The 65,124-nt window shown below is 39.1% G+C and overlaps 1 protein-coding gene across 1 annotated transcript; it reads right to left on the bottom strand.

The window, feature by feature from the left end:
• Nucleotides 1-19,562: 19,562 nt before the first annotated feature.
• Nucleotides 19,563-49,209, bottom strand: LOC139442960 (uncharacterized). The gene is made up of 3 exons (XM_071223884.1): nt 48,793-49,209; nt 26,469-26,694; nt 19,563-21,222 (listed from the first exon to the last, which is right to left on the bottom strand). The coding sequence occupies exons 1-3, from the start codon at nt 49,038-49,040 to the stop codon at nt 21,091-21,093; spliced, it is 606 nt and encodes a 201-aa protein (XP_071079985.1). The 5' UTR covers nt 49,041-49,209; the 3' UTR covers nt 19,563-21,090.
• Nucleotides 49,210-65,124: the final 15,915 nt, after the last annotated feature.

The raw sequence follows: 65,124 nt of genomic DNA, 5'->3' as shown, positions 1-65,124 counted from the left end.
TTACAGACCTCCTTCATATAGCTGGAATATTGCTGAGTGCGGCGTTAAACAACAAAGCAACAAACCACTATTATGCAAGTACTCCTATCTGAGGCTTAGAGCTTATCAATCAAACCCGTATACATTACACCTTTTTTTATACTTTTAGTCGTTGGTACTCGGCGTCATCGCTTCACATTGGTGATATACTGACTTCAAATTTGTCGTTAAAGGACTCACAAAACACGACAGTTCTAGTTGCTCAGTGAGCACAACACAATACCATTAAACATTTCTCAGATTGCAATATGGCTTCCAAATCAGACATGGGAATATGACGCATAAGACACCATGTGTTATCAGGTGAACAATTGACTTGCCTTTGCCTGTGTTTGTGACGGATCCCACCGTTCACTGACCTTTTTTCGAACACCCTGTATCATCACCGTTTGATAGTTGTTTATAAATGAATGCACATGGCATAGTCGGAATCTTAAAATGGTCTTGCTTTTGACACATACTTCTTATGATTGAATATAGAAAATATTTTAAACCAGTTATAGAAGTAATCAGTACATGGACATGACCTGTAATATAAAAATGAAGTACATAAATATGCACTTCGTACAAGAAGCTATTGAAATTCATATACACAAAAAACCTAGAACCTTTAATATTTAGACCAACATCTTCATCTTCTCAGATTCCAAAATACTTCTATGTTTAATGACCCCGCTTTGTGACAGAATGAACGTTAGTTTGCAGATAAAGCTCGTATAACCGAACACCGAACGTAATGTGTGCTTTACGCACACTTGTGAAGCAAAGCTTTAATGAGTTTTACACTTGGTTGAAAAATTTAATCCATTCCGGAGATAGATGCTGCCCAAAATCAATACGAATTGTATTTTATCACTGGTCAAATATGTGACCGTATAACTTGAATTATCCCGTGTGCTGTAATGAATAGATACATGTAGAATACATTGATGGACCACACTGTATTTACAACTACACGCCCGACACAATGAATACTGTAAACTCACGTTTTATCATTTTGGGGGGAAATTTCGCACTAAATCCCATTACCATTTTCTCGGCACAATCATTTGGTATGTACACTATCTAAGCATCTCATCCGTACCAGGCTTTCCTGGTTTTCAAGTGAGTGAGTATGGTTTTACGCCGCTTTTTGCAATATTCCAGCAATATCGCGGCGGGCGACACCATTAATGGACTTCACATATTGAACCCATGTCGAGAATCGAACCCGCATCTTCGGCGTGACGAGCAATCTCTTAAACCACTAGGTTACCCGACTGCCCCTCCTGACTTTCGAAATGTGCTAAATTGGAAATCTCGTGCGTATCCCCAAGTCTTCGTGGAAAACGAAATATCACTAACGACATAAAAGCGTCAAGAATCTGGGGTTTTTTAATTGAAAACATGTTGATTTTACACTTATGAAATATGAGAACTTTTTCGTATTTCTATTTTTTGGGGTATTTTTCTTTGTTAACATGTCGCTTTTCGAAGCACTTTACACAGGCGTAAATGCACTCAGAATTAGATGTGAGCATTTACAACCCCCATTCTTCATTCGTAGGAGACAGGTTTCAGGTAATCTTTTTGTCTGTCAGTTTTGAAATGGCCATTGAGATTGCGAAACGGTGGACACTGCAGGATGACACATCTTCAGTCATCGTTACACCGCCACTACCGCGAGCATGAAAATCCCCCTCTGAATGACATCACGCAACGCTTGTCTGTCACATGAGAGGCGCTGAAGATTGTCTAAGGTGGCGAGCTTCATGGGAATGTAAAAACTTAAGTACTTAAAGTTGGGAGAAAAAACCCAAGTGTACTACTCTTTTTGTTGTAAAACAAGGGAACCATCCTCTTTATGCTCCTTGAAATTACATTACAGAAAGCTGATGGAACTGAAACTGATAAGTTTCTCGAAGCATGGTCTAAAACTGTGATGGGTGATTTGGGGCGAGGTCTTAAAAATATGATTTGCGACCTGAGATGAGATAACAAAAGACCTTTTATGGCTAATATCCTCCCAAAGGTATATATTGTCAACCTTATTGATTTGTAATGAAGCCCGCGGTTCATCAAATTATTCTTAGAGTTATCAGGGAAACATCGGTTAAATAAATGTCGCCAACATGTGGCACATTTAAGATTTCAATAGTGATAAATGCAGTGCATACCATGATCTCAAAATGCGGGATTTAAGGTGCAAGACTAGAGTTGCATTGGTGTAGGAGAGCATATTCTAGTATACTGACTTGTAATACTCCATTACTTTCAGAAGGGGTCGTTACACGACAAACATTGAATTATTAGGAACATATAAGGAACATGCATGTGCCAACCAACAGCAATTTGTCTAAAATGCTACTTTATTCGCATTTTTTGTGTTAGGAAATAACATGATGACAATGTCGGAAACAAAATGAACACCTTGGTATCAGTTCAATTGCGATACTTAGATACTACATAGAATAATTAAAAATAACTAGATACGAGACAGTGACATTAACTTGCAAAAACATACAACCGAGAAGTATTCTATACTTCAGATTTAATAAGAGTGAAGTCCTGATTTTGCTACTGTCACGAACAGGTGTATTTTTCTGAATAAACAATCAGAAATTAAATAGTTCTCTGTTAACCATTTAAGCGCCTCCTTATCACATATTACCTGTACAGTGTGTACATGTATAGATTATGTGCTTGTTGTTTGACGCCGAACTATATGACGGCGATCTGTAAATATTCGATCCTGGACTAGACAATCCATCATGAACATCGGTCTACGGCAATTGGGATATGATGACATGCATCTAACAAGTCAGCGAGCCTGACCACCCCTTTTGTCACATTTTACTGAACCAAACTTTATTTCACTTAAGGCTACAAGACATGGCATGTTGAGGGTTCACGGAGATCAACATATACATATACATACCGTTAAACAACAAACAAACAAATTATGTACAATGATCACAACAAATATGTATAATGGATTTACAGAAAATTGATAACTTGTTCGTGGCAAATGTATCTTTGCATTACAAGTAACAACACCAGGTTAAATATTGAAGAATTTCTTGTATAATAAGTATGGATATATTTTGCGCGATAGTTATCCAACTGTTCACGTGCACAAATTAAGCTATAGTGATACTCGCCAGCAAAGTCATTGCATGTACATAACGGACATGTCTGGTTCATAGGGATTAACATTACCTCGGCTTCCTGCATGATACCCAGCAGGATTTACGTCATCACTTTAGCCACTGGTAGTTGTGCACAATTCTAGCCAATATTAAAAAAATACTCATCAAATGAGTTGACTTAAAAACACTGGTTGATGATAATTACATCGATTAGGATTACGTGTCACACAGGGGGACAATAATTCTACGTTACTTTAACCTCCTGGACAGCGTCGTCAATAAAGTCAGTTGATAAAAGCATCATACCAAATTTAAAAACAAGCATTTCATTATTCACATACATATTTAAAATTTATTATACGGACCAATTTCTTTCAAGTCACTTAAGATGACATGTCCGCTTACACGGGAAAAATATCTTTCTTATTTACGCTTTGATAATGTGAATCCCTTGCGATTGCAAAGTCCACACGGTCAAGCTATATATGCTTGAAAGTGAACCTTTCATCACAAGGGATATTCTTAGGAGGGTCGTCCTAATCGTCTTAAGCAGATATTCGTGGGTAAACCGACTGTGGCCAATACGGCATCGTCGTAAAACGACCTCATCATGTCTTGACTGACAACCCAAGTAGGTTTGACCGATTGTGGGTTTTAATTCGTGGAGTTTATTGATTCCTACCTGGGTGTCCCACCTCTTTTTCATGCGATCCCTTTCAATAGTTGGGTTGAAATCAATGTACGGGATAAGTATTTGAGATAACGTTTTGAGCTGCTTTAGCTGCAGCATCGGCTTTTTAGTTACTTAATATGCCTACATGATTTTGCAACCAGCAAAAGACGATGTCACATTGGCCAGTAGAAAGATCAAGTTCTAAAATGTCTTGGATTATAGGATGATTTGAGGAGGCACCTTTAACTGCCTGAAGGCATGGCATTGAGTCGGAGAAGATGATGAAATCTTTGGATTGGTTTTGCTTTTGAATATAGGTCAAAGCTGTTAAGATGGCTTTGGCCTCAGCAGTAAAGATAGAACTAGAATCAGGGATTTCTGAGGAGACAGTTCTATATCCAACGATGGTGGATGTTGTGAAAAGAATATTTTCAGTTGTTGAGATCCATTTATCAGAATAATTATTATTGCATTTATCAAGAATTAATTTATACATAACATAGTAAAAATTTTACGTTTTTCCAGTGATTATTTTTGTCCAGAATGCAATCATTGTATTCATTACTGTGATGTAAAGTGGTTTACGTCCAATTTCTGCATACAACATATAAGTGTAGGACTCTTTTTGACAGGTAACAATTTTCATTTAAAATTATGGTCATTTCCATTGTATTACAATTTTCAAACCCCAAAATTTCGTAACCATAAGATTGGATGGGGATATATCAGTTATATCAGCTGAGTTATCAGCAATTTTAATTGGCAGGTCATTGATAGGTTATGTCATATAGCTTTGGTCAATATGAAATACATTCAATTTGCCTTTGATGCTTTTTCACACAATTATTTCTGGGTGAAATAGAAAGTACAAGAGTTTTTTTCTAGCTGCATATATCCATTCACATTTTCTAAAACAACATTATTAATAGTAAACCCAGTGGAGTAAATCTCACTTTCTTCCACCAAATATGAGAAGTTTACCTTTGTCAGTATTTATCCCGAGCTTCCATTTGTCATAAAACTCATCAAATGTACAAATGAGTCTTTGGAAGACATCCTTATTTGTAACCCGTGAAGATCCGGATAGAGAATACATGTTGGTTTTCATGAACCAATGCTTGTTGTAAGAGGCGACTAACGGGATCGGGTGGTCAGGATCGCTGACTTGTTTGATGCATGTCATCGATCCCAATTGCGTGGATCGATGCTCATGATGTTAATCACTGGAATATTCTGGTCCACACTGGATTATTTTCAGACCGCCGTCATGTCGATGTAATATTGCTGATAGCGACCACATCCTCATTTGTAGATAAACGAGCAGAATCATCAGCATATAGAAATGCAAATAACTCAGTCTACACGTTCAGAGATTGAAACGTCAATAACAATTCCATCACACAGTTAGACATTTCTCAAGGTCAATAAGGAATAACGAAAATAACCAAATACATGATTTGATATTGCTGTACATATTTTTTAAGACATTTTCCATTAATATCATATCATAATTTTTTGGCCATAGTTCCGGTCTCCAAACAGTATCGAATGTTCATATAAGCACAGAATAACATTTTTTTGATTTTTCAAAATATGATTAAGACTGTGCAGATTGAAGGCAATTAACTTCTGTTTAGATAATACATGTGGAGTGAGGTTTACAGGTAACATGTACATATTATGTATGTGCATCTATATGTTGGACAAATTACACTTTTCCTAGGTTTAACGAGTACTTTCATATTTTCAGACTACATACTGATAGCACCGAAAACCTTGGTTTCTTGGTTTCATTTTCTGATTGGTCAAAACTTGAATTTCGCAAATATTGACTTGAAACTGAAGGCATTTTCTAATTAAAATAAAAACGAACCAAAACTCAACACGATTGATGCCTTGCACAATCACTTTTTATCGGTCACGGGTGGTAATTAAAAATGCAAAGTCATCACTGAGTGTGTCAGCGATACTAAACAAACGGACGACTTCTAGCCCCATAAATATTTCAAAATATAACGAAACCCTATCTCGTAATTTGGAATGTGGGCGGAATCGCACAATGAATGCTGCTATTACCAGAGATTATTATGGAAATGGTTTTGTCGCTATTATTGGAAACCTGTCCTGCATCATGCACCTGCGAAACGATGCTTTGTGACGTTAGTCCAACAACAATTTGCCGCGGTCACTGAGTCCGTGTTAGCTCGATACAAGCTCATTGATTGAATTGTAAGAGTGATGTTTAGAATTTCCAATAAATAATTACTAAAATTGCCTTCGGCGGTGCCCTTTTTCCCCAAGCACTAGTTCAATACATCCGTTTGCCAGTTTATTGTATGTGGTTGTTTGTGGCAATTGGATATTAATTTTCATACTCTGATCAATTTGAAATATTATTCTCACATTTTGCAAATAAGTAACACTGGGTGGAGCGCGAAAGGTATCTTTTGCGATCAAGGGATTCCACGAGGATTTTCAAGCAAGTATCATACACGTAAAATTGTGATTAAATAGAATTTAATATAATATAAAATATGCATAAATATAATATAAATTGATATAACATTTTATAAAATTAATGGATTCGGCGTCTTGTTTAACTCCAAACGTGGATCTCGGTGTCGTTAAGAGTACCCTTAATTAGATCTTTTAGGCATGTCTAGACAGGCACTTTTACTTATTCTCTCCTCGATGAAGCTTTCGTTAAAAAATCAAACAATTACCCTGACTGTGTTATGTTTGATACACTGTTACGATTCCACCTTTATCTTCTATGTCTTCTACTTATGTTCTTTTTTCACTTGGCACTTGGACCCCCTTATTTTTATAAAGTTTTTTTTTTTCTAATGATGAATTATATTGATGATATCAGTGAAACATTGGCTCAATGAAAACAGACAAAACGTCTTGATTTGTGATAAATCCCTTCAATGAATAATTATATTTGGATGGCAACAGAGGTTAGTGATACAGCGTTTTCTACAACAACAAAGACCATTTACTGGTTTATGGTATCTGGCCATGTCCATTGAAAAACATATTTTCTTCCCATGATAATATTCCTGAAAATTAGCTTGAAGCGTTACCGCCTATTGCCAAATATTCTGCACAATCAATTGATAAATGACCCACATTCATATTACTGGAAGGACGTCGATCTTTCTCAGAGATAGCATCGTTCATTGACAGCGCCCTATTTCAAAGATATTGACTGCTGTACAAACTCGATTTTATGCCCTAGCGAATTCTGTGAACGTTTGAGAAATTGCAATATTAAAGATGCCGTTATTTGATTATTGGAAACAAAATGGATGTTCAATCACAATTTATGTCCTAAATATGTATTTCTAGTCCCAAAGGGAAGGTTCTCATTGTAAACATGACAATAAAGTCACGAAATATATGACTACGATAACGTAACCATCCCAGCGGGACTGCTGTTTCAGTGTTAATGTGTGGCTCTATGGTTATCTGTTTTTCAGTGCGTTTTTTGCTGCTGTAATGTACTTTTAGTTCATAATTATGCCAGGTGTTTTGCAACGTTCGAGATAAGGCGTACATTTCCTAATTGCTTTCATTGTCACTTGCTATGTGTCATGCCTTAACACGTGTTAAATTCAAGAGATCAATACATATAAAATATTATATCTTAGAGGATTTGCCTGTCTTCACAGGCTCACAGCTGTATATGAGACTAGTATGACATCACTGCACTCTTGCTCAGTTTGCGTGAGTTGGTGTTTAACACTGTGGTATTTTAGTCACACCACGACGTGTCAGCTCAGCGTGGGAGGAACACTCGAAGTGAGCGACAGTGGGGAATTTGTATCCTGTTATGTAAGACAGTGATAAACTACCATTATAATAATCAGAGTCTAATTGAGGTACAGACGTGTGAAAACCATTGTCGCTCTATGTTCGTAAACCTGTGGATTCGAATCCCAATTCATCGTGATCTTGGTCAGCATAATACCCATACCAATACCATTTTGTTTTATTAATGATAATATGCGCTGATTTAGCTTGTAAGAAGTACTTTTTTAGTTTTTAGTAATAACAATATCGCTACCAGTTTCAAACATAACTTTGCACAGTTATAAAGACCTTGTCAACCGCTTTCCAATTAATTTAATGACTTTGTTCTCGAAGGGCAAAAGTGGTAATAACACATACACATCATTTGCAAAATATTAAAATAATTACATTTATGTTTATACCAGACGTGAAACTGCGTCGACAGGGCAGCATGTCCAGACAGGGATATATACAAACAAACGTCATCTACCTTTTGAAAGAAATTGCATTAAAAATGTTGAAAGTTGTTTTTCTATCGCGACAATTTGAAAACAGTTTCAACAAGCATTCGGAAGTATTTCACGCTGGGGAGATTCATAAGTGGATGGAAATGACCTGGTCCAGCTGTATATAACACGTTGACGTTTAAAGGTCACATGTTCTGTCTAGGAATTGGCCCAAATGTACAATGGAATTAAATACGAACGTGCACGATGACCACAAGGAGTAAGGTCATACCACAGTGACGAAACCAAATATAGACAATTACTCAGTCTCTGTGTGTGATGGGATTAATTGGTATGCAAAGACATACCAATGCGCTGTGAGTGCAGCATTTTGATGAGGATCGTATATTGACATTTAATCATTCATTATTTCACGAGAGTACACATTGAATTGTTGCCCCTCATTTCACCCTTGTGGGTAATTGATGATAGACGAATATTTGTCGACGTAAAACCATTAAGAATTGTCTGTCCAGCAACGTCCCGGAGCGTGAATTTCAGAGAACCTATGTGGCACATGATTTGGCGTGGCCATGGAAGTCGACGTTTCACGAATCTCTGAAATCAGTTTCTTGAAACAGGGAGGACAATAACGATATGGTCTATTGGTATGGTCTCAGGAACAATGTTAGCTGAGTAGATGCCTTGTCATGACAGTGTACTTGTGATAATGCCGTTTACAGTCCTTGCAGTCCTCTGCAACATGCAGATACAAATTATCCCTAATCCGACTGACCCTATTAGTTCATACCGCCGATAGTGTGTATAGTGTACATGTATCATTATGTCATATATAACACGATATGTCGAGTTCATGGAGATTTCGCTTAATGACGTTCTGACATGTGGCCATGAACGTACGTGGGTCTGTATATTATGTGGGTTCATTTGGCGTACCTGAATCCCATGATCGTTGTTTGCTCAAGCTGTTCTAGATGTGTTAGTACCCTTGTTCGTGGGTAGAAAGGCGAGAAAACCTAATGACTGCATCACTTCGGCCTTTCCTTCCAAATCGACTCCCAACCACCCCGTGATGTTACTGAAATTCTGTACAAATCGGATCTAAACCACATTTATTTGATCACTTTATGTAGCACAATAGCGTTACTGTAAATACGGTTTATTGAATAACACAGATTCAGTTTGCGTCTATTTGTGAAGGTTCTGACTGACGCAATGTGCAGAGAGTTGGCAAAATACTGTTCCATATCATATACAGCCACGTGATCATGAAGGCATTCAGCAACCAATGCTGGTCGATAGCGGCAACAAACGGAATCGGGTGGTCAGGTTCGCTGACTTGGTTGATGCATGTCATCGCAGCCCAGTTGCGTAGATCGATGCTCATGATGTCAGTCTCTGGATTGTCTTGTCCGGACACGATTTTATTTACAGACCGCGGTCATACAGCTGGAATGCAGCTGAGTGCGACGTTAAACAACAATTAACAAACATGTAAACAGACTTCACAGCGCCTCTGTATGGTTGGTAAATATATCTGTGTAAAGGTATACCCAAGGGGAACATGTCTGCAACTACAACTGGATAATAAGATTACACTTTGTCAGTCATTAAGTCATTAAGAACACGTCTATGTACATAGTTCCGTCTAATAATAACATCTCAAGACGTCTTGACGCTTGTGGCATCTTATATACATGCACCTCAGAAATGAGGACATTTAATTTGATCAAATGTTACTCCGCTGCCGTTGAGAGTTACTAATGTATAAAAAAGATCCACGATTATCCATACATAAATAATGCAGCCCAATGCAATGGGTAGAAATTTACCACTGCAGCTTTATTGAAAAGAAATTTAGATATTTTGGAATGGATAATTGTGAGAAATTTGTTTCCTAATGTAATTATTCCTCCCACTGGTGAGTGTTAATGGAGTCGTCTATTCGATTATGCTTCTGGATGCATGAACATGAGATTAGATATAAGCCCGGGGACAATAACAGGGTCAATCTAATTTACCTTTAAATTACCACATAACGAAAACGTGAGGACATCTACATATTAGCTCCGTTTTTGTACTTTATTTTTAGTTTGTAGCTTACGCTTGCATTACATTGAGAAAAGTGATTATTTACAACTATTAATAGACGCTGACCCATAGTGAACCTAAATGTACAGTGTTTACATTGTCAATATTCCTCATTCAGGGGTCTGTTTATACCAAACCATATGCCTGGAGATGGAGCTGTATGGGTCAAGATGTACACATGCATTCACTATTTTGAAGAGGTACAGCTTATAATAGCAATAGTCTGTAAGTACATTTGTTTCCACTACGCGTTGAATAATATGTTTATGATACGGTCTTACAACTTAATGTAGGAGTGAGCGAGTGAGTGAATTAGGTTTAACGCCGTTTTGAATTATTCTAGTTATATCACGTTTCAACGTAATGCGAGTGGAAAGCCCAAAGTGATGCAGGTCTAAGACGTTTACGATTGTGAGCACGGTATGGTGCTGACAAACCTAGAAACATAATCGGGGCGAACCGGGATTCGAGCCCGCGATCATAGGTTTCTGGTATGCCCAAGGGACGTAATTCTGCACAGCGAATTGCAGCGTCTTAGATGTCTGGTCCACGTGTCCGCCCCGTTTCTTGAAGACGTTGGCTGAGGACCTTAGTGCAAGGCCAACGTGATAAAGGCGTACACGTGAATGAGTTGAGTGAGTGAGTGAGTTGGGTTTAACGCCGCTTTTAACATTATTCCAGTTATATCACGGCGTGTCAGCTTAATGTGGGAGAAAAGCCCGAAGTGATGCAGGTCTCAGTCGTTTACCACTTCGGTGAAACCCACGAGCACGGGTATGGTGCTGACAAACCTAGAAACATAATCGGGGCGAACCGGGATTCGAACCCACAATCATAGGTTTCTGGCGTGCCCAAGGGACGCAAATCTGCACAGCGAATCGCGGCGCCTTAGACGACTGGGCCACCCGTGCCCCCGGGTTCACTCGAACAAGCGACATTAGCACTGTGAATATCGAATGATGTGGACTCAATAAAATGGGCGAACCGCTACAATCGTTGTATACACTTCTGCACAGCTACCGAGAAGCATAACAATCATAGGTTTCTGGCGTGCCCAAGGGACGCAACTCTGCACAGCGAATCGCTACGCCTTAGACGAGTGGGCCCCACGTGCCCCCCGTGTATGAGTTGATCCCACCAGCATGGCATGGTACCGACAGACCAAGAACCATTATCAGGGGTCGGAACTAACGATCACGTGAACAAACGTATTCAAATAACCTAAAGTGTTACCTTGTATTCGTCCTCTTTCAAATAAACATTATAAAACCTGAAATCTAAACATTGCTGTCGCATTGCAAAGTGTTTCTCACTTTTTTATTTTTAAGTCAACAGGAGCTCAAAGGATCAAAATCGCTCTCGTAGACGAAACGGAGACGGAGTCGATTGTACTGCAGCTTTCAGTCGTCGGAGCTGCGATAGAATATATCCAGGCATTATCGCATTGTAAGGCTGCTAATGCTACTCCTATTGTAAACCGTTTCCTCATTTCTTTTTTTTCCCTTCCTGAGTTAAGCAAAGTGGATGGGTGCTTTGACCTTTTTAAATTACCGGGAACAGAAAGTATACAGTTTAAAATTGGATTTGACCTAACAATTACAAACGTCATCGAAAGGTTACTAGGCTGAAAACAGATTTATGGTCCAAAAGACGTCAATGATACCCGTATCAAACATTACATCACCTTTCATTAACCAATATTTGTTTGTTTCATTTTAGCCACCATTAATCATACTTTCTTTTGCCAGGCAGTAGAGTTTGCTACATCTTTAGGTTCCCTAAATTAAAATACTTTCCGAGTTGCTATGTCAATAAAAGGTGTTTTGAGTTACAGCTCGCCGGCGGAAAGGAAACAAATATACACCATGATGTTGACAGATACTCGAAAGGAAACATAAACCATTACCTAGGCGTGCATGCTCCTGACAGTTTCAAGATGAGATCACAAACCAGGGTCCACTCGCTTTGAACAGGATTCTAGTTATATCACGGCGGGTCTGCTTAATGTGGAAGGAAAACCCGAATGATGCAGGTCTCAGACGTTTATCGCTTCAGTGAAACCCAGGAGCACGGGTATGGTGCTGACAAACCTGGAAATATAATCGGGGCGAACCGGCATTCGAGCCCACAATCATAGGTTTCTGGCGTGCCCAAGGGACGCACCTCTGCACAGCGAATCGCGGCGCATTGGACAACTGGGCCACCCGCGCCCCCACTTCAGTAATCGATTAATGTATTTGATTGGGTGATTTATTTATTTTATTTATTTATGGACAAAGTGTTCCCTTTTAATTTAAACTGAATTTAAAGCTTAATTGAAGATTAATTTAGTAATATCACGTTTTATTTCATCGTGGATGAAAATCCAAAATGAAAGAGGTCGTTCGATATTACCATTTTGGTAAAACCAACGAGCACTGGAATTGCGGCGCCATAACCCTTTGGTCCCCCATTCACCATTCAACCAAACGAAGTCGCTGGGAATAGTACCGTACCCAGTTTATCACTTCGGTGAAACCCACAAGCGAGGGTATGGTGCTGACAAACCTAGAAACATAATCGGGGCGAACCGGGATTCGAACCCACAATCATAGGTTTCTGGCGTGCCCAAGGGACGCAACTCTGCACAGCGAATCGCGGTGCCTTAGACGACTGGGCCACCCGTGCCCCCGGGTTCACTCGAACAAGCGACATTAGCACTGTGAATATCGAATGATGTGGACTCAATAAAATGGGCGAACCGCTACAATCGTTGTATTCACTTCTGCACAGCTACCGAGAAGCATAATATATATTTTGTGCACGTTGGTACTGTCGTCAAAATCGAAATTTATGGAGGCCAGTCTTAAAAGAACTTGGAACTTTTTCTGAGGTTAGTTATATTTGATCCATCTCATTTTAAATTGTTGCTTGTTTATTGTTTAATTCTGAACTGGGCAATATTCCAGCTACATGACGGCAGCCTGAACAAGTCAAACCAGTGATTGAGATTCTTCGCAATGTTCCACTCCGTCGGGGATCGATGACACCCAATTACCCACGGCACCTAACCTCCCGGTGTGTATGGTCGACTTTGGGGGCATATATCGATGGCTGGGGGACTGTTCGAACCTGGAATACCAACATGCATCTGCGATTCATGTTCGGGCGAGTGGGGGAATTGGGTTTAACGCCAATTGGAACAGTATAATTGTTTGTCAGAAGACAATTCAAAGTGACGCGGGTCATAGAGCTTCATTGTGAGAGACATTCATGACAACCACGAGCATACAAAATTGTGATTGATACCCACGACCAGTGATTCTTAATGTACTGTTTAGGAAGATTTGAAGCCAATTCATACACTCGCTCTAAGTTAATAATATCAATAAGCTTTATTAAACACTAACAAGACCTGAATACATTGTCCAAAGCAACCAACGTCTTGAACGAAAGCGTCATTGGACTCGTTGAAGTTTTGAGATTAACGGCCACTCCACACGTAGAAATGTGTAATGTAAACCTTTTCTTCCGAGTTTAACCCACTTGTGACATTATGATCACACCAACTTATCTGGCCGCGCCACAGGGGGATTTGCCATAACACAGAAATTAGCTGTGAATCCCATCACAACCTCTAAAAACAATATGGGCCAAGATCTATCATCAGTTGCAGTGTTCCCTCGCTCCCGAACATCTCCCAAACCTTTCACAAAATGATTATAGGTGCCACAATAAGATTATCGTCATTACCTGGAAGGCCAGTTCAGCTGAGGCCTCATTTAGAGACACCCACTCGTGTGAGCCTCAATGAGCCTGGTCGTATCTGATGACACGTGTCTCATGGAATTTACGACTGAGTTGTACTTGTAAATCGTTCACTTAGGAGATAAATGTTTGCCGGTTTCATATTTCCGGGCATCAAATACGCAATAACACCTTCAGATTTCCCGTAGCAGTCTCCTTGTCCCCCTACGTGAAAACTCACAGTTGTAAGACATGACGTCAAACTTGAATACTACGTCACTCTGCAATGATATAAAGTCATCATACAATGTTTGACGTTATATGCTTATGTGATAACTGAACCCGCCTTGCCTGAATAATGTGGAAATAAACAACTTAATCGAAGTTATTCTGATCAATATTGATATTATTTTTTTTAATATTTGATTTATGCGGCATCCATTTCGCCAAGCCGAATGGCACATGTTTTTTTTTCAAATTTGAAATGTGTTATCAAGAAAGATATTCCTGCGCAATTAAAAAGATTTCCCGAATGCAGTCCACTGTTATTTTTAACAACATTTTCAACCAAGCAGATTGCAGTCAGTTCAGACCGAGTCCGTTCAAAGTAAATCGTTGAAGTGTTTTAAATTTAAAGTGAAAAGTAACTTTGTTGACGGCCAAACCTCGTAAGTATTATGCCAAGCCTATGTAAATAGCGGTTGCATGCAACTGGAATGCTAGAAATAGGAATTGCACAAAACGTTGTTGCTTGTTGTCTTGGTGTTCATCGTAACACCATACATACAGTATTGGGTTGGTATTAATACCAGGGACCGACCGCGCGTTCTGGACGTCGACGAGTAACATCACGTTTATCACATCTGTCGGGGTCACCTTCGAAATCGGTTTCAGGCTACAACTTTGATAGCCACTCTATCATTGGCTAACATCCGATGAGTACAAGGACTGTGATGAATTGATTAAGAGAGCATAACGTCCCACAACGACGTCAAGATGTCCGTTCAGTCTTGCTACCACGTCATCGAACTGCGCGCCTGGGATGGTCAAGACCACATATGAGGTTTGTGTTACAGGTCTGGGGGTTAATCTCATTCAAAGATGAATTCAAGGTTTCATCTTAGCAGTGATGGCCGTCCGCGTGTGTTCTTCATCGCTCTGCCTTCGGTGGTGGGAGCATTATGGGTAAGGGCGTGAGTGCGTGAGTTAAAATTTAACGTCGCATCGGCATTATTGCAGCGAGCGGAAGCATTATGGTGTTGGTGTTATTATGTTCTTGCACATGGCAGGACCACTCTAGTGGCTATCGGTGGCAGTTAGACAGGTATACGGTACCGTGATGAAGTCCTCCTGTTCCTTCAGACCTGTGGCCACATCACGTTACGGCCTCTCGCATCTTCCCGGGGCAAGGGGGGGAACCCAACTGTTATAGTCAGTTAACGCCCTTGCCTCGGGGAGATGGCTCTGTCGTTGCACTTGTGGTCACATACTTCTTTGAACAACAGAACATCCGTGTTCTCCTATGGCCTGCTGTTTCGCCAGATCTAACATGTGTGGGATGCAATGAAGGTGGATTCCAAATAAACCGATGATGTCGGTTCACCTGCGACAGGCCTTGGTCCAGATATTGAATGACACATTTGATAGCCACAAGCCTTCCTTAACCATCGTCAATGATGCGCCGTTGACAAGCTTGTGTCACTGCAAATGGTGGTGATACCAATACTTATGAGCTGATAATTGCCCCACGCCACTTTCAGCCTGAGATGACGTTTACAGAAAACATGTGTTGACACTGCTTCATGAATACGTTTCATGGACATGAATATGGACAAAATATTATTCTGTTACTAAATCTTTCTTTTGTTACTTCTATTTATCATTTCTGATGCAAGTCAGTGATGCATAGGAACTTTCTGCCGCTAGTGTGTGTGTGTATATATATACGTGTGGCCCAGTCATCTGAGGAGCCGGGATTCGCTATGCAGAGCCGCGTCCCTTGGGCACGCCAGAACCCTATGATTTTGTTTCTAGGTTTGTCAGCACCATACCCATGCTCGTGGGTTTCACCGAAGTGGTAAACGTCTGAACCTGCATCAAATTACGTGATATAGATCCGGGTCTTCAGCAACCCGTGCTTGCCGTAAACGACGACTATGCTTATCGAAAGAGGCGACTAACGGGATCGGGCGGTCAGGCTCGCTGCCGTGGTTGATGCATGTCATAGTTTCTCAATTGCGTGGATCGATGCTCATGATGTCAATCACTGGATTGTCTGGTTCAGACTCGATTATTTACAGACCTCCGTCACATAGCTGGAATATTGCTGAGTGCGGCGTTAAACAACAAACCAACACATTTTATTACCCTATGTCCATAGACTTACACACCTTAAGCAAAACTAAATATATTTCAATCAACTTTATATTTCATATGATCGGAGTTGGTGATAATCACTTTTACAGTATATTGTATGTTCGACAACGTAAACTGCCGTAAATTGTCCGTGAAAATCCCTATTTTAGACTTAGATTTTAGTAATCAATTATAAATTTAGATATGAAGTTAACGATCTTGTTCCATTCACATCGATGACTTCATATCAAGCGAAACACATTCAACGCACTATTTGCTGTATCCGCCTTTGCTCGCAATACAATCCATCTACAGGCACTGAGCTGGCTCTTTTTAGACCATGCCACGTGGTGACAGCTGATGATTAATGACCAAGAGATGACTCTGGCAGACAATGCATTCCTAATTCGAAAAATAGAGACATAAACAGATTAACACAAATAGATCTACAGGTACTCATCTTTTGATGATAAATATGTAGGAGTTTAAAACTTTACATCCAGAGTTCAAATTGCCGCTAAGCCAATTAATTATCTGAAATATTGTTGTATTTGAACATTGAAATATGTTTCGGACTTTAATATTGGTTTCTATCTTCTGACATATTTGCAATTCATTGATAAGAAATGGTACCATTTAGTTTCATGTCTATTTAAATGTATGGTTCCACGGTCCACAGTACGGTGATTTGGTCTATTTTTAATCACACACTCACGGATTGGACTACGTGACGAATACCATATATCGCATGTGGGCGAAGAGTGGTCAGTTAAAGGGGAAGTATACACGCACAAATCACTTTCTTTCTTTTTCTAAACAAAACGCATTTTTAGAATTAGTTAGTATCTGTGTTTGAAAATATACACTCATTTTTTTCACAGTGAAAGTAGGAAGCTCACAATAGTGTGAAAGTGATATGCCGTTATGAGGCCTTCGTTTTACCTGAGTTATCCCCCTTCAGCGACCTGAGTTATCCCCCTTAGATTATGACGTAATTGGTGCCAATTCAACTGGGTCCCTGTCTATTCTCAACGCAAAAGATATCAAGGACCAGTTTGCGGTAAAACAACATGGTCTACGACACACTCCGGCGCAGTGGTGACTCAGCATAACACAATTCTGGCTGGCATCTGAGATGCTAGAATCACAAAACTGTACCTACACCACGTGAAGCGGCTCTAACAAAGCATGATGACGTCATAATGTTTATCAATTGGCACCAATGACGTCATATTGCAAGGGGCATAAGCCATGGTGTTATTGTTATGGAAATAGAACACTTGGTAAATGTGAAAAATATAAATCGTTTTAGTGCAAAAAATATGTTAATTAAATATGATGTTTTCATATTTTTGTCTATGACATTTCTATGTTAACACTTTTAATGTGGAAAAAGTACAAGAAAAAATGGTTCATTTCCGTGTGAACTTGCCCTTTAATGAAGATCACACTATTGACCAAAACACTGTGTAACAATGTGTATGTTAGATGCCGCTTTAAGCATTAGTTCAGATACATTACGTGTTTCATTTTGGAGATGAATCCGTAGTGTCCCAAGATATGGACTTAAATACCTCTTCATAGCAAAACTGCTGCCTCTTTGACCTCTAGGCAATCCGTTCCCCATATACTTTAAAACCGTGGGATTCCAAATCGATGTCTCAAAGATTAACCATAATCCTTAATACAAAATCAAGCAATTAATTTCATTAGATTCACAGAAAGCATGTAGACAAACGTGGAATTAACACTATCTTATTCTGAAAATGTCAAAAGATTTGCTTGAATCTCAGAAAAGAGCCAGGCTCAATCATGTCAAAACATTTAACTTTTCAACTGTGTATACCACTATATCTCACGACAACCAAAGGGAGAACTTCTTTCCTTGCTCCACGGGGTTTCTGTTACTAAACGTTGTGAAGTAAGATATAGTTACATCTCCATATGCAGAGATTCAGGGTGATTTGTCAAGTGAAAGCAAATGTCATCCGAAGTTGACTAAGAAAACAATAGGTGAAATGCTGGACTCCCACATTTACAGCATATTAATTTATGTGCAATTTGGCAATTCTTCGGCAAGAGGAAGGGATCTCTTAATGGACACCGATTGTGCTCCACGTCTGTACCTTGATGTAAATGAATAAAATTTCTGCTTGGATTGGAAAAATTCAAAGATTTTAAAGAAGGAAATGTGTCCAAAAGTTACATTTAAGCTTCAGGTATATCGATAATCTGATATCGTTAAATACCGGTAAAACAGCAATTATTCCTTTCCACTAATGTACCCAACTCAACTAAAAATAAAAGAGACCAGCGCAAAACCGTCTCATCTGTTAGATATTTATATTTTTATGCATAAAGATTCAGAGAGACAAAACCCTATCGGCAAGACTGTATGACAAAGGCGATGACGTCGAGAAATATTCCAGCAAGTCCAGTCGTTGGTGTCTACATTTGACAACTTGTGAGGTAAAATTCATCAAACAATGTTCAATAACGAATATTTCCAAGAACGTCATACGACTCTTGCTCAAAAGTTGTTTGGTCGGGGTTACCACATTCAAGGCCCCAGTGAAGCTGTCAAAAACTGAATGGTAGACGTGACAAAATTTATGTCCAATGCAATTCCCTATTTTTGTTTGCACAGAACGTGTGCATGTATGTTGCCTTGTTTTGTTCAGGTGACCCACTGACTTGTCTTTGCGTGTGTTTGTGACAGATACCACCGTTGGGGCAGGATACGTTCACCATTACGTGTACACTTGTTGCCATCAAAATGCAATCGTGATTCATAAATACCTGCTCATAATATAGTCAGAATCGAGATTTCCTACGATTATGGAAAGGGTTTTGTTGCTTTAATTTATGAAGTTTCAAACATTTCACCTAGTTTTATTGTCTTGTGCATGTCAAGCACACATCATAGCTTAGACTTCTTATGGGCGCCCTGACCAGTATTATTTATTCATGGTTAAATTGTCCATGAAGTTACGGCCTTGTACAATATATCCAAGTAACTTTTCACAAGCCTCTAAAACTTGACAAAGTAGACAAAATAAAACATGTAAACAATAATCAAATCGGCCATATGAACACTTCATGCATGGCGCCCCTTGTAACTTGAACCAGAATATCCTCTTGACTACGAATTGCAGCCAAAGCTCTGAGAACAACGAGCTGGATCTAATCATTGTACATTCTGGTTTCAACATGTACGTCAAATGTTCACGTAAATATCGAATAAAAAATACGTTGTTTTCTGACATTGAGTTTTTATTTTCGTGTAAACTGTACAAAGTGATTTATGGAATTAGGTCTGAAGTAAGGAAAGTGACTTAATATACTATGTGTTATAACTGAGGAAAATGAGGATAACACAGGTTTACAGCACAAAAAGTGTATGAAGAGATTGCCTTGATTTTATTGCTATACTAACAATGTCACACTGACAATCACAATAGGATTACGTGTCGGATACAAACATACAAACACACAATAAAACAAATAACCGCATGTAATTTACAAACAAATTAATACATATCTTTGACTATGTCATATGCAACAGCAAGATTTTGTATTATTAACAATATAACTTGACCGATTCCCTGATATGTGGACGCTGGATGCAAGAAACATATATTAAACTGTTTTCCGTTTATGTGGGTTTGATCAAGTAAACAACTCTAAAACAACTGAAAAATCAACATTTTCAAATCAACAGTTAAACCGTTGTGTTTCTGAATGAGGCAATTACCCTGTCTACAGTATAAACAGTTTTGCAAAATGAGCCAAGAAGAGACAAACTATTCAGTGATAAAAGTGTGAAGCTAAATGGTTTCCTGGAAGATGAAAGAAATTATAGATTTACTGTTAAGTTGCCATGCCAAGGCAGTGATAGCCCATCCATTGTCTTGTGATGCCACGACAACGCTGGTGATTTGGGTGTAGTGCATGTATTCATAGATTGTGTGCTGTAATGGCGAGAAGCCACTCCTGGTCTGTAATGCAGCTACGCTGTCACATGAAACCAAAAGTAGTCCTAGAAACTACCAACAAAGTAAAAGACAAAAACTTATATGCTAAACATAGGCTAACTCCATCTCCTTACTGCAGAGCGACCCCAGACCAGTCTGTCCTATTCCGATCACCAGTGACAAATAGAGAACCTTTATTGGAGAATCATCGCTTCACTAATAATGTCGTCTTGTCTTTCCCGTTATAATCCTCGGGCCGTGTATGGACAGTTAAGTAGAGACGGAGCGTTCTTTACGGGAACAATTCCCCTATCAAAGGACAGAGAGATCTTCTCATCCTAATACATAATCGTTGGCGTTAAGAGGCTTCATTCAAAAGACCGTGCCTTTGAAGTCTCCCCATAAACCAACAGGCACCAATGGCATTCTGTCATTGCCAAATGTCCAACGGCAAGTTCTGCCTGGTCTCTGCATTCCTGTTCACCAGATTATCATCTCGGTTGATTGCCGGAGACACCGTCTCTGAAAGCTAATCCCACAAGCAATCTTTATATCGTATGTAGCCATCTGTAAATATTGCATGTGGGAGGACTGATTGGGTTCGGTCGGCAATGCCCAAATAGGCCGACATACCTTTATGTCTTACATACCGGTATATGTACAGTTTAACCACAAAGATATGTTCTAGTCAGCACTGTTTATGTTTAATTCAATATGAATATCTTTGATGATGTAGTTTTTGGTCAAACTGTCACCAATTTCACTGTGATCATATGTGCCTGCATCAATTGTTCGAGGGTCCTGTGTCTTTACCCTGCTGTGTCTCCCATCTCGTTATGTGTCTAGAATGTCATTGCTTCCTTCATGATATGGCTGATGAACTTGAAGACATCCGACCATGCCTGTTCTAGTTCCGGGGTCCACTTGTCTCCAACCACTGGCTGAATGGCCCAAATAAACTGAGGGCCGATCAACTGGAACATAAAATGCATTTAATAAAACAATGAAAAAGATGATTGTGAAAGAGCCACCTGTCGGTATTAAACTAGAATTTGTCTTCCTATAAACGCATCGCTAATGTGAATGGATGCATATTGTCATAATTAAGTGCCGTCATCACATTATTCCGGGCACATCACGTCAGCCTGTATTTAATCGAAGGCTGACCAGGCAAACCAGTGAGCGAAAACATGAGCAACAATCCACGCTATCGGGACACGATAACACGCAAACAAAGAAGTCAACGAACCTCTTTCCCTAAATCCCAACGAAAGCAAGGGGGAACACGTGGAAATATTTATGCTTCATGCCTCACTGGCTGTGCATGTTGTCTCTTGGTACATGTATATATTAAAACCCTTAGGTGTCATCCTTTCCCATCTGCGCCATATTATCTTCCATCGGTAATTAATGATAAATGTATATTACAGTGTGTGTGTCCTTATGTATAATGATATGTTTTACACCCTATTCATATGTTTTGAATACCGCTATGCTGGTACGAATTGTGCGAATGAGCAATGGGTGAGTGAGTATGTTTTACGCCGCTTTCAGCCATATTCCAGCATTATCACGGTGGGGGACACCAGAAAGAGGCTTCACATATTGTACCCATGTCGGGAATCAAACCCGGGTCTTCGGCGTGACGAGCAAACGTTTCAACCATTAGGCTACAGGACCGACCCCATGAGCAATGGAATTGGTTAAGTAATACTATTTCTCATAACAGGTAGTCTCAACTTTCAGTTGTCTTTCCAACATGCAGCTGAGACGACGAAGTTGAAATAATAATTGACGACAACAATAAACAGAAATAAAAATTATTCTATAAGCAATGGAATATGCACAGTATATACAGACGTAAAAAACAACGTTTAGATAATCTTCTGAAAGTGTTGGCTTTCACCTTTTGGCTTCATGGCAGAAAATAGATTGGATATCATTAATCAAAGCAATGAAAGGAAACGATTTAAGCAACTCAAGGAGGATTTAGGACATCTTTTGCCATTACAAGTCAGGAGAAATATCTGTTAAAGGGAAAGGTCTGAAACTAATGAATATATGTCGAGTTTTGACGCAAGGTTCTTGAGGAAAGGTCACGAGGCACCATGGGTACCGACCTGATAATAGTCCCGTGATCAAAAAGACTATCTCTAATTAGGCTCAAACTTGCATCATCTCATCTTTTTTTCTCCCAATTATAATCTGATAGCAGCACGTCATTAAATCATGAATCATGAATCACAATATCAAAAATACCTTTATTGTGGCAGTTACCGCCCAAGAAAAATCAATATTTTCTTACTGAAGAAAAGTGTTTTTTTTATCTTCCATCAACACGACAAATATTAATCTGACATCATGTTTTTTAAGAAAGAAATCCGACACATGACGACTTCACAACTTTCATCATATTCATGTTCAATGACGCACTTGTATGAAGCTAAGGCATAAATATTAACTTTGAAACATCATGTAAAACTCTTCAATCACGATGTTAAATAGCCTGTCACTCCATTATTAGGAAATCTATACAGTTCCTTTCATGGAATCTGAAATTACTGTTCCAGGAATACCACTCAGAATTCTCGTGGTTGAATTTATTGGATGATCACTACACTGAAAAGATGTTCTTATCAAGACTCTCTAAACATGCCATGAACCCAATGCCCCGAAGACCATTTATGTTACCGGATAATTTCAGATGAATTGCATATGGTGAATACACCAGCAAATAGAGTAAGGAGTAAGATCTTGGTAAGTGAAAAATCGATAGAAAATAGAAGACTTCTACAATAAGAGCCCCAAAGCTAAGTAAAGTGAGACAGCGGCCTGAATAGCCTAACTTGCATAAGAACCTCCTTGAGAATCACCTTTTGTGTAGGAAGATGTTCCTGGTTGGAGGTGTTGCCAGGTTATTCAGCGTTGATGTAGGAAGCGGACGTGAGGAGGCTGGCTTCCTCAAGGCATTAAATTATATCCTCGGTAGCAGTACTCCTATGTTAAAGTGTGTTTTGCACTTATTTGAGATCGCCTTTTAAAAATGTCTTGATGATAAAGTTAACGAAGAGTTTTTTTCTGCTATGGTTGTAACATGATGGTATCCTGCTTCAAAGGGAAGCTCAAATGGAAGGTTCTTTCAAAACGTCTTCACCATTTTATTTATGTTTGGTTCTACTTTGTACGTATCCGTTGTGTTTGATGTATTTGTTATTAGCTTTTATCCTATTCGAATGGATTTGAGGGACGTGGAAGTAGTAGCGTGACGGTCAAAGAAGTAATGACTGATAGTCGACACTAATTGGTTTTCATTGCACAAGAAGCGCATATATAAGATTTCAGCACACCTACAGGTTTTATCAAAGGGAACACTATTAACTGAAAGTGGACGCCACAGAAATATGTGAAAAACTTCAATCTTTGATACGTTTCGTTTAAAAGACTCGATGCATGTTTTTTCGTGAGAGTGTCGTTTCCTTTCATACACTTTCGCAATACACAAGATATCGTTTCTACTTATTTGAATAACACCAGTATTCGAGGACCCTTATGCTTTGTTTGATGATTGGTTAAGTAACTAAAGAACATCACTAGGCGAAAAATGTGCATTTTGTTAAGCGACAAATACTTGTAACTGTGTCATCCTTTCTATCTGAGCATGTGTGCAAACTTTCCACTTGTGCCAACCTTTCTATCTGAGTATCTAGGTGTGACTACCTTTATCTCGCCTTACATTAAATACCAGCTTCTTACTGGCTAAGAAGCTTGCATTTTTTACCATGTACCCCGCATTTTACCTCACTGAGAAATCAATCGAAACACGTCTCAGGTAACTAACTTATCTTGCATAAGTATCGTTGAATGAAATGAACCGATGTTTATCCGAAAACATTGGGTAAAGGGAAGTAACCCTCGTTTGCGATATCCCCTAGCTGTCAAAATGGCTGAATCAAAGCGTTTATTCGGTGAACCTTCGGGTATGTATGAATGAATGTCGGTAAGATATATTCTTTGTCAACCGATCCCTCGGGGCATATTGTGTGATGTACCCAGTGTGAGCCTATGTAACCATCGCCTTACGGCTCGGCGTGCATAGACTCACACACAGGGTACACCACACTATATGCCCCTCGAGATCGGTTGACAACTTATAGTGTCTGCCTGTTTATCTAGGAATTTATATATATCTGTCCCTGCCTTTCTATTTAGGAATATGTATGTATCTGTGTCAGCCTTTCTATCTGAGAATCTGTATGTATCTGTGTCAGCCTTTCTCTCTTGGAATCTGTATGTATCTGTGCCTGCCTTTCTATCTAGGAATCTGTATGTATCTGTGCCTGTCTTTCTATCTAGGAATCTGTATGTATCTGTGTCTGCCTTTCTATCAAGGAATATGTATGTATATGTGCCTGCCTGTCTATCTAGGAATCTGTATGTATCTATGTCTGCCTTTCTATGTAGGAAACTGTATGTATATGTGTCTGCTTTTCTATCTAGGGATATGTATGTAATTGTGCCTGCCTTTCTATCTAGGAATCTGTATGTACCCGTGTCTGCCTTTCTATGTAGGAATCTGTATGTATATATGTCTGCCTTTCAGATTCCATGTAGCGCAAAGGGCAAAATAGCAATGAAAATGATTGAAGAAACCTGTGAAAGTAAGTGATACTAGGTGTTCGACATGGGTAAGCATGTCCTGCCCCACCGGTGGCACCAACCATTCACACAATTTGCATAAAAGAAGTATTTACTGCCTGACGACACGCAGCAGTACTACGTCAGTAGTACGGCGTCATATTAGGTTAGCAGAAAACATATTGGGCTCGGCTGACGCCTTGCCCAATATTGTTTTGCGTTCCTAATATGACACCGTATACGGCAACTAAAGACACCATAAATGAAAATACATTGATTTTAGTGCTGCAAGTCGTATGTTCGTTGTAGATATATTTGACACAATCATGGATGCCTTGCTAAATTATATGGAATGCTTCTTTTTGTATGACTCGGGTGACAAGATGAAAAATGTAGATATTGCTTAGTATCTGTAGGTTTATAGTATATCTGTTTCTAGATCACGTCCACATTGTTTTACCAAAGTGTCCAAAAATGAGTAACTGAGGCCATGGTAATATCCAGATGTTAGTTCAAATTATTTAAGATGTTTTAGACAGATTTAATTCTTTGTCGTCAAAGGGCCACAGCATAAAAAAAACGTCAAGGCGACTTCAGTTCCTTAATGTTTTTTTCAGTTTGGTTTCTAGAGTTCTTTTCAAATATCCCCCAAACTAACGTAGCAGAAGTGGGTGGCATGTTAGTTCCCATTGCTGTATCTTTTATTTGTCTATAATGTTCCCTGTCAAAATAAAACGCATTGTTATTCAAAATGACCTTGGGGGCACGGGTGGCCCAGTCGTCTAAGGGGCCGTGATTCGCTGTGCAGAGTTGTGTCCCTTGGGCACGCCAGAAACCTATGATTGTGAGTTCGAATCCCGCTTCGCCACGATTATGTATCGAGGTATGTCAGCACCATACCCGTGCTCGTGGGTTTCACCGAAGTGGTAAACGTCCGAGAGCTGCATCACTTCGGGCTTACCTCCCACATTAAGCTGACACGCAATGATATAACTGGAATAATGTTAAAAGCGGCATTAAACCAAACTCACTCACTCAAAATGAACATAACACTATCTATGAAGAATTCCTTGGATCGAGAATCTTGTCGGACGTAATTCTGGATATTCGTTTATCCAGAATGATACAGCATCAATCCCTAAATTCACAGCGCACTAATAGTTTCATCTTGGCTATGTGTACTAAATTGGACCTGTCAGTTCCGTAATTCCTTTATAATATTTAAGGTGTCATCTGTCGTTTATTTCTAGTAATCCAAAACCGAGACCGACATCATCCTGTCATTTTCACGGGTTTTGCTACCTTGGGCAAGATGCTAAATTAATTAATAAAAAGGATATCTGTTTAAAAAGAAAAATTCGCTGTTGTTTCATGGCACCGCCATCTTGATTTAATAGAAACACTGCCTCTTTACAAATGCAGTGGGAAAGGAGGTTTAATAACGAGTTTGAAAAAGAAAAGATGTAGTTGTTACATAGGGTTTAAAACAGACCCTAACGATGTGCCTGTGAATGCAAGTAAAAGGAGTCAGTTTGAAATATTTAATCAAGCGGAATGTTTTAAAATCTCTTTAACAAATACTCACGTCAATATAATCCACTCTGGCATTGTACATCACGTGTCGGGCACCGAGATCGTGGAGGAGCTCCACCAGCTTCTTTGGGTCGTTGATCCTGGCGAGGCATTTCTCTACAGTCCCCATGACGCGAAGAGCGTGGGACTTGAGCTGAGAGCTGTACTTGAGGTCATCTGAGCTCTGTCCCTTGAACGGATAGAACACGTCCTGTACATCCGGATGCGTCTCGAATAGTCTGGCAAACAGAAAATCAATGTTAAAGGAGAACTACACATTTTTTTCACATTATCGTAAGAATACTTAAATTTACTTTTGATCGACGTATCTACTGACGGTGACATAATAGATGGTAACTGGAGTGATATAACAATAGGTTTTAAGTTTGTTTTTCAGAGAAAAAGGGTAAAGTTAATTTCCACAGGGAACTCACATTATCAAGAGGGTAAGCACAATAATATAGCCCCAAGGTTAACTGTTAAAAAAGGATACATATTTCCTGTGGGGGAATGATAACGACGAAGCTTTCGAACACTTTTAATTTTTTTAAATTGTTGTCACAACGGAAAAGGTAAAAACAAACAAACATGTTGAAATTTATTGAAACCATTACCATGGGGATGGTAGTAAGTTTATGAATCAATAACGTCGATGCCCCGAGGTTAATTTATATTGGAATCTCTGTCATAATTAACGGAAGGGGCAATTTCAAGAACCGAGTACACTCACCAATCACTGTAAGATACAGTGATACCACCAGAATGACCACATGCTACCGGTGATACCTGAAGGTCAACGTCACGTTATGTATATGTCCCTAAAGAAACTTTTACCACAATAGTCCCCCCCCCCCCCCCCCCCTCTCAAATCCTAATTGACCGTACAAATCTCCGAACGTCTTTCCCACCCCATAACAAACGCCACCTACAAATTATTTTTATCTGCCTATACCAAGCGAGAGATGGAGTAAGGTATAAATAGCATTGCCTGTACCTTGTATATGATCTGGACCAAATTAAATATACATCTCAGAGGGATCAGGACTAAATAGATTGCAATGTTTTACTTGTACTTTTTTGTGACACAATTACACAGTTGGATATTGCAGAAGAACATTCGTATCGTTATTTCACCAACACGTTCGTGCATTTCCACAATTAACCATCCAATGATACGAAACGAAATCCATTTCCCCGGCAACCGCTCATCACAGGGTCCTTGCATTGTCTATGATTGTGCGGTCTGTAGAGATGAGTATCCAGACATCCGGGCGTCACACCAGGACAGACGCAAGGGTAGAAGGACCATGATCATCCTGACAATTATTCATCGAGGATGCTATATGTGGTAATGATTAAGCGTCACAGAGTATTCACATGCTGGGCTCTGTGTTTAGAAAAAGGTCATTCTCCGGAACTGATAAATATCGATGTTATCGTGTCTAGATCGGCAACAGACCTAGGTCAGATTTAATCATTATTTACATGTTGTCGGTTTGGTGGATGAGTGAGGTTTCACGTCGCTTCTAGCAATATACCATTGATACAACTGCTAGAACACAAAGACCTTCACAACACATATAAATGTGAGGAACCGAACTCAGATCTTAAGCATAACGAGGATGTTTTTTAATCATGTATTATCCCACTACCTACATGTTCTTCTCGTATACCATTCTGATTATGAACTTATAGCGTTAAATACATGACTACCAGATGTAGAAACCCAATGAACTGAAGTACCCTGTGTTTTAACCCAAGCTTTCAAATCCCTCTTATGCATAATTAATATTAAATTGCAGATGGCATACTCAGTACGTTGTGTGGTAGGTTCGTGATTAAAACTTTCACGCATGTGAGTCAAAAGATGTGTCGTATATTTCCCAGTGAATAAAATCATTTCACAAAAATGACAATGTATTTTCTTTAAAAATATGAGATTTACAAATTTTGTTACGCTGCTAAGGTTTACTTTAACATGTAAAAATCAACAACAGGAAACTATAAGAATTAAGTCATACCTTAATGTGTACAGCTTACGAAATGTAGACACGTTTACCCATGTGTCGTTATATTATTATGTGAGTGAATTAGATGACCTACTCAACTCTACATACAGTGAAACCTTTCAAAACACCTGCTCAAATCTTTGCTTCGTTTTAGACAATATAACTCAAGGGTATTTAAAGAATCCTCACTGCGTGGTCTAACATAGGCAGGGAGCATTGGTAAATTCGATATGTTTTCGATCGCTCTTCAGGACTTTTGAGTTAACTAACGAGGTTGCTCCACGTCAAAACAGTTTGGTGCACAAATTAACAATGTAGCACATTCATAAAAGTTGATAAAAGTAAGTTAATTTCGTGAAATGAACGAGAACTGCCTAAAATGGAATAACAAGATAATAAATAAACATAGATGAAACGATCAATTCAACATTAACGTCATTCGGCGGCAGATATCTGACAACAAACGTTCATTCATTACCATTTGCATTGATCATCAAGATGGAGAGGTGAGAACAAAGCTTGTGATTTTTATATTAATTTTTAGTAGAAGATGTCAACGATGAACTGTTTGAGGCTATAATGCTTCAGACTTTAGCTTGACCATTGTGACCATTGTGGTGCTACATCAATGCCAAGAATGCATTGTGATGGTCCCACATCGCGTTAGTGGCCAGTCCATTCCATTAGGAGGATGAATGGGTTATTTGGAATGGCATGTACTCCCCATATATCATTAGTATCAAAGTTTATCCTTCTTTTGTGTCCCCATGAACTGATGCAGAGCACGCAATTAACGACGAACATATGAAATACTGATCGATAAAATTGATCATAATTAATAAACATCCAAATGAAACCTCAGAAGAAAAGACGATATTATAATACAAGAAGACAAGAAAGCTAACGTCATTCCCTCAGTGGTATATATTATCGTATACCTGCCACAAGAAAAGATTCAAACAAAATTTAAGCGAATAATTTTAAAAACACACCCATGAATCAAACGACTACTTAGTTAACGATTTAGTTAACCACTGATTCAAGCAACGGCATTTTTGCTTTTTAACTGCTGCACTGAGTGATAAAACAGAGTTTAATGCCTCTTTTCACAGTATTTCAATTACACCACAGCGTGTCAGCCTAATGTGATAAGAAATACCGTAACAGATGCTGATTGTAGACGTGATGAACACCGTTCCAGACCAATGGACGAAAACCTGCGAACAGCTAATTTGGTTGTAGAAATGCTACAACCTTTGTGGTTTCATGTAAACGAAATGTACTGAATACACTTGTCATTTTATTACCTGATATTATAGTTTGCGAGTAGCACCTTATCGTATCGTGTCTTATCATTGTTGGGAAAGGTTAAATCATGAAACCAAAATCGTCAGATTATAATTTCAGACTCGTACCGATAAATGTCCTTTTAATCATTTCAACCTCAGCCTCGGATGGAGGTAATAAACAATTTTACTTCTTCAAATCTGGGGCATCCACAAAGGCGTCATTAAGTATAGAAGTGTGAATGTTATTGAATGTGGAAATGAATTGCCAGGGACATATTTCCCCGGCGACTGGGAGGGATAGTGTGGAGCTATCATGCGTATTACCTCGTAATACCGAAACTTTATTCACAGAGAAGATACCATAACCCCATCTTTGAAAGGCAACGCTAAATGACAATGGTTTCCTGTTGACGAAGCGTAGTCAAAGATTAAACGTAATTTCACGTCGGTCAAAAAAATTGCAAATTTGAATCAAGTCGTTCAGGAAAGATTATACTTGACTTTTATTTCACATTTTATATCAGTGTCCCTAAACGGCCTTAGAAATATTCACGAAATCGTTAAAAGAGTAAAACTGACCACGACGACTAGCATACACAAATCTCTCATAAACACAATGGGGCGAAATTATTCAAATCACATTTATGCAAGTCCACAACACTTTGGCAAGTTTAGTATCTAAAACTCGAGGAAGTTTTTGTGTTCCTTTTAATTTTATAACAAAGAGACGATATTTACTATCACTATTACTATCGACGATCAGAGACCCATTATTGAGATGCAGTTGGGACACCAGTTTCCTCGGGGGATAACGAACCCGAAATCAGTTCGCTATTTCAGAAGTTCATTATTCATATCAGTAGAACGTTATTTGCTACCTCTAAGGGATTGAATAACATGGATCGGACTATCTGCTGCAGCCTAGTTCGTTATGTTGTAACCACATAGAGACAATGTATAAAGTTCACTGATTACAACGTCTAGACAGAAGTTGGAGAGAAAGGGCACAGGTCACGGAGTGTAACGGCTCCTTACGCGGAGAACCTCTTAAATGTCAATCAAGTGGTAAATATATTAATTAAGAAATAAACGACGTTGTTTATCGTACAACAAAACACTGGATGGAAAATAAACCATGAGGCGCGCAGACCCGAGTTGTTTATTCTCCCTGCAGTGTTTTATTGTACGATATAAACGATTATTTCTGATATGAGATATAAACATTATGTACAGCTTTTTATAAATCATGATGACTCGCTGAATAGAGACCGCGACAATGTCGGACAAGTCCATTGTATGAACTGGTTTCTTCTTCAACGCATATACTCACAATTTTAACTTTGATTATCTCTACCTTTTCTCCCAATACCGATTGTCATATTTCCCAGAAATTTGGAAACGATCACGATAGACACTTCCCTCTAAACAAATAAGGTTGTCCAATTGACGCCATAATCAAATTGCAAGCACATGTTCGAATCACCGGAAATGACGTCATGACAGAACAATGTTATATCGTGAAATAAACCACCCTTCGTTCGTCATTGTTCTTTGCGATTTATCGCGTAGCTATCTTATATAGGGGAATAATTTGTACTTATCTATTATACTTTATCCCCCCTGTCACGTGTCGATTCCCAAATCGAAACAATATGTTAACCCAGAAATCTGTACTAAAAGAACTAAGTGTGTAACCTACAACAAACAAACAAGTGGTATACAATCAACAAATGTATTGCAAAATTAACTAAGTTTACAATCAATACAAATTACTGCATGGCAATAACAATGACAGTGCACAATAGAGTGGTCGTACCATATTCAGTGGCAATATATAATAGGATGGCAGTGGTCAGTATCAGTTAAAAAATACATGGATGATAGCAAAAGTCTGTGATAGTAATATATATTCACCGTGCGGCGACAGTTGCCAAGCTTCCGTGATAGGCTAGGCAGGGAATCGGGGATGATGAACGATCCTCACATGAAAGCTGGTCTTGACGTGATGAAAATACGTGTGGGTAACGTAAACACGCCATTGTCCCCATATTTACAACCTACCTAGCTACTGGAAAGTTCCACCGATCCCTCAAGAGTCCATCGGCACGAGAACGTTGAATAATTTTCAACAACATATTATCACCGTCCGCAGTATATCGACCGGAAGTTTACATACCACACTACAAACTAAATATGGTATAACTTCCTGAGGACTGATCAGTGTATAAACACAATGTAAAGAGCGTCTATCGAATCTCAACCAAAAACAATGTGACACAGATGCAATCATTGTTAAACAACACAATACACAACCATGTAACAGCCGTGACAATCCGTGTTAGAATTGGCCTGTTCAAGAGGCGACTAACGGGATAGTGTAGTCAGGCTCGCGGACTTGGTTGAGAAAATGTTCTCGTATCCAAATTGCTTAGATCAATGCTCATGATGTCAGTCACAGGATTGCCCGGTACAGATTCGACTTTAGAGTCCGCCATAATGCAGCTGGGATATTGCCGGAGAAGGGTATTAAAGCAAACAAACTACTGTGCAAAATAAATAGGGGATAGTGGGAATTGTCATGACATATCTTCTGATCTATATGGTATAAGCAAATGGAAACGGAAACGGTCATATCACCTGGGAAGTAGGCGATCAGATTTCATCAAATTCGAAATATCTCGCTAATATTGGGTTAAACACATTTCTTGGCCAGAAAAGCACGCATTCTTCGACGCATATGCTACTGATGAGTCGACCAGTGACAGCTTGTCTCAAGTTGTTCCACTCCTCAGTAGCAGCAACACCAAGTTGAGAGTGAAGGGTGGATTATGACGTTGACGTTCACGTCTGCCAATGACATCCATGACGTGTTCAAAGTAGGAAAGGTCGGGACTGAGTGCTTCCCACGGCATGACATGAATGTTTTGCTGTTGGGGGAATTGGGGCACAATCCTGACACGCTCAGCATGTGCATTATCACCTTGAAAGATTAAACTTTGTCAAACACGTTGTGCAAATGGCACCACGAGTTGTGCAATGATGTTGTCCCCATAGTATAGACCTGTGACTCTACCATGGACAATATGGTCATTTCAACATGCAGGTCCATTGCTATGGAACAATATGCCACACGAAATCCGAGAAACAAAAAATCTGACAATCTTTCAAAGGACATTCGTCTCTTTCAATAGAGCCTTTGACTTGATCAATCATGGTCTAAGCGCATTTGAGCAGTTGTTAATTAGAAAATGCGCCATTCAAATTCTTAATTTAATTTATTTTAATATGGAACGCAGTTCGGCCAGTCATGATACCATCCCATACCATTATGGTTCCATCCCCAAAAAACGTTAACGTCCATAAAACGCTCATTAGGACGTCTCCAAACTCGATTCCTTCGGTCATGGAAGTTGAGACTGAATTTGTCTGAAAACACGACACCAGCCCAACGTCAATTATCCCCGTGCTGACGTTCTTTAAACCTCTGACACCTCTGATTCAAATGACGTACAGTAAGTTGTCGGATGACACGCGGACGTCGTGCATACAATTGCCATCTGTGCAGACGATTTCGCACCGTCTCTTACACCAGTTGCCGGCGAGTGATGACCTGGTGGCAGTTTGCAACCGGTTTCGCAATGCCGTCCTTCTGAATCCTTTTTCCTGGGCTGGAGGTGTTGCCCTTGGTCGCCCAGAGCGGCGTCGATCATCCACATTATGTGTTCGTTGGTATATGGCCCACAACTGGCTGATGACAGACTGAGATGTATGCAGCGTTTGGGCAACACCATTCTGACGTGTGCCAACCTACAACATACCTTTGGCGCGTAAACGTTCAGCACTTTGCAACCGTCACATGATCAATACTGTTGCTTCATTAATGACTACATGTGTTTCAAAAAGTGTCTTTAAACAATACGTAATGTAAGAGTTACTTAGTCCCCTACAGTTATAATGTAATAGTTACTTAGTCCCCGACAATATAGAATGTAAGAATTACTTAGTCCCCTATAATACATTATGTAAGTTACGTGTAATAGTTACTGAGTCCCCTACTGTAATAATGTTATAGTTACTTAGTCCTCTACAAAACATAATGTAAGGATTACTTAGTCCTCTATAATACATAATGTAATAGTTACTTATTCCCCTAAACTAATAATTTAATAATTACTTAGCCCCCCTACAGTACATAATGTAAGAGTTACATAGTCCTCTACAATACATAATGTCAGAGTTACATAGTTCCCTATAGTTATAATGTAATAATTACTTAGCCCCCTACAGTACTTAATGTAATATTTACTTAGTCCCCTACAATACATAATGTAAGAGTTACTTAGTCCCCTACAGTACATAACGAAACCGTTACTATAGTCTAGTTATGTGTCCCGAACATTGCTGACAGTCGTGAACACCGCTATACCGGCCCTTCAGTTTATGTTGTGCGTTCGAGTTAAAAAGAATTAGATTTACATTCCTAAATTTGTCTTTGTGTTTAGCACATAAATCGGTTTCGGCTGCGTTAACACGCCATTCACGTATCTGCATCTATTGGCTAAATTGCTTGACTTCACTCACTATAACACCTTATGAAATCATTTCCAACCAGGGTTTAAACGTTTTCAGATCTCAAATATAGTTTTTGAAGTGGTGTGCGGTGGGAACATCTTTGATTTTTTTCTGCCGCACGAATTTTCCGAGTCAATGAAAGTCACGTGACATAGCACTGGTTGACCTCAGCTCAATCATACAATTGGTTTTGGAACTTGTTTTAATTCTTTTATAATGGCAGATTAAAACACGTCGTTGTAGCAGTATCTCGGGGCACATGAAGTTTCATGCGTACCTCGTAAGGTTTCAAACCCTTTGCATCCGGCTCGTGATTTAAAACCTAACGCGGGACGCATTCAACCACATGTACCCCTTGTGATACTGCTACAACTGATAGAGTACACATGGTCTAGTGGATAGAGCATTTGCTCACAGAGCAGATGATAAGTGGTTCGATTCCCCGGTCGTCCATACCAAAAGATATTAAGAGATGGTACCTAGTCTTACCCTGCCTGGCGCTGGGCACTAAGTGGATAAAACGAGGACTTCTCGAGTAAAATGTGTCCGAGTTGAGTGTCAGCGATGTTGAACCGCGGCCTGTTACATTTGTACCTCGGTGGGCTAGCACTATAAACAGGTGTAAGTCCGGACTAGTACATATAGCCAAACGTCGCAATAAAAGTGTAATAATCTTGAACGCGACGTTTAACCCCATTTTATCACACACTCTCACCATTCTGTTAGGATAATGCCCTGACCCCAATCAGTATCATAGCGTCGCCTTTAAACGATTTAATACACTGGATAATCAAGGATGGGAAAACAATTGTGATAAAGTCAGTAAGGGTTCCCTAACTCGTGGAATGAGATGAATCTATATAAATAAACAACAACATATACCTGAAATATAGAGACAAACCGTATATAATCGAAAAAATAATCGAAAAAATCCCACACAGTAATGGTACACAGTAATGCCTGTGGCCATTTTTCTACGGGGGAACCCCGTGAATCCGGAAAACTAGCACCCCGGACGATTAATATCAGTTAGAATCGGCCGTAAGAGCCGACTGAATGAAATAGATCGGGTGGTTGGGCTTCATGAAAAGGTTGACATCACATCACCTTGGTCGATTACTAAGGGACTCAGTTATTTAAGCCGACGTCATAGAGCTGGAATATTGGTGACTGCGGAGTTAAACATGTCCATTCATTCTTAAAGCGACATTATCACCTTCTCATAGCGATGGTCATAATTTCAATCACTTGATTTTCTGGTCCAGACTCCAATATTTATAGACTGCCGCCATGAAGCGGAAAAAAAATATTGCTACGATATAAACAAAACCTTCTCATGATTCATTTCCGTCTCCGGAAGTGTTCATTATCTTGTCGGGGTATGGTTCTTACAAACCTAGAAACAGAATCGGGGCGAACAGGGATTCGAACCCACAATCATAGGGTTTCTGATGTGCCCAAGGGACGCAACACTGCACAGCAAATTGCGGCGCCTCAGGCGACTGGACCAGCCATGCCTCTGTATACCAGGTGAGCTTCATTAATTGTATTAGAAGAGAAACTATTATATTGTTATGAATAAGTACTGCACACAGCTTTAGTTAAACAATCGAGATTTAACTCGAGTAAAATAACTTTCAATGCCAGATGTAAGATCGTGCACGAAAATAATTAGCACAAAGAACATGTTTATTTCCCTGTCAAATCAGCCATGTTTAAATCTTTTCGTGAGGTGACACTTTCATCAATTTTGTCATGTCTCTCGAAGAGATAAACATGTTTTTTACAAGAAAAGACTAATATCCTGTATGCCTTAACGCTATGATCGTTTTTGAAAGTAGGCCCATTTGAGTAAATAGTAGCTTCTAGATTGAACAGAGATATGACCAGAACAATAATCGAGCCTGGTAGTCCTCACGTGAGATACCGTTGAGGATTAAAGTTTAATGTCATATACCGTTAAAACCGCAGAAATTGATTTCATGGCTCTAAATCTTATTTGAGAATAAGATGACAGATTCTAATTTAGACAACAAATTTAAGAAAAAAAGGATTTAAAGATGTCTATCGATTATTTGAGCAGCCATATTTTTTGCGGCTTATGTCAGTCAAACATATTTCTCATAAAAAATCCCATTAATTTATCAAATATTTTCTTTGAAAATCGATGCAAGTAACGAAAAACAACCTGTTATATGGAAAGATCGATAGATCTCATTACATGAGTTATACCATGGAGATACTTTTGAAGATATCCAATAAAAGCATGTTATTTAAGTTTGATGAATAACAAACTTCTGGCAACTTTGGGAACGAAGAAGAATACATGTATTCACGTTTTGTGTGTTCCGAAATGAACATCCTTACGATCTGAGAAGCTCTAACACTGTTTCGAAATCAAAATATAGTCAAAAAGGAATAATCACAGTGACATATGAACGTATATATACATACTTGCGAACACATGTATTGAAACACATACATTACAAGGGTTACTCGATAGTGAAGTATTTGATACGGGTATCATTGTTGTTTTTTGGACTTTACGTTTACTAGGTAAGGATAAGAATTTATGGAGGAACAACTTCTTTATTACAATTAAGAGCGACGTTTCGGTGTAGGTTCTAATACTACACAGAGTGTGGTTGGCAAGTATATATACAAGTAGGAGGCCATTAGACCTTACTTGTATATATACTTGCCAACTACATTCTGTATATCACCTGCTTGCTAACAGTGTTAGAACCTACACCGAAACGTCGCTCTTAACTGTAATAAAGAAGTTGTTCATCCATAAATTCTTATCCTTACTTAGTACTCCAACTTCTAAATGCCTATCAAAGACGTTACTTACGTTTGCTGTGTTTCGAGGACTGTTTTGATAATGTTTGGTCAAATCCAATTTTCAAGTATATACTATCTTTTTGTCCAGTTGTAAATTAAGAAAAAGTGCATAGATTGTGTGAATGTCAATTTCGGTAAATATACCTCTTTGATATATCCGTATAATGATATTGCTGTATATGTTCTTAAAGGTTAGTAACAATTTAAACGTAATTTTATCCAATAGTCGGCTTAACTACCTTGATGTTTTCAGGGAGATAAATACCATACTCGAAAACAGCCCCTGATATATCTGATATCACATATGATTTATCTGAAAAATTATCACACTTTTGGGGCATCGCTGATTGGGCATCTACCAAATGAAGGTGGCCGATAACTGGGTCGCCGTCACTCTAACATTAAACGAAGTCAGGAGAAATCATTACACTTGTATTGTATCTGTTGTAGAAATACAACGTAGAACAATGTTGACACAAAGAGGTATCTACATTTGTGATCTGATAAAGAGTTTGTCCCTTCCATGTAAGACATTTTGAAATGATGAAACAGAATCCGCGCCAGAAAGACATCGTGCAGATGTGCTCGTCAGATATTAGAGCCCACGCGATAGCTTGCTGATATTTTGTATAGTCTCTTGTCATTGTGCAATTATAACACACCGGACGATATTATCTAACCCTTTAAAATATTCCATGTTAAAAAATGGCAATGGATAGCAATATGTTCTTTTCAACAACCGAGATCGGATTACTGTCGGTATGCATTATTGAGATTACTGATACAAGTGCTAATTGATTGTCATACATCTTCGATGTTTGCTCAAATTCTACCATACAATGTATCTGTTTCTGACATGTGTCCCTTCGGCTGTATTAAACTCTTTACTTACCTTAGTAGATGTTCTCATCTCGATTGACCTTAGATCAGTCTTTCGATCCGTGATATTAAGATTAGATTTGTTTGTTTGTTTGTTGTTTAACGCCGCACTCAGCAATATTCCATTTATGTGATGGCAACATAACATCTACATTGGACATGACAGCGGTCTGAAAATAATCGAAAGTGGATCAGGTAGTCCAGTGATTGATATCATGATCATCGATCAACGCAATTGGGACCAATGACATTCATCAACCAGGTCAGCGAGCCTGACCACCCGATCTCGTTAGTCGCCTTTTACGACAAGCATAGTCGCCTTTTACGGCAAGCAGTGGTTGCTGAAGACCTATTCTACCCCGGATCTTAACGGGTCATCTAGATTCGAAATCATAACGACGCCTTGAATGTATACAAGAAAACATATATAAACCTTACATATGAAGATGTGTAACTTTAAATGGCGTTTTGGTCGTAACATCCATTAAAAGAATTACGTTTCGAATTTGTATTGATCTGCAGATTTTCAGGACGCAACAACATCATTTGGTACATTTGCCAAATTGTGTTACTTGTCAAATCTCTGGGGCAATTATTTTTAATTAAACAATAAATATCGTAAATGGATAACTGGGATCTTGTTCGACAGCACTTTACCGTTACTTGTGCACTTTCACTATCACTAATGTCACTGAATGAGATGTTGACATTCTTGAACACACGCACCTCTCTCGTGGACACAGGATGAAAGCATCATCATGATCTGAACTAAGACTGTGGTATCCTTAGCGGGAACAAGTATGGAACATAATGAATAGGTGATAACGTCATTGCAGAAGCACACCACGACACAAGCTCAATTTTGATTGTACACAATAGTTAAAATGGTCAGAAAGTCGTGGAGGATCAGGATAAATTACATATGTGTTCAGGGCAGTTAGGGATTCAAACCTCAGTTGGAAAATAATCATTTGCTAAACAAAGATTCACTGATACGATCAGTAACAAAGAAGGGTAAACTTTGCCATCAATAGAGGAATGGCTGTGGAACGGCTGTTGAACGGCCGTGGAACGCCCTCCCGAACCCTAAGTTAGCATTACATATAGTTTATCGACCGATACTTCGGCTTCTCTGTAGTTAAAGCACAGTTTCCTCTTGACATTTCGGTTTAATAAATTGGGTTTGTTTGTTTTTCCTGTCGTTTCATTAATGTTTTACTGATCAAATACGATTACAACGACACTACGGAATTCACCGTAAAGCTAAATATTTGCAGATGGGATTGCAGAGTGGAAGATATTTTCTTTCAGGCATACGGGAGTGTGTCGGCGTGGCAGCTATTGAAATAAGAAATCGTGTGTGAAGGAATAAATGCCATTCTATAGATTCAATCTTTGTAAGTTCAATGAGCGACTAACTTGGTGAATTTATAACGACAAACTGTCGGACAATCCTGTTTATTTTTGTATTGGAAATGGAATGTTAAAAAATGAAAATATTTTCAGATCGCTTTAATTAAATATTCAAAAACATACTTTTACAAAATTAATAAAACTTAAAGTAATATCATGCTTTGATCGCGATGCAGACTTTGTTCCAAGTCCTGATTTTTGAATTAGTTTTAAGACTAACAGTTTATTAAGTTTACTCCATCCTAGGGTTTTTTTTCAAGTAAATGTTCCAAAAAAACTCAAACATTCTAATGAATATCATCATCATAATTTGGTAAACATAAAAACATGCTGTTCTTGCTTATATTAATGCCGTCATACATATACGGTGTAACGCCTTCTTTCAAGGGCTGACATTTCCAAATTTGGCGCATCAGTGACAAAAATTATGTCCGATGCAATTTAATATATTGATTTGTACCATATGTTCCCGTGTACTTTTCAGGTGAACAATTGACTTGCCTTTGCGTGTGTTTGTGACGGTCGCCACCGGTGGGGCAGGATACGCTCACCTTTTCGCGAACACCTGGTATCATTACTGTTTGATAGCAATTCATAAACACATGCTCATGATATAGTCGGAATCGTACAATCGCTTTGTGCATAGATTTCTATTAGATATGGAAAGGGTTTTCTCGCTTTATTAACAAATAATTTAGACATTTACCAATACCAATAAGTAACACAAAAGTAACACAAAAGTAACACAAGTACCAGCCGATAACCTTGACGTCAATAAAACCAACCAGCGCCTATACCTTACGAATGAAAGAAACCAGCCAGTATACTTGACGAAGATAAAACAAACCAGCCAGTATTATAACTCACGAAAGTGACACAAACTAGCCACAGTAAATGTGTACTACACGACAATTAACCTGATTCCAAAGAAATGAAACCTAACGATTGACATTGATTTAACTGAACATCTGTCCACTGGTATTCGTTCCTCTTTTGATCACTGAAGCAAATAAAATCAGTAATAAAATGTGCGGCCACCGTCTCAGCCGCGCTGAAAGTCAGTGACCGGAATATCCGTCCAGAAGGCGTTCGATAACGGACATACTAAAACACGTCGAATTTGTGTTCGCGGGGATATCTGTGAATCGTCTTCTTTAAACAATAGTCTGAACATTCGAGCAAAAAACGTCTGGTATAGGTCAATGTGAAAGGAAGCGACTACTGCCAACAGCGTGGATTTCGTACAAGGAAGGTGTTTAAAAGGGCCAGCCATCCTAGACGTGTGAACGTGTTGATCTTGGCACGATCGAGGCACCAATACACTTAGTGTGGCAGTCTCTCTGAAAGTGTACAAGAGTCAAATAATCACCTTTCAAGATCTGTGTCAGTGAGTTTCGAGGAATGGTACGGATGGTCCAGTCATGCGTGCCAAAATTATGATTGTGTGTTTGAATCCCAGATTCGCCACGCGTATGTTGCTAGGTTTTCTAACACAATATTTCACCAAAGTGGCTTGCATGTCGGTATTTCCTCACACATCAAGCTGACACGCTGTGATATAACTGAAATACTGTTCGCAGTTGCGTTAAGCCAAAGTCACTGAATCACTTATCTCAGATGTTGTATATTGATAAGGCTACAATAACACATTGAACGAAACGTTCCGATAGTTAATAACTCTTCTATTCGAATCCTAAAATTTGGGAGAAACAAATTCAAGATTTCAGAATTATTGAAAAAATTATCGTTCATCGGTATACAGTGTATCCCAAAAGAATGTAATTCACCATTCGGTTGTTATTGCATTTGCAGAGGGCTTCACATGGTATCTGCCTCTTCATCTGTGCCTGTATGACCTTGTACAAGAGTTTATCGGAAACATTGTTCTTGTACGAGTGCAGATAATGCCTCCTCTCTCTCTACGTTTTTCATTAAATTACCCTCGCTATTATTGTTTAAGGATTTTTCAACTTTTGACGTTAAAAACGAATTCACAAAGCCATGTAACCATGCTTTGACTCTCATTGTTCAAGTAGTAACCGTTTGTTTTAATTCCCGATCCCGGGGCTGACATTAAAACTACAACAAAATAGTGTTGTAAATTTCGATAAGAAACTGAGTACACACAATTTATGGATAACACGTTTTTTAATACTGTAAAGGCGACGTTTCGGTATAGATCCTTATACCGTTGTCAAGCAGTCTTAGTTGGTATCCATAAATTGTGTCATCAGTCAACCTCTATATAATGCCACATGTCGGACAGCAGCGCTGAGTTTTTGCACATATGTGTCACTCCTTTAGACAGACATAGAACCTGTCAAAAACACGATTTGAATCGACCGAGATAATAGCTTTTCTGAGTACATTTTAAATATGCGTCATACATTTTATGTCCATAGGAGTCTTTTCATCTGTCTCATGTGACGCACGTTCCACATCACACTGTACTTAAAACTTCAATATCCTAAAGTGAAACTGGTGTCTGAGTCACATGATGAAATCCAGTTGCTTGTCACATCGATAATCTGGGTTCGATTCCAAACACTGATAGAAAAACACCAGTGCTATTTCGTTGTCAAAGGTAATTATTGCAATTCCACGTTGTCATTTTTTTAAAAATGACTTCACAAAGAATATTTCATGATAAAGATCCTTAGCGAATGCGGTATTTGGTGCATGGGTGTCGAGGAGTGGGTCATGAATATATTATGTACCGTTGTACCTTTTTGTACTTTTCGTTCAAAATTTCATTCAATTAAAAGGCAACTGTGAAGCTCAGACATGAAAACGCGTAAATGCACATTGGTAAACATAACGGTCAGCTATCAGAACGTTTCGAAAAGGGTTGGGAGATGGTGAAAAAAAGAGACAAAAAATATTTATGGTCAATATTAATTACTTGTATTATTGACCGGTTTGAAACTTTGCGTACAAATTATTTATTTTTAAATGATCAAATAACCTTCCAGGGATATATATAATTAATTTCATCGCAACCTGTTGCATACGATTGCACTGACTGGCACAACCGTGTCATGTCTTTGAAATCAACATGTGGCAAATAACAGAAAACAATAGTAATATATGTTTCGAATGGCCAACTCGAACTTCGACAATGTGAACTTCTACGGTGACAGTAGTTTACAAATGAAATCAGAGGACAATCCCGATCAGTAGTTATCTTCAACATCAACCTTATGATTTACTGATGGAAATAAGCCTGCTGGCACAACCATTGTCAACGCAACTACCCTATGTATGTTGGCATACTGCAGGGTATTTTAACATAAGACGAGCCAGACCTGTGTGAGACTGCTAATGTCTGTGACACAGTGGTTAGTGCATGTTATACATATTTGTACGTGTTCTGAAATAGATCCCATCATTTTTTTAAGGTGTTGTTGACAAAGTGTTTGTGCAGTGTACAATGTAGCAGCTGGTGACAAAAACATCTGATAATTTTGTTCCAATGCCGAACGTATACAGTTCTAATCGGCACTTTTTTATATAAGCCTCGATAAATAGGCTATTGATCGATCGATGTATTCACATACAAGTGCCAGAGTTAGAAGGCTTGTTAATTAAGAGGCATCTGATGGATCTTCACTGGTCTTGACATCACGAGCATCGATCCACGCAATTGGGATACGATGACATGCATCAACCAAGTCAGCGAGCCTGACCACCCGATCCCGTTTGTCGCCTCTTATGACAAGCACAGCCGCCTTTTACGACAAGCATGGGTTGCTGAAGACCTATTCTACCCAGGATCTTCACGGGTCTTTTCCACACGTCGGATGATACCCAAAAGAGGTAGATCACTTGTTTGACAAATACAGCGTGTCAAATTTGAATATAACTTACCATGTGTTCAATGTATAGCAATGTAGATTTCGCTGAGCTAAACTGAATTTGGAATGACATATATATATATATATATATATATATATATATATATATATATATATATATATATATATCTGTGTGACAAACGGGTATGAAGTTCTGATAAAAAAGCTTCTATTTCTAATGCAGTTCTATTTCTCAAAAACCGTAGATTCGTGTGGAAGGTATATCCGAATGTGAACACAGGACTTCTTCATTTGTCATGTAGTTGAGGGGGGCACGGGTGGCCCAGTCGTCTAAGGCGTCGCGATTCGCTGTGCAGAAACCTATGATTGCGGGTTCGAATCCCGGTTCGCCCCGATTATGTTTCTAGGTTTGTCAGCACCATACCCGTGCTCGTGGGTTTCACTGAAGTGGTTAACATCTGAGACCTGCATCACTTCGGGCTTTCCTCCCATATTACCACATTGAGCTGACACGTCGTGATATAACTGGAATATTGTTAAAAGCGGCGTAAAACACAACTCACTCACTCACACATGTAGATGATGAACGCTGTCAGATGGGCAATGTTTCTTCAAAAAACGTGATAAAGCCACGCTTTAACGTTTACGTTTGCCAAAGGTCGCCTGCGACCTGCGTGATGTTCTCGTTGAGCAATCACAGACGCTAGCATTGTCACCGGAAGGTCTGTAATTGGGAATCAATGTACTCGTGCACACTCTATGTACAACACGGTACACGTGTGTTTGAGTATACGTCTAGCTAATGGACACAGGCCTGGGCTGTACCGTCGTCTTTGTTTAATAGGAACTTCAATCAACATACTCAGCTATAAACATGCATGTATGTGTAGTCATTAAAGCACTTAAACTGCATAAAGTGCCATCAAGTGTTCCTAATGTCTAAATGAAGCATAACATTTATAGTTATAATATTTGTCTTATTTGGCCTCCGATAGTCCAAAGACAAGAGTGAGAGCATTGCGCCCAGTGATCGAAGGTGTCGCAAATTACTAGGGTTTCGTAGCCTTGACAGGATCCGCTGGCCATGGATTTGAACTAAAGTGTATGGACCTTTGTTTGCCATACAATGAGGATCGCCTACAACCTGCGCTAATTTGGAAATGTCCTCCCACATTTAGCTAGTATGGTGTTTGTAATACAAATACTCTTCGAAGACCTCTAAAGCTAAACTCACGTACTCAATCAGTGTAAATGCATTCATAAATGTATGCTGAATGTCCACCCCACCAATAGTTGTAAACTTGCTGGTGCTGCGTACAACATTAACTCACTGTGTCGCGTTTTCGAAACTATCTAACTTGTTTTACGTTATCAGCATACCTGTTATACGTGTTGCCAAAATAGAGGGGACTTTGGGATACTTTCGTATTTGTTCTTGAAGGAGTTACCCAATCTTGAAAGCTTCAAGATTTGGGTAGGAGTTGAAATGTCGATAACACAAAGATCGTATACATCAAGTGTAACGTCATGTAACGTATGTCTGGCAGCTGTCTCGGTGGTCCAAAAATAACATTACTCGAGGAACCAAGAGATATACAAGCTGTCCCCAGGACTTCCTGGCACGTATTCTTATACCCAACGGCATCTCATTTGCCACCTGTTATAAGATATTTATCTATTTGTAAGAGTGTGGTCTGAGTTAATGGAATTTAATCTGTGAAAATGCTACCATGGAACGTATAAAACGCTGAATACTCTTCCAGTGAAACATTAATTGTATAATCAGAAATAAACATCGCCTGTATGTATAAAACATTGTCTAAAGTTCACGCCATGTGAGGTTTCAGGTGGGACGAGTTTCCCAGTATAACAAACGAAATGTGATCCGCTGTGCCAGGCGCTGAAACTTGTCTGATTGCGCCGTGTGAGTCTAGTGAGCGTTTGTCCGGAGAACGGGAGGTCAGTTGTTCGTTACAAGATGGTACATATACATGTTTGTACCCTGTCTGGCGCTCGGCATTAGGGAGATGGTTATTAAACAAGGACTGGTCAGCTTACTTTACTGTGTCTGAGTATGGTACCCATGTTAAACTGTGACATGGTGTCTCACTAGGCTAGCACTAGAAAACCGGTATTAGTCTAGCACAAGCAGCCACACTTACGTCGCCAGACAAATTCAAAATTATTTAAAACGCAATGTTAAACCCCAAATCGCGAAGGTGTGGATTGTTGCTCATGCTTGTAGGCATTGGATTGTGAAGGTGAGGTGAAATAGGGTCTAACGTCGCGTCCAAGATTATCGCTCTTATATAGCGACGTGCATGTACGTGTGTGTGTTTGTGTGGCTGCTTGTACTAGTCCGGACTGATGCCGATTTATAGTGCTAGCTCACTGAGATACCATGCCGCAGTTTAACATGAATACCCCACTCAGACACAGTATACTGACTCCGAGCCGACCAGTCCTTGTTTTAGCCCCTTAATACCGAGCGCCAGACAGGGTAACAACAAGTACCATCTTTTAACGTCTTTTGGTATGACTCAGTCGGGGATCGAACCCCGGACCTTCCGCTCTCCGGGCGGAAGCTCTACCACTAGACCACGGAGGCGGTCTGCATTGGATTGTGAGGTCTACCCACGCCGTCGTGATGTTGCTTGAGTATTGCTGACTGCGGCGTTGAACACTCAGTTACAGTCGACTTTAACAAATAGGTTGCCTGGAATACGAGTGACCCAGTCGTCTAAAGCGCCGTAATTTGCTGTGCAGTGTTGCCTCCTTTGGGCACGTCAGAAACCTATCATTGCAGGTTCGAATCCCGGTTCGCCCCGATACTGTTTCTAGGTTCGTTAGCACCATATCCGTCCTCGTGGGTTTCAACAAAGTGGTAAAGGTCTTAGACCTGCATCACTTCGGACGCTTCTCCCACATCAGGCTGACACGCCGTGATATAACATGAATACTGTTCAAAACGGCTTTAAACCCAACTCACTGACACACATTGTGTCTTTTCGCGGAATTCTTCTGGTATAATGACACGTGGAGGTTGATATCGGTAGAACAGTACATCCTTACTCATTTCGCGAACACCTTGGCCCACATGCACAAAGCGATCTTAGCGCTACGACTATTGTACGCCTATGTTAAAGTATGGGAGTTACGATCATCTTAGCGCTAAGATCGCTTTGTGCAAGTGGGCCCTGGTATCGTCACAGTTTTTCATTGATCCATTCATATAATCTTCACCACCAGTTGCCTTTTGCACCAATGGAACCCAATTAATCCTCACTGATTATTCTTTATATGGTTACACCTTCAACACATTTCTACCTAGGGATTTATTTCCCGTTCCACTTGGAACAAATAACTTCAAGTGCCGTCATGGAAAGGAACATCATGACCCTTTCAGATACTCTCAGTGCATGTCAAACTGCGAACGGTTGTATGAGGACACAGTGAGCCAATGTGGCCCTGACATTCACGTAAAACATAACTCTAACATAAAATAGGAATTTTCCGTGTGAATGCACAGTGTTCGAGATACTACATAAAACCCTCAGTGGAAGTAATGGCGTGTACTTGGAGCAGTGACGTGAACTGGTTGCAAATATGAAAAGTTGGTAACAGATTCACTCAACATTTCTGTTCCTATCTGAACAGTTCACTGTGTCTGATTCACGCTTCAGCGCCTTAGACGTATTGATTGAAACCTTAGAAATATTGATTAGTACCTTAGGAGTAGTTTTTGGTCAGCTTTACCTTTGTATGAATCCACGCGTATATTTGAGAAGCCGCATATCGGTGTCCGCTGCGGTGATATTACTGGGAAATAGTAAATTGGGTTTCCATTATACACGAATGTCGCATACACTTGTCTCCAATGACATTTAGACACAATGAAATAAATTGCTTGAAGGAAACTTTTCAGCTGGATCTTCAAGTTTTATCTTGATATGGAATATCACTTAATAACTAGGAAGAGCGTCATACGACTCTTGCTCCGAAGTTGTTTTATCAAGCTTACAAAATTCAAGGCCTCAGTAAAGCTTTCAAAACGTTTTATGGTAGACATATATATGGAGGACATTTCCAAATTCGACGCATCAGTGAGACAGAATTGATGTCCGATGACATTCAATATTTTGACATGTACCATATGCTCCCGTGTTTTTTCAGGTGAATGATTGACTTGCCTTTGCATGTGTGTGTGACGGGTACCAACAGTGGGGCAGGATACGCTCACCTTTTCGGGAACACCCGGTATCATTACTATCTGATAGTGATTCATAAACTCATGCTCTTGATATAGCCGGAACCGTACAATCAACTCTCCTTTATGCAGAGATTTCTATTGGATATCGAAAGGGTTTTGTCGCTTTATTGTTTGTGTGTAATACCAAGGAGTATAAAGTGAGTGTGTTAGTTAAAACTTAACATCGCCTGGGCATTATTTCAGCCATATATGACGAATGAAGAGTATATTATACTGGATTTAAGTTATGACCTTCTGTCAAATAATTCAACATGAAACATGTACAATTTCGGAATTATTACATATAAATAGTTCAGTCCACATCAGAAGGAATATAACGAGACACGGCGATAGTCTGAACAATACATACTTCATATACGAAAATATATCTTATTTAATTAAATGACGTGTAATTTACAGTCGGTATCAATAAATCACTACGCTCTGACTCAATGGAGGATATCACTGGCGGTTGCTTTCGACTTAACAATGTAACAGGACATTCACAACCTTAAATTATTTGCTTGCGGTGCATCCCGACTTTGTGCTTGAATTGTAGGGTTCCCATTCGTGATTCCACACCGCATCTGATTTGGGTTATATATCATGTCTAGGCCCTTGTTTAATCTAATCGCTTGTAAGTGGAGGTCTTCGGTAGGAATAACAATGTGTCTTCATTTATGTCAGTGGCAATTTCCTTTTGACTTTTTAAACAACCATGACAAATAGCCCAAATCGATTGAAGTGGTTTTACATTTCATGTGAAATGAACCTATCTGAAAACGCGACTATCTGAAAAAACGGGAATTCCAAGTTCGCAAAAATGCATTAGTTCTTGCATATTAGAGTATGAAGAGCATGACACATGCAGATCTCTCAACTTCAGTCCCCCAGCATCAAAATGCATATTGCAACAGCATTGTGAACATAAAGGCTGTACATCACTGTATAGCATTTACTGAATCATCCAGATGGTAAGAATTGCACATATCGAATGGAACTATTTATTTTTTCAAGCAGCATATACGAAATCAATCAACAGTATGTATAGCATGAAGCTCACGTGTATTTTGTATATATCTCATCTACATGAAACAGTTTTTATGTTATATTCTCATACGGTCAAGCAGTCAGGTTAAGCGTTCACTTGCCACACACGTACATGTACGTATACTCATAATAACACACGAAGTGATACATATTGCAAAACTTCAAGCATTCAAATACGAAATGTAACGTTATGATGTGTATGTATAGTTTTACTTACTTCATAAACATGACGACCCCAACTTTACTGATATCCTCTTGAATAATCTGCCACGATTCCAAGACCATGGCTTTCTGTGGTTCTGTAATTTTTGGAGCATGCTCCAGGGGGTCTCTGGCGGGCGCAACAATATGTCCATTACACGTGTGTCCATTTGTGGGGAGATACTTCTTCCCCTTCCCTTTTCCTTTCCCTTCAGCAGAACTCGCCCGTTTGTTCCTGCTCTTCTTCGAGTGGTGAAGTCCCATAGCTGTAAGTGATAACGAATCTACACGTGAAACATTGATATTACGGCGCCGCTTTAGGAACGAGCTGTACACATGGCCTAGCTTTCAGGAAACGCCCGCTGCAGGACCACCAATCAATGTTGGGAACGAGACGCTACTATTTCGCAAAGAGATATCCACCATTGACAACTTCTAAACACACAAACAGTAATTGCTGTCACGGGGCATGCTTTATACACACATGCTGACACGTCATATCCGGTCTACCGCTGTCAACCAGGCACACGTCCCGCCTCATTATCGGATCACCAGTGGCTCGGAATTGATAAATCCTTCACGTTCGGATTTGATCTTACAAATTTGTTCTCTCTAGATTAAGCTGAATAAGACAACACGGAAAGATTTAGTTTGGTCAATACAGAGGCAAACCCATGGGGTTCATTGATCTACTTAGCAACACCTATCAGGAATCTTCCTCGCTGCGTGGGTTCTCCAGGAGGAGTGGGGAACAGGACTAAGAGAAGACATGCACGGTCATTGCCGGACACGTGGGACAGGCTCTATATAAATGAAACCAAGAGCATCCTGTAACATATGTTGCGCTGTTATTTGGCATTGCATTACGAAACTTACACACATGCAAACGGTTCACATTAAGGGTTTCAATAAATATGAAACAACCATACTGATTAGAGAAAGGAATATTCGTGATCGTGACATACGATGTGGTCCATAAAATAATACATGTTGCAAACTTTATTTCTATATATGTTCACATATGGTTGCATTTTATATAATTTATGGCTTGCATACTGAGAACCAAGTTGTCAGACCCCACATTGTTCTCGGTGCCTTAGGTTTGGTACCTGTTGTCTGACAATGGGAGTGTAGGTGGGTTTGCTGTCAGGAATACAGCCCTATGACAATCTGGGTAATGGAGAAGTCTGGGGAGTCTTCACATTTTTGGAAAGGTTCGGGAGTTGGGGGGGAGTCAACTGGGCAGCAATACCTGGGAGAAGTCCCATTCGCAATCTGTGCTGTGTATAGAAGGGGCAAGGGCCTAACCAGCCTGACTGTGCCAGGATCACCCAAACCCTCTTTGCTGCATTTATTTATTCTAATCTGTACATAATTATAATAACAACTTACCTGACTGTACCAGAATAACCCAAACCCTCTTTGCTGCATTCATTTATTGTAATCTGTAAATTATAACATTCATAATCATATTCATTATCGACGTCGTCAAAATCATAATAATCGTGAATGCGCCCACATTTACATCTCCCTATGCACATCTATATATCCCAATACACATTCACATACATAACACCCAACGCCTCCAGTCCTTGTTGTCAGTCAATACCACCTGAGACATGTTTTTGTATAATTAAAGCTCTGTAAAAACTAATTAATTCCGAAACTTCAAAGACATCCTGTAACCTACAAACAGTTATTTTCGAAAGCCAGTTAATAGTGAATATGTAGGATGATCAATTTCCGAAGATAATCAATATTGCGGCATATACAACATATCGGATGATCGATGGGCTCTTGTCGAGGGAAGGCCACCTGTGCAAGGCGATTAACGAGGGGTTTCTGCAACGCTGTAATAACAGCTATCGCATCTCAATCGACAGCTCCGACTCAATTGGCATTAAGTTTCTTCATGTACATGTATATGGATAGTTAAAAGGTGCGGTTTCCTTTGAAAAGGAACGAACATTTTCTTATGACTGAAATATGAAGTAAGGGCCATGCATTATTCGGTTCTGAAGTCAGGCAGAATGCAGCAAAGGGATGGACACTCTCAACTTTTCAAAATTTTAGAAATATCAATATACATTATGTTAAGTTCCGGGTTTAGAATATGTAGGCATATGCGTATGTGCCGGTTAATGGATTCTGGTTTAAAAGTTGTTGGGTTGTACATACTATTATGCTATATATGTCTCAATGAAGACATTTTGAAGGTACCCGTGAAGATCCGATTAGAGAATAGGCCTTCAGCAACCCATGCTAGCCGTAAAAGGTGACTATGCTTGTGGTCACAGGCTACTAACGGGATCGGGTGGTCAGGCTCGCTGACTTGGTTATAAAGCATGTCATTGTATCCCAGTTGCATAGATCGATGCTCATGTCAGTCACTGGATTTTCTTGTCCAGACTCGATTATATACAGACCACGTCATACATCTGGAATATTGCTGAGTGCGACGTTAACAACAAACAAACAAACATATCAATATGAAATATGCATTGTCGATTTTGTTCAAGATGTTTGTGTGAATGTTTATCATGTAACAGACATAACAGGCATCTGAAACATTTATTCAATGTTATATGAGGTAGTAAGATCCGAAATCTCTAATAGTTTCTGTTAGACGTGGAAATGTTTTTTAGTGTTGGCATAGTACTAAAGAGTGTTGCATGAATAGTCCTAACGTGTACCGGCTTCACGTACGCGAGCTTTTATGAGCTTAGGATACACTCATTCTATTGGGACACAAGCATACCGTTTCGTTCCATTGGGATACCATCATTGATTATCGTTATGACATGCATATGAAATAACGATGTCTTATCTCCTACTTCTATGTAATATTGTGGAATGATAATATAATATTTCACAATAGGATTTGCTCTTCGAATTACGATGCCTTGCCTCTCATTAGGAGTTGTCTTTATCTCCTACTTCAATGTAATATTGTGGAATCATGATATAATATTTCACAATAGGATTTGCTCTTCGAATTGCGATGCCTTGACTCTCACAGGGAGTTGTCTCTGGTGTCATGGTGCCTTACTTCTCATTGGTATTTGTTAGGTCAATGCGATATTTGTCACTGGCTTTTGTCGGTATCACGCAGCGGCTTTTTCTCTCTTTTTGGCTCTTTGGATATACCATCAACACAGCCAAGCATATTAGGAAATCCGAAATAAAGTAAGACATAGACATTAAAGATATTAAAATTGATTCAAACATGCTTCAGGATCTGAAACAATGATGCGATATATTTCAATACAGTTTTGTGTTTCCATTCTATGAAATAGAGCTACTTGTTCCCAAATTTTAGACAAACTTTGGTTTAAGTCTAAATCTTGATAACGAGGCTTGATGTCAGGTATCTAAATAGAGTTCATATTATGAACGCTTGATTGCGTGTAGGTTCATTAGAATGTGAACCTCCGCAGAATGATTTCGAGGTTGCATGAAAGTCAAAGCATATCAAAATGAAAATCAATTCTTATCATTATGATATCACAATATACAATTGGATATTATATGTGTTGTCACTGCATTTGATCTCAATTTATACATCGATTGTCATATAAACACAAGCCATATCGACCGCCTACGTCGTCTGGTGGTAGAGCGTCCGCCCTGCTAGAAATGCTAGAAATTCCTCATTGATAACATCTATGTAAAATTTAGGAGTAAGACATTTAGGCAGACGTAGGCATCCCCATTGGCACCAATTGCGCTCACTTTCTTGCTGATCTGTTTCTTTATGGATATGAATCTGAATTTCTCCTCGAATTGGGAAATCAACACAAGATAATTTGGCCAAGATGTTAAGCAGGTATAGCGATGATCTGATATCGTTCAATAATCAACTAAAACCCAATTCCCTTCAGCTTTCGCTTCAAATGTTGAGCAATATTCCTTCAGCTCCGGGCCGTGGTGTCCACATTTCACAACTTTTGAGGTGCAATCGAGCATGCTCATTATACCAAAATTTCAAAGAACGTCATACAATTCTTGGCCAGAAGTTGTTTTGTATCATGGTTACAACACCCAGGCCTCAGCGTTCACACGGTTTTATGGTAGACATGCGGAGGACATTTTCAAATTTGATGAAGCGACATGTTGTGTCCGATGCAATTCTTTATTTTGACTTGACCATTTGATCCGTGTTTTTTCAAGTGAAGAATTGACTTGCCTTTGCATGTGTTTGTGTTAGGTGCCACCGGTGGGGAAGGATAAGTTCAGCTTTTCGAGGTATCATCTGGTATTATCACCACTTGATAGTGCTTCATTTCTTTTGAACAAGGGAAGGGTTTTGTCTCATTTGTTCCCTCACACTTTGTTCGAAAGAGGTCGACATGTTTAGGAAAGAGAGGATATGTAAAGTTGGTTGGTTAGTTTAGTTGGTTTGTTGTTTTACGCCGCACTCAGCAATATTCCAGCTCTATGACGGCGATCTGTAAAATAATCGAATCTGGACAAGACAATCCAGTGATTGATATCATGAGCATCGATCCACGCAATTGGGATCGATGACATGCATCAGCCAAGTCAGCGAGTCTGACCACCTGATCCCGTTAGTCGCCTCTTACGACAAGCATAGTCGTCTTTAACGGCGAGCATACAAAACGTGTAAGTTACATGTATTGAAGATAAGTATCATTTCTCTGGACACAACATTGGATATGAACACTCAGGCTTGTAAAAATCTCCTTCTCAGAACCAAACAGGCCATGATGTTGTTGTTTGTTTGTTGTTTAACGCAGCATTCAGCAATATTCAAGCTGAATGAAGACGGTTTATGAATAATCGAGTCTGGACCAGACAATCTAGTGATTGACATCATGAGCATGGATATGGGAAGGTAATAATGCTACTTCAAGTATGAATGGTCACGGTTACCTTCCATCTACGCAATTTGGATACGATGACATGCATCATTAAGTCAGCGAGCCTGACCGTCCGATCCGGAAAATCGCCTCTAACAATCGTTAGCATCTAATAGTGATTAAAATGTTTCGGATGCCTGATCTGTCTGTTACATGATTAAACTTCACACAAACATCTTGACCAAAACCGACAATACATATTTCATATTTATATGTTTTGTTTGTTAGTGTGTTTGTTGTTTAACGCCGCACTCGGAAATATTCCAGCTGTATGACGGCGGTCTGACGGCGGCGAGCCCGACCAACCGATCCCAACAGTCGCTTCTTACGACAAACATAATCACCTTTTATAGCAAGCGTTGGTTGCTCAAGACCTATTTTAACCCGGATCTTCACGGGTACAAAAGGCTATAAAACCGGTATAAATGATAATGACCACACGTAATATCAGGCCTGCTCTAACCATCGTGATAGGCATTCAACATGGGCGCTAATACACGACATTGCAACGGCGATATTTTAGATTTCATTTGTCTGAAATCGCTAGAGTTATTAAAACCTTCAGAACTGAGATTATTTGAAAGGAAAGAAAAACATGTACATTTGAATTAATTCCGATAATAGAAACGTTTCCTTTTGAAGAACAAAAATACCGTGACAACTGATATGGGTCTGAACAATAAGTTATCAATAAGTTAATAAGTTATAACTAGAAGAAATGTCATTCAATGAAATATCGTGACGGAAACCTAATCCAAAGCGACCATTATATTACATAAGAAAACCAAATTTAAACTAAGTTTTCAAATTTTTGCTTTGTTTTCATATTGTCATATTTCGACAATATTATCAATGTGTAATTTTGTGATTGATCACTTTAACACTAGAAAATACTATTTCTTTCCTGACTTTTGCAATGCTCTTCTGAAAATTGAAACATTGTCAAAGCGACATTAAAACCAACCCATTTACTTGTTCACTATTGGTTATGAGTTTGTTTCAACAATCGATACGACAGTTACTGCAAATCTTATGCGACAGCATATCTGCTGTGAACAGTGAATGTCTGGCAAAGCAAAGTGTACATCCATATTTGATGGTGCTAAGAACGAAACAAGCAAGAAATGCTGATTCCATTGGGATGCATTCGATACGGGTGAAGCACACAGTGAAGCGTTTTTGCGGTGTTTCGGGGACTGTCTTCAGCCCAGTAACGTTGATAAAGTGTATAATTTTTAGTCTAATCAAACTTTCAAGTGTATATTTTCCCTCGTCCAGCAGATATTTACTTCCTGCTGACTCACGAAAGGGAGATGACAGCGGAATCGGACAGTGCACATAAGTAGGACATCGAACCTGGATCCTTCGCATTATTTGTAGAACTGATTGATCATAAGGCTTCCCAACCAACGTGTATCACTTTCTACCAGGTGGGCCACCCCGTCTGGGATTCTAAATGTGTATTCCGAGTTTGTGCGTCTCATCGACCGAAAAACAAGACGTCAAACGGACCTTCATGATCAACGTGGAATTCGCAAGTGTATTCTTACTTATACCTGCTTGTACAGCTCAGAGATATCAGTAGATACGGGTTTAGCTACGAATACTGTCGTATACATTCTACCATGAATTTAGAAATTCATAGTAAAAACATCAGAGTAGTGGTCAATCAGAGATTTTATAATACAGATTACTCAATCATTGTATACTCAACCAATGTCGCTTCACTCAATATCTTAGCTAATTCTCGTTTTGCTAAATCATTGTAGAATGAGAGAGTGAGTATGGATTTACACCGCTTTTAGCAATATTCCACCAATATCACGGCAGGGGACACCAGAAATGGGCTTCACATATTGTACCCATGTGGGGAATCGAACCGGGGCCTTCAAAACATAGTATCCATATATTTATCTTCGAATGTTTTATCGTGGTAAACAGTGTTGGTCACAGCATTATTCCCCGTCAACTTTGTAGGAGACACTGTTAGAGACACGTATAATGACGTCATCGTGTGCAGGTATGAGTGCTTTATGAATGGAATAAGTAGCCCATCCGTCGCCTTTCGTCATGTTCATCATGGCTGAGTTTACCAAAACCTAATTAACCATAAGGCACACATATTAATTCCAAATTCATATATGTTCGACATTCTGTTACCGCAATTATGTCGATCCATATTAACACTAACCATATCTCCGAATAAAGATCCATCATGAGTTAATAAGGCAAACCCTCAGACATAAATTTGTTCGGGAACTGTAATCCATAATTCAAAAGGGCTCGTATGGAAATTCCCTGTAGTCCTACAAATTTATGACGTTTAAGTATCTGTCCCCAACACTGCCAATGGTCTAACAGTGGGATGCAGAGGAGGTACAGATCGCATAATGGCGGCCTCACATTTCGCGATTCGAAAGAAAAAATGGATTATGTGTTTCATTTGGGGCTGATCTGATCTTGGGACTGAGTGCTACTAATGGAGGTTCTGTGGACCCACAAATTGACTCTTGAGAAGAAGACAGAAAGAGATTTATTAGTGTCTGTTTCGCAAATAACATACTGTTACGTGACGCTGTGCGTCTTTTGTCTCATTATGCGAGTCATCTATCAGTGGGCTTTTAATATAGCATCATTGTATCCTACATTCAGACGCACGAATAACAGTGGGTTTCAGAATGATTGGCGACGTGTCAGCAAACCACAGTAATTTATCATGTAGTCTCCTAACTAACGATTAGGGCTGCTGACGAAGGTGATGATAATAATTATAATGAATATATAGACTTTTTGGGTCACTGTATCGAGGTTGATATATAAGAACAACTCATATCAGGCGAGGATGTGGCCACGTGTTCTCTTAAATGATACAATTGTGTTTATTAGATCCCCGAAGTTTCAACTCCCCCAAAATGTAAAAGTAATTCCACGACCTGTCAATGTATTATAAAAAAATCATTGTGTAAAAGAAAAACACCATAATTCAGGTCACATTCATGCTGATTACGTCTGCCATCTATCTATAATTATCCACAATTGTAACGTACATTTCTTGTCCTATATATGTTTGCTACCAGGCTACAAGAGCTTGAAAAATGTTACATTCTACCCAACTTAGGATTGGAGTGTTGACATCTTTTGTTTATATTCCATTGACCAAATGTCGTCATCCGATTTGCACCAAAGTCATACTGACAGGAAGAGAGGAAAACGAGAAATGTAAATTTAAAGTGATATTATATAAGCTCAATAACTGAACAACTCTTAACAAAGGCTATCAATCATGTCGTGTCTACAACAACAGGAAATCACGGTTCGTAAGCCTTGATGAGAAGGCACAAGACTGCTGGTACAAGCTATTACTCTTACAACCATGGAACAAACCCATTTTCACAAATTTGTATCAGGTAAAGGTGTATCGAAGAAATATTAACTTGTTTCTAATAACTTGAATATGCTTCCTTCAGCCGGACTGATACTGACTTCATTTCAATGTTAGAATTGTTCATGCAGTATAGCAACAGCTTGGCTATTAGTAAAGATGGCACGTTCTTTGTGGGCAAAGGAGGTATGATTATTTTCCATCAGTGACAGACAAGAGGATGTGGCTCCTGGGCCGGAAGGCACGTTGATCGAAGACATATAACGAGTTGACAACGGAGGAACATTAAGCTTAAGTAATGCCAATGATTTCCCTAAACCACTACCAACTAGAACACAGCCTTCGATCACGAGGCCGATATTTGATTAGGCTTCTGTAAAATATATTTATATATTTATCATGTACTTTATGTAGTTAATGAAATACTAATCCTGTCTTAGATGAACTTACATCATGACATTCACCGGTTTATGTGGCAACCTCCTAGACAGACATACATAGATATTACATGTAGATTTTTTATAATTAAGAAAAGGAAAAGGTCTTTTTTCTGGACATCAAGTTCAAGTGTGTTTCTTAAGCAAATTGGTTGTTCAATACTTTGGAAAGTGCAAATACGTTAGTGAGTGAGTATGGTTTGACCCCGTTTTTAGCAATACTCCAGCAATATCCAAACGAGATCTAGCGATACCTAAAATGGGTGAACTGTACATTCACAGGGAATTACAGTCTGTGTTATGTACGAAAGCTTTGATGAAAAGGTTAAATATAGATACAATATTGCCCACAGGGGCACGGATATATCTGAAAGTATTTTCAGTTAATCTCCTTACTATTTGAATTGTTTCATGCACATTGATGAATTTGTTCTAATTGTCCAGTTTCTTTGTTTGCGAAGAGGCCCATGTGACGTCATATGACGTCATATTGTCGCAGAGGCGATTACTTCACTCTGGACAGATTCAACAAAAACCTACCATCCACACGTAAAACGTAAACATGTAGCCCACATACCATTGTCAAATACAGCTGACTGGTCTAACATGCGTGTGTTATCCTTACCCTCTCTTCAAGGAACCCCTTCCTCTCAAGCACCATATGTATCAATCTGTCAGTGTACGCAAAAACAGCTAACTTTCATGCAGCTATTATTACCATAGGTCATCTTCCTATTTTTCTGCTTCCATACTTTCATAACATCCGCTTCATATGCAGACTGAATAATTCCACTAAAAGATACGTAGAAGCTGATTAATGTCAAACCTATTAAGGGGCTTAAGGAGAAATACTACATTGTCCAGTAGGGCATGGTTATGCTTAGGCAAGAAGAAGACGGGAGATGGTCTGCTTTGACCATTGCCTGTAATTATGCTATTTAACAATTCGCCTTCGTGATATTGATGCGGTGCTCTGACAAATGTAACACAAAACTCATTATGACACAAGCATGTCGAATTTTTCTTTTTGGACATCATCTTTGCATTTCTTTCTTATGTGTGTATGAAATAACGACGTCTCGTCTCTAACTGTATATGTAGTATTATGGAATCGTAATGTAATATTTCTCAATAGGAATTACCCTTACAATTGCAATGCCTTACCTATCATTGGCATATTTTGGGCCAATCTGACATCTTTCATTGAGATTCTTTTAATGTGAATGCACTGGCTTAATTGTCTCCTTTTGCTTCTTCGGCTGTATCATCAACACACCACATGAGGAAATCACACCCATGCACAAGTATATCAGGACGTCCTACGTAAAGTAATACAGAGTTCATTGAGGATATGAACTTGTTCAGAATGAGTTCGAAATTACATGAACGTCAGAGCACATTCAGTCACCTGAATGAAAATCAATTTGATATTGTGATGATACAATGGCTGATTGGATATATGACATGTTCTCACTGAATTCTTATTAGTAACATTTGACCTCATTTTACATTGAATGTCATTAAACACTTCCTACCCAGCGGAAAATTTATCTTAAAAACGAAAGATAGAGATATAATGATACACAGTAAGAACTATCCAAATGTGTACAATTCCTTTTATACAAGTTTTAAACGCTAAATGCACATACGTCAGGAAAGATTATGTCTTTGTATGATATTAAAGGGCATAACAGACTATAAAGGTCATGTAAATAGTTTACATTTATATTATCTTATGTTTTGAAGTTAATCATTGGGAAACATTACTAATCAATCAATGAATATTTTATTGCAACTAGACTACTCTTTTAACTGTTGCTTCGAAGCGTAAGAAGCCCGATCTCAAGCAGATTGTTTCCACCCATTCCGACGTCTACCTGTTACACCAGAGTTCAAGGCAAGATAACGTGTTCTACCTACTTTACCTAATCGCAGCAGCATAAATCTATTTAGAAAGTTCTTATTTAGAAGCAATGCGTTCTATTTTAAAAGGAAAGTCATTTGTCGAGCATCTTGTTGCAGGTATAGATCTATTATGTTCCTGTACATACTATTAGCCGCAACAACATCAGATCCAGACAGTCCAAATGTCGTCTTCAGTATAGAAAATTACACAAATAAGTGGAAAAATTAGAATAAATAAATATGTTACTAATACCGCTACTGAGTATCACGAGTCTGCATGCCACTGCATGCCACTTTCCGGTAAGTGCTATCGTGTTGCGTAAGTCCAGTTCAGATGGAGTTCTAATAAACTTTTAATCGAAGGAGGCGAACTGCAGGAATGGATAAAAAGAAAGGATATTCAAAACAGGCACTTTAACATATATTGAAGATGAGTATCTTTTCCTTATATTAGACCAGAGTATAATAATATATAGATCAACCACCACCATTGAAATATAGTGTATATATATGGACCGGTGGACTTGCAGCAAACAAAACTACATGATAACATATCATTTTATAAGGTGAAGACTATATGATCTAGTGATATAGACCCGTGAAGATCTAGGGTAGAATAAGTCTTCAGCAACCCATGCTTGCCGTAAATAGCGTATATGCTTGTCGTAAGAGGCGACTAACTGGATCGGGTGGTAAGGCTTGCTGACTTGGTTCTTGCATGTCATCATATCCCAATTGCGTTGATCGATGCGTATGATGTCAATCACATGATTGTCTGGTCCAGACTCGATTATTTACAGACCGAGGTCATGCAGCTAGACTATTGCTGAGTGCGGCGTTAAACAACAAGTAAGCAAACAGATAAAAATTCTAACGGAAGAGCGTCTGCCCTGAGAGCGGAAGGTCGAGGTTCGATTCTCGGCCACGTCAAAAGACCAAAAGATGGTACATGTTGTTACCCTGGTGGCGGAAAGCATTTAGGGTGTAAAACAAAGACTGGTCGGGCCGGAGTCAATATACTGTGTGTGAGTGGGGTATTCATGTTAAACTGCATGATATCTCCATGGACAAGCACTATAACTTAGGCATGAGTCAAGGCTAGTACAATCAGCCACACACACACACCTGCATGGACGTTGCTATATAAGTGCAGTAATCTTGAACACTACGCTAAATTTCACCTCACCACGCCTGATCAGGTTACCGTTATTCAAAGTTCCGAGAAACTTGAACACACAATCAACAACCATTCACCCTTGCGTCAATTGACCTGAGATATTAAATGCACAGTGATGGGGTTATGTGGATGTGGTTATACTTGATAGCGTGATGTTCGTACAAAACTGTTATGTTCAGAACCAATAAACTCATAGGGAAACACAATGTCCAGTACGTTCACACTATGTCACATTGTGATGAATGAAAGCCTAGAAGAATTCACATAATATTTTTCTCTGAAAACAACAGTGTATATGCACAGTCTTGTACAAATGTTTACAGATCTCCTTCTAAGAACCAACAAAGCTGGCATCAATAATGACCACATTGTCAGTTCGAGCCATCGTGGCAGGCACTCAACTTTGGCCGCGGTACAGGATATTGCAAAGGCGATTCTTTTAGATGTCATTTGTCTGAAATCGCTAAAATTTATTTAAAGCTAAACAACTGAGATTGTTTGATAGAGAAGACTGAAAACCATGTATGTTTGCATTAATTCTGATACCATTTAGTGCCCATCACTGAGTGTGTTTATCACGTGTTATCAAACATCAAACGGACCATCATGATGCACGTATCGGATGGAATTCTAAAGTGTATTTAAACCACAGCGTATTTATGAATCTCTTTAATTTACTATCGTTTCAAAAGTCACTGGTGAGCAGATCTCGTAAAAGAAAACAATATATGATCATGAACAATTAACAGTGTTGGTCATGACATAATTCATCGTAATCCTTGCAACCAAGAGACCGGGCGCTAGTGACATGCATAATGACGTCATGTGTTATGGCGTCTGTGTGCTTTGAACGGAATAAGTAGCCCATCCATCGCCTTTCGTCATGTTAATGATTGCTAAAATCATTTACCAAAAGCGAATTTGTCATAAGGCACACACATATTTTTAAACTCCCAATTCATACATGTTCGACATTCAGGTAACAATCTGGTAACGTGATTACGCAGACATATATGGTTAATATAGACAATAACCATATCTCCGAATAAAGAATGACCCACTCCGCTGTGAATTAAAAAAAACTCCCTGAAGAACTGCGCGTCAGACATAAAATCGTTCGGGATACGTAATCCATAATTCAAAATGTCTCGTTGGTTATTGTCGAAATCATTATGTTAACAACCGTTTCCCAGTCGCACCACAATTTTTTTATGTTGATGTCTCTGTCCCAACACTACCATATGTCTTACAGTGGGATGCTGAGGTGCAGTCGTATGATGACGGCCACGCTCCCTTCGAGTGTCTCAGGCTTACATTTCGCAATTCAAAAGATAATAATGGCTTATGCGTCAGATATAGGGCTGAACTGATCTTGGGGCTGAGTGCTCCTAATGGAAGCTTCTGTGGACCCACACATTGACTCTTTAGAAGAAGACAGAAAGGGATTTATTAGAGTCTGTTCCCAAATAACATATTGTTAGGTAATGTCTGGATGAAACCAATTCTTGTAGGGCTGTGTTAACACTGTGCGTCTTTTGTCTCATTATGCGAGTCATCTATCAGTGGGATTTTAATATGTTATTGTTGTATCCTACATTCAGGCGCACATATAATAGTTGGTTTCAGAATACCCGACGACGTGTCAGAAAACCATAGTAATTTGTCATGAAGTCTCCTGGAAATGTCCTAACTTACAAGAGCTGTTGACGAAGGTGATGATTATAATTAATGTGTAGCTTTGTTAAACGCCGTTGTGTTACCGTATCCAGGTTCATGTTTGTACAACAAAGTTAAGGTGTTGATGTGGTCACATGTATTCTTGGAGGAACTAAATTGGAATAATAAGAACTTGTTTTAATAATATCCTCACATTTCAACTCCCAAAATGTGTTAAGTAAGTCCACGACCTGTCGATGTAATGTACAAACGCTTCGGTAAGTTAATAACAACATAATTTAGGTCACATTCAGGTTGATAACGTCTGAACACAATCTGTCATGCTCCACAGTTGCAAAGTACATTTCCTTTCTTAACTGGGTTGTGCTACCAGGATAAAAGAGCTTCAACAATGTTAGATTGAGCCCAACCTAGGATTTGAGTGTTGACTTATATTTTTATATTCCATTGACGTACTGCCGCCATCCGGTTTGCACCAAAGTCAAACTGAGAGTAAGAGAGGAAAACGAGAAAAGTGTCTCTGCGAAGCGCAGTATGATGGTACTCAATAAGTTAACAACTCTTAACAAGGGTTCCCAACAACGCCGTATTTCATCGTTTCAACCACATGAGGAAATCACCGTCCTGAAGCCCTGTTGATAATGTAAAGGGCGGCTCGTGTATGCTGTCAATTCTCACAACCATGGAAACAAACTTATTTGCACATGTTTTTATCGAGTAAAGGTTTCAAAGAAATCATGTCTTGACACTAATAACCGGAATGCTTTTTACAGAGGAACTGCTTTTAGGTTTTAGGTTTATCCGTGTAGTAGAAACGTTTGAAAGTAACAGCTTGGCTAGCTGTAAAGATAACAGGTCCTTTGTGGGTAGAGGAGGTATCATTATTTGCCATCAGTAACAAACACGAGGATGTGACTCCTGGCCCTGAAGACACGTTGATGGAAGACATATTAGCTGTAACGAGCTGACAACGGCGGATCATTAAGCTTAATTTTCTCCCTAACCCACTACCAACCAGAACGAAGCCATCGACCACTAGGCTTCTGCACAATTTAATCATATATTTATCATTTACATGTACTTTTCTGCAGAAGCTTAATGAAACAGTAATCCCGTCTAAGACGAGCCTAGATCATGACATACATCGGTGAGTGTGTCAACATGCTCAATAGATATACATACATGTATGTAGATGTATACACAAACGAACTTATATATAGGTCTGTAATATAAGTAAGGAAAAGTAACATCATAAGCCTTGTTATAACGGCAAGTTTTACAATGTTTCATTTAGGTCATTTACTGTAAAAGACGTTGTCCAGGAATGCGCAAATACGTTAGTGAGTTAGTTAGGCTTTACACCGCTTTTAGCAATATTCCAGCATACCTAGGATTGGTGAACTGTTCATGCAGTTGGCATTATGTTCGAAAGCTTAAATCATTTGGTTAAACTTAGATACAATATTGCCCATAGGGACACGGATGTTGGTGAAGATATTTCCAGTTAATCTCACAAAGCATTACAAAATATTTATGGCTAAGTCAGTCCGCTTGTCTGATTTGTTTGTTAAGCGGCCCAAGTGACGTAATATTATAAGTCTCCAAGACTAACAACTTACACAAATGGTTCACTCCCGAAAGATTCAACAAGAAAACTATTAAACACCTTGTAAAATAGAACATGAAAAGGGTTGTTTCTCACACTCCATATGAAAATACAGCTGAATGGCCTTACGAATACTTACTTACCTTTAAAGGGCAAGTCTCATAGGTATATACAACTTTGCAGATTTGGATAGATCGTAACATCGTTGATGCAAATATCGTATTCAAAACATCAAAAGCGGCGCGTAGTTAAGGTTAAATTTCACTTTTGCCCTGTCATGTTAAATCAAGGCTACATGCCACACTCTTGACATACGAAGAATCCATACTGGTGTTATATAAACAAGACAGGTTTCCCCACAACCCACATTACAATTCTTTTCGATCGTTACAATTAAAATGTTGAATTTAGGGCAACAGAGCTAAGTTTTTACACTTTTTGTCTCGACATTCGTATTGTACATCCAACATGCCATATAATCAATATATTTCATGATACTTACACTTTTTCCAAGGAAACACTTTTTTCTCGAGCACAAACTGTATCATTCTGTCAGTGTACACAACAACAGCTAACTATTATACAGCTATTATTGCCATAGGTCATCTTGCTATTTTTCTGCTTCCATACTTTCATGACATCCGCTTCATATGCAGACTGAATAATTCTACTAAACGATATGTAGAAGCTGATTAATGTCAAATCTATTATGGGTCTTAAGGAGAAATACTACATTGTCCAGTAGGGCATGGTTATGCTTAGGCAAGAAGAAGACGGAAGATGGTCTGCTTTGACCATTGCCTGTAATTATGCTATTTAGCAATTCGCCTTCGTGATATTGATGCGGTGCTCGGACAAATGTAAAACAAAACTCATTATGACACAAGCATGTCGTATTTTTCTTTTTGGATATAATCTTTGCATTTCTTTCTGATGTGTGTATGAAATAACGACGTCTTGTCTCTAACTGTATATGTAGTATTATGGAATCGTAATGTAATATTTCTCAATAGGAATTACCCTTAGAATTGCTATTCCTTAGCTATCATATTGGCATATGTTGGGCCAATCTGACATCTGTCATTGAGATTCTTTTAATGTGAATGCACTGGCTTAATTGTCTGTCCTTATGATTCTTCGGCTGTATCATCAACACAACCAAGTACTAGTATATCAAGACATCCTACGTAAAGTAATGCATTGAATTAAAGATGGTCAAAGCGCACTTCAGGATCTGAAATAATGATGCAATTATTTCAATGCATCTATATTTCCATTCTATAA

The sequence above is a fragment of the Haliotis cracherodii genome, unplaced genomic scaffold (genome assembly GCF_022045235.1).
Source record: "Haliotis cracherodii isolate W230 unplaced genomic scaffold, xgHalCrac1.p SCAF_5, whole genome shotgun sequence".
Lineage (NCBI taxonomy): Eukaryota > Metazoa > Mollusca > Gastropoda > Lepetellida > Haliotidae > Haliotis > Haliotis cracherodii.
Note: the sequence above shows the minus strand (reverse complement) of the source record. Positions and strands in the feature narration are given on the sequence as shown.

Coding starts and splice junctions, on each gene's coding strand:
- LOC139442960 (XM_071223884.1), bottom strand. CDS start 49,040: ATGGGACTTCACCACTCGAAGAAGAGCAGGAACAAACGGGCGAGTTCT. Junction 26,695..48,792: donor GGGGTCGTCATGTTTATGAA/GTAAGTAAAACT, acceptor TCTGTTTGCCAG/ACTATTCGAGACGCATCCGG. Junction 21,223..26,468: donor CCAGAGTGGATTATATTGAC/GTGAGTATTTGT, acceptor TTTATGTTCCAG/TTGATCGGCCCTCAGTTTAT.